This window comes from Oreochromis niloticus, linkage group LG16, assembly GCF_001858045.2.
Source record: "Oreochromis niloticus isolate F11D_XX linkage group LG16, O_niloticus_UMD_NMBU, whole genome shotgun sequence".
In the NCBI taxonomy this organism is placed as follows: Eukaryota; Metazoa; Chordata; class Actinopteri; order Cichliformes; family Cichlidae; genus Oreochromis; species Oreochromis niloticus.
The window spans coordinates 28,370,884-28,442,735 of NC_031987.2; the positions used below are offsets into that span (position 1 = coordinate 28,370,884).

The 71,852-nt window shown below is 40.5% G+C and overlaps 7 protein-coding genes and 1 long non-coding RNA gene across 8 annotated transcripts in view; 7 read left to right on the forward strand and 1 right to left on the reverse strand.

The window, feature by feature from the left end:
- The first annotated feature begins 12,336 nt into the window (after window positions 1-12,336).
- On the forward strand, window positions 12,337-12,666 carry LOC109200147 (uncharacterized). The gene is made up of 2 exons (XR_002060363.2): window positions 12,337-12,475; window positions 12,567-12,666. It is a non-coding gene; the product is annotated as an uncharacterized LOC109200147 (long non-coding RNA).
- A 1,872-nt stretch (window positions 12,667-14,538) lies between these two features.
- Window positions 14,539-16,806, forward strand: LOC109200152 (olfactory receptor 10AG1-like). The gene has a single exon (XM_019355623.2). The coding sequence runs from the start codon at window positions 14,539-14,541 to the stop codon at window positions 15,457-15,459; it is 921 nt and encodes a 306-aa protein (XP_019211168.1). The 3' UTR covers window positions 15,460-16,806.
- A 6,354-nt stretch (window positions 16,807-23,160) lies between these two features.
- LOC109200151 (olfactory receptor 10AG1-like) lies at window positions 23,161-26,427 on the reverse strand. The gene is made up of 2 exons (XM_025904132.1): window positions 26,413-26,427; window positions 23,161-25,275 (listed from the first exon to the last, which is right to left on the reverse strand). Exon 2 carries the CDS (start codon window positions 25,080-25,082, stop codon window positions 24,162-24,164), a length of 921 nt encoding a protein of 306 aa, XP_025759917.1. The 5' UTR covers window positions 25,083-25,275; window positions 26,413-26,427; the 3' UTR covers window positions 23,161-24,161.
- A 4,464-nt stretch (window positions 26,428-30,891) lies between these two features.
- LOC100693089 (olfactory receptor-like protein OLF4) lies at window positions 30,892-31,851 on the forward strand. Its single transcript, XM_003449523.1, has one exon. It carries the CDS (start codon window positions 30,892-30,894, stop codon window positions 31,849-31,851), a length of 960 nt encoding a protein of 319 aa, XP_003449571.1.
- Window positions 31,852-35,968: 4,117 nt separating this feature from the next.
- On the forward strand, window positions 35,969-36,886 carry LOC109200150 (olfactory receptor 6N2-like). Its single transcript, XM_019355621.1, has one exon. It carries the CDS (start codon window positions 35,969-35,971, stop codon window positions 36,884-36,886), a length of 918 nt encoding a protein of 305 aa, XP_019211166.1.
- Window positions 36,887-37,978: 1,092 nt separating this feature from the next.
- Window positions 37,979-41,776, forward strand: LOC100692544 (olfactory receptor-like protein COR3). Its single transcript, XM_003449521.2, has 3 exons — window positions 37,979-38,059; window positions 38,219-38,359; window positions 40,850-41,776. Exons 1-3 carry the CDS (start codon window positions 37,979-37,981, stop codon window positions 41,774-41,776), a joined length of 1,149 nt encoding a protein of 382 aa, XP_003449569.2.
- A 13,005-nt stretch (window positions 41,777-54,781) lies between these two features.
- On the forward strand, window positions 54,782-55,705 carry LOC100690932 (olfactory receptor 6N2-like). The gene has a single exon (XM_003449516.1). It carries the CDS (start codon window positions 54,782-54,784, stop codon window positions 55,703-55,705), a length of 924 nt encoding a protein of 307 aa, XP_003449564.1.
- A 14,929-nt stretch (window positions 55,706-70,634) lies between these two features.
- Window positions 70,635-71,852, forward strand: part of LOC109200153 (olfactory receptor-like protein OLF4) — a 1,413-nt gene continuing 195 nt past the window's right edge. The window contains exon 1 of the mRNA XM_025903993.1: window positions 70,635-71,852. This exon is cut by the window's right edge and continues 195 nt beyond it. Coding sequence (XP_025759778.1) covers window positions 70,635-71,561 — 927 coding nt within the window. The 3' untranslated portion in view covers window positions 71,562-71,852.

Consider the following 71,852-nt stretch of genomic DNA (forward strand, 5'->3'; position numbering starts at 1 on the left):
TTTACACCTTTAAAGTTGACCTTTGACCTTTTCAGTGTTGGAAAGACACTTTCTTGCACTGAGGTCTGCTTATTGCAAATATCCTGTACTTGTTTTTACACCTTTTAATGTTAAAGTTGACCTTTGACCTTTTCAGTGTTAGAATTACACTTTCTTGCACTGAGTCTGCTTATTGTAAATATCCTGTACTTTTTTTACACCTTTAAAGTTGACCTTTGACCTTTTCAGTGTTGGAAAGACACTTTCTTGCACTGAGTTCTGCTTATTGTAAATATCCTGTACTTCTTTTTACACCTTTAAAGTTGACCTTTGACCTTTTTAGTGTTGGAAAGACACTTTCTTGTACTGAGGTCTGCTTATTGTAAATATACTGTACTTGTTTTTACACCTTTAAAGTTGACCTTTGACCTTTTCCGTGTTGGAAAGACACTTTCTTGCACTGAGGTCTGCTTATTGTAAATATCTTGTACTTGTTTTTACACCTTTTAATGTTAAAGTTGACCTTTGACCTTTTCAGTGTTAGAATTACACTTTCTTGCACTGAGTTCTGCTTATTGTAAATATCCTGTACTTCTTTTTACACCTTTAAAGTTGACCTTTGACCTTTTCAGTGTTGGAAGACACTTTCTTGCACTGAGTTCTGCTTATTGTAAATATCCTGTACTTTTTTACACTTTAAAGTTGACCTTTGACCTTTTTAGTGTTGGAAAGACACTTTCTTGCACTGAGGTCTGCTTATTGTAAATATACTGTACTTGTTTTTACACCTTTAAAGTTGACCTTTGACCTTTTCAGTGTTGGAAAGACACTTCCTTGCACTGAGGTCTGCTTATTGTAAATATCTTGTAATTGTTTGACCACCTTTTAATGTTAAAGTTCACCTTTGACCTTTTCAGTGTTGGAAAGACACTTTCTTGCACTGAGGTCTGCTTATTGTAAATATCCTGTACTTGTTTTACACCTTTAAGTTGACCTTGACCTTTTCAGTGTTGGAAGACACTTTCTTGCACTGAGGTCTGCTTATTGTAAATATCTGTAATGTTTGACACCTTTAATGTTAAAGTTGACCTTTGACCTTTTCAGTGTTGGAAAGACACTTTCTTGCACTGAGGTCTGCTTATTGTAAATATCCTGTACTTGTTTTTACACCTTTTAATGTTAAAATTGACCTTTGACCTTTTCAGTGTTAGAATTACACTTTCTTACACTGAGGTCTGCTTATTGTAAATATCCTGTACTTGTTTTTACACCTTTAAATTGACCTTTGACCTTTTCAGTGTTGGAAAGACACTTTCTTGCACTGAGTTCTGCTTATTGTAAATATCCTGTACTTCTTTTTACACCTTTAAAGTTGACCTTTGACCTTTTCAGTGTTGGAAAGACACTTTCTTGCACTGAGTTCTGCTTATTGTAAATATCCTGTACTTCTTTTACACCTTTAAAGTTGACCTTTGACCTTTTTAGTGTTGGAAAGACACTTTCTTGCACTGAGGTCTGCTTATTGTAAATATACTGTACTTGTTTTTACACCTTTAAAGTTGACCTTTGACCTTTTCAGTGTTGGAAAGACACTTTCTTGCACTGAGGTCTGCTTATTGTAAATATCTTGTACTTGTTTTTACACCTTTTAATGTTAAAGTTGACCTTTGACCTTTTCAGTGTTGGAAATTAGAGATGGACCGATCCGATATTACGTATCGATATCGGTCCGATACTGACCTGAATTACTGGATCGGATATCGGCGAAAAATAAAAAATGTAATCTGATCCATTAAATATCATAAAAGCATCTCACAAAACTTGCAACACGGCGTAACTCGGCTCATAACCGTAGCACGTTGCAGCAGTATGCGTCGTGTGATACAGCGGCTGTGTGTATTTGTAGCCTCGCTACCAAAGCAGCATTTCATCTCCGAGGAAGTTATCCCAGAGAGAAGTAAAGCAAGTGTGTAAGTTCATCTCTGAATGTTTGTAAAGCATTCCAGCGTTAAGTTTAACAACCGATCTATAGCGCGACTGCCTCTTCTCTCTCCCTCTGCTGCTGCTACTTCAATCGTGAAACTGCTTAATGATCAGCTGATCGGCTTTTCTGTCGAGAGTCCGTCTCTCTTCTTTGTTTTTGGCCCACTTCGCGCCAGAAAGAGGAACCCAGCGGCTGAACAACAGCAGCACGTTTAAGCTTGATAAGCTGTTGTTAGAATTTATTTAATATTACTTTCTACACCAGGATCCTTTTCTACCTAGCTGACGGCTGGTAACTGTGCAGGGGCGGATCTAGCAAAGTTTAGCCAGGGGGGCCGATAGGGCATCAACAGGGAAAAGGGGGCACAAAGACATACTTTTCTTTCTTATTCTCATTTAAAATATGTAGCTTTTAATAAATAATTATCTGAATCTTATACCCAAAGTTTTAATCTGGGTGCACTGGACCTATAAAGACAGGTGGTCGGGTTTTTGTGCTGGACCACACACGCTGGACACGACGCATGAAAGAGGCAATAGATGATCTGCTGCAAAAGTACCATGGGAAGAAGGACATCCTGAAGCTTGTGGATCAAGATTATGCAGACATGGTCCATGGTTCTGTTGCAGATCCCAACAGCCTGCTGCATCCCACATCCAAGGTGCACATATCCCGTTATGTGAAGCACTTGGCTAAGCTTCTCAACACCAATTCATCTTTGAACACAAGCCCAGAAAAACTTCTGGAGACTCAGCAGCTGTGGCACTCATTAACGGAAGGCAGTGAAACAACTAGTGTTCCCGTAGTCACCATAGAGCCTGCCTGCCGTCTTTAACCCGCCTCCTCCTGCCCTGTCTGCACCACTGACTCAATAGAGAAGATTGTGGAGGGCATCTTAGAAAAGCAACAGCAGCAGCAGCCTGAGGGAAAAAGAAGGCAGACAAAGACTTGTCTTGCCTGTGGACAGCCCAAGTCTCAATATGAGACACACGGATCCACCGTCCACTATTTTTACCAGAGAGGGCCTGTGCTCTGTTTCTATTGTTCCAACAAGGTGCATCAAACTTATGCTGCTGAGGGAATCAGTAACCCGAAAATGCCCTTTGAGGAATTTGCCCAGACAGAATTTTTCCAAAGGGATCTGGATGCTACCAGGAAGAGGTCAGAGGAAAGGATGGAGAAAAAGAGGAAAAGGCCAGAAACCCAACAAACAGGCCGCCTCTGCAGGTTCTGCCACATGGACCTGAAACAGGGACCAAATAGCCCACATGTTCATACGGGTTTCCCTGGAGTGGCAGGGAAATATATCTACGGCCCTTCAAAAGTGCACTCTCTGTACAGGGACAAGGGCATGGCCAAGGAGATGACCTGGAAGGAGTTTCAGGAGTCTCCTTTCTGTGAGGCAGAGAGACAAAGATGGGTGGAAGAAAAAAGGAAATAGGGGAGAAACAGTTTATATTGTAAATAAGATAGTTTTGTTCTAGTTTCCGTGCAGCACGGTGGCACGGTGGTTAGCACTGTTGCCGCACAGCAAGAAGGTCCTGAGTTCAATTCCACCATCAGGCCGGGGTCTTTCTGTGTGGAGTTTGCATGTTCTCCCTGTGTTCGCGTGGGTTCCCTTCCTCCCACCGTCCAAAGACATGCAACTTGTGGGGATAGGTTAATTGGATAATTCAAATTGCCACTAGGTGTGAATGTGCGAGTAAATGTGAGTGCGAATGGTTGTCTGTCCCTGTGTGTTGGCCCTGTGACAGACTGGCGACCTGTCCAGGGTGTACCCCGCCTCTCGCCCTATGACAGCTGGGATAGGCTCCAGCGCCCCCCGCGACCCTGAAAAGGATAAGCGGAAGCGGATGGATGGATGGTTTAATGCAGGAGTCCTTTGAGCAGCAAGGAACAAATCAAGTAAGAGGAAACAAATTCTTCAACAGAAATCATGAACACACAAAAGGATGCAAACACACACTCAGACAGAACAAAGGAAGTTCAGAGCTATTTTACTGCTGCGTTAATCAGGTGCGGCTCCCACAAGGAATAAAGAATCTCCGCCTGCTGAAACACAACAGGAAAAAACACTGCCACTCACCCAGACCATGATAACTATTTACCAAATGGAAACCATAAAGAGGCCATTAGAAAAGCTGCCACAGCCAAGTACTTGGCAAGTCGTAAGGAGTCAGCTGAATGGGAAGAACATTTTCTGGGCAATCAACACCTACGCCCTAGCTATGATCAGATACACTGTTGAGATAATAAGTTAACCAAAGGAGGCAGTAGGAGTCACTGACATCAATATAAGGAAAACTTTTTACATACATGGGGGGTTTAACCCAAGGTCCTGTACCCTGAGACTGTAAGCTAAGAGGAAGGAAGGAGCTGAGGACTAGTGAGTATCAGAACCACAATCCAGGATGAGTCAATGAACATCCATGAGTACATATGGAAGATGGCCATGTGTGCTTAGTGAATACGCCAGGCAGCCAAACCTTAGAAAGAATAGAAGCAAGGAGACGAACCATCATGGAAGGACAGGTCCCTGTACAGTATGGACCACCAGCAGATAGAAAACATGGCTGACATCCAGAAATCCTACCAGTGGCTGGACAAGGCTGAACCGAAAGACAAAACACAAAGGCATGAATCATGGCAGCACAGGAACAAGCTCTAAGCATAAGATCCATAGAGGCTTAGGTCTACTACCCCAGGTAAAACCCTGGGTGCAGACTGTGCAAAGATGCCCCTGAAACAATCCAGTACATAACAGCAGGTGCAGGTTGGCCGGAAGTGTATCAATTAACATTTGTGCAGCAATGTCCTGGAAGTCCAGAGGTCAAAATGGGATACATCCCCCAAGGTAGCTGAAAATGACCAAGCTAAGTGTGGGGCTTCCTGATGTAGACAGACAAACTGGTGATGGCTATCCAACCAGACGCAATAGTGGTGGACAAGCAAAGGGAGATGACTGTAGTGATAGATATAGCTATATCAAGTGATAGCAACATGAGGATGAAGGAACGCGATAAGCTTGAGACTTATCATAGGCTGAGAAAAGAGCTTGAGAAAATGTTGAATGTGAAGGCTGTAGTGGTTTTCGTGACTTTTTTGTTTTTATACTAAGCCTATACTAGTTCTGCAGATTTAAAAAAATGCATGGGCAAACACAATGAAGTGCATAGGACTATAAACGTCAACTAGTCAGATTCCCTGAAGTTGTTTACATGTTAGTGGAGAACTTAATGAGTCCCATAGAGGATGGAAGGTTTTCTGATAAAACAAAGCCACAAAACAGAGTCAATTACTTACCATCTTAGTTTGGTGCAGGAAATGTATTAATACAGTACTTTAAGGCTTATCTTTTCATTTGTTATTCTTGAATACCATTTATGTAATCAAGTTCTATAGTCAGTAACATTTTTTTTCATTCAATGGATGTTAAATTAAATGTAACATTGTTAACTCTTGGTGGGTTTGCAGAATTGCACAAATACAGATATCTTTATTTTGTAGTTATATTCACGTTATATATTCTGATACTCTGCTGTAATTCCACTATAGTGTGCCTCATCTGGACTCACAAAAACCTTCATGAGCCGATGTACATTTTTATTGCAGCTTTGTTAATCAACTCTGTTCTTTACAGCATGATTATCTATCCGAAGCTCTTATCTGATGTTTTGTCTGAAAAACAGACTATATCGTATCCACTCTGCCTTTTCCAAGGATTTTCATATTATGCCTCAGCTGGGTCAGAGTTTTTACTGTTGGCAGCAATGGCATATGACAGGTATGTGTCTATATGCAAACCCCTGCAATATCCAGTTATTATGAATAGAATAACTATATATGTCTGTCTGATTTTAGCTTGGCTTATACCTGCTTTTGAGATTGCAGTGTCATTTGTGCTTTATTTTAATGTAAAACTCTGTAGCTTTACTCTGACAGGAATTTTTTGTAACAATTCAATTTACAGGCTTCAGTGTGTGCCCTCGGTTGTAATATCTATATATGGTGTGGTCACGTTGATAAATGTTGCCCTTCTACCAATGCTTTTCATACTTTTTACATACATAAGGATTCTTAGAATATCTTACAATTGTTGTAGAGAAACAAGGAGAAAAGCTCTAAAGACATGTTTACCCCACTTGCTGGTGTTAATCAACTTTTCATGTTTTATTGTTTTTGATTCAGTTATAATTAGACTGGATTCCGATCTGTCGAAAACTCTTCGCTTGACATTGACGTTTCAGTCAATTTTATTCCATCCTCTTTTAAATCCAATCATATATGGACTCAAAATGAATGAGATTTTTAAACATATCCAGACATTGTTGTGTCAAGTTTAATAACACTGGTATTACTGCACTGGTATTATCAAATGTATGGCATTTCAGATAATGGAGTACTTTAGCTCTGATTTCACATGCAAGATTGATAGCAAACATAATGGTCATTATACAAAGATAAACAATTTATTAAACTGTTGCTGGTAATCTTTGAAGCCTAAATAGTTCATATGCCTGTGTTTCACATTTTCCTTTCTGTTTTGTCACAGATTATCATTTACTATTGTGTAAATGAATAAAGTAAAATTTAGTAAAAATGAATCAATTGCTGCCAGTCTCTCTATTATGCTGACAAGCATTTTTTGTATTGTAACTTGACATATCAATGTCAATGAAAGAAAAAACAAAGTTTTAAAGTTTTTCAAATTCTATGAATTATAACAAAATATTACATATACATATAGGTCGGGTCCTCTACCAGAGGTCTGGGAGCTTGAGGATTAGGCGCAGTATCCTTTCTGTTCCTTGGATTGCGCTCTTCTGGACAGAGATCTTGGATCTCCAATTGCTCTAATTACTACTGGAACCACTGTTACCTTCACCCTCCACATCTTCTCGAGCTCTTCTCTGAGCCTTTGGTACTTCTTCATCTTCTTGTGTTCCTTCTTTCTGATGTTGCTGTCATTCGGTGCTGCCACATCTATCACGACAGCCCCCTTCCTCTGCTTGTCCACCACTATGTCCAGTTGGTTAGCCATCACTATTTTGTCTGTCTGTTTCTGGAAGTCCCGCAAGATCTTAGCTTGGCTAATTCTTGACCACCCTAGGGGGAGTCTCCCATATTTTTGACGTTGGGACTTCCAGGCCATACACAGCACAGATGTTTCTGTATAATATGCCGGCCACTTGGTTATGGCATGCTATGTATGCCCTACCTGCTAGCATTTTGCACCTTCCTGTTATGTGTTGGATTGTCTCAGGTGCATCTTTGCACACCCTGCACCACGGGTCTTGCCTAGGGTGGTAGGCACACAGTTCATACAGCACTTTTACATATGCCTAAGTGCTTTCTAACATTTAGACACACTAATATGGTGGTTTTGATTATCATTTGCCCGAGTTTCATTGATATTTTATTTGTATAATTGTTCCAGGATTCAAAATAGATTTTTAAAATGATTATGGGGTAAACAGTCTTGGATTTTGAAATCCCTTGTCAACAAATCATTTTGCTGCTAGGAATTTTTCACCTATACCTTAACAAATTTCACTTAATGACTCCAAATCTGAAAACCATTTTCATATAAGTATGTCCTGTTTATTGCTTGTGATGTTACAAGTATTGGACAACTATGATGACAGGACAGGATTTGTGATGCATTTTCAGCAGTTACTAAATTTTGTGGGTGCGCTCCTTAGAAGAATGAAAAAAAAAAACAAACTCTGTGATGGTATAAAAAGTAAACTGACAGCCCACAGGTGATGTAAGGATTCTGTAATGAGTGTCATTAGTGAGCATGCATCTGTGCCACCTGCGCTGTGTAAAACAACAGGCCAAGCCTCAGAGGAGTGGCCTGACTACAGCCAGTCTCTAAACAGCTAATTGCTAAGTTGAGACTAGTAACTGTCAAAATGGTCAACAAGTTATTATGTCTTTGGCCCTAGAGAGCAATTAAACTTCAGCTTGGTATTAACAGGCATGACTTTTAAAGAGTACCCTTCAACAACAACAATAAAAATATAATATCTATAATATCTGTTTACTTTGATACTTTTTTTTATTAGTACTTGTTTTAATGAGCCACATAGTCAAAGGTTTAACTAATAAAGTAAATCTTACTGCTGTCATCATTGGTCATATAATGTCATTAAATATTATGACAATATTATAAACCTAAAAACCTAAAACAAACAGTGGAAAGGACCATTGCGTATATTGTTATTGTTAGAAGAAAAGTGGCCTCACTGCATAATTTTGCACTGAGGCAACAAACCAAAACATGCTGTTTTGGTAAATCTGTCTATAAACAACTGAAAATAATTAATCAGATATTCTTCTACATGCACATATTTTTTTTAAATACAGTTAACTGAATTTAAACATGCATAAAAATGTTTTTAGTCTTAGCAGTAGCTAGCACTGTGCCATATGCAGATTTGGCACATGAAAGAATTGCCCCAGGTCAAAGGTCAAATCATCTGCTACTCCTCATTTTACTCAACACTGAGGTATTTTGTGTCACAAAATAAGTAAATACATAATAAAGGTACAGTTTAATAACCAAAAATGTAGTTTGTTGCCTGAGAGCAACACCATGCTATAGAGGACTAACCGTTGACTGTGGAGAATTTGGTAGTGACAAAACTTCATGACTGGATGTGTTGCACAGGTGTCATTCCATCAGCCATGTTGGCATTCCATGAGCTCCTGCTACTGCTCGTGCCAGGGTGTTTGATTTTATACACCTGTGGACATGGAAGTGACTGGAACACCTGAATTCAATGATATGGATGGGTGAGATAATTATTTTGGCAATATAGTGTTTACACTACTAAAAAAATAAAAAACAAAGGTAAAGAAATAACGCTGGATCTCTGTACTGATATGGACTGGGTAATGTTTTAGGAAAAGAACACATTTGGTGGAAATGAAAATTATCAATATACAAAGGGCTGAACGCAGACTAATCTATTTTGTCCATTTTGAAAGTTCATTGGCACATTGTAGTAACTCAGGCATATATACAACTACCACTTGCATGCATGCCTGATAATGTTGACATATACACATAATGAGACGAGGTTTGGTGTCCTGTGGGATCTGCTTCCATATCTCACCAGGCCACACGCCTCTTGCACGCCTGGACAGTCTAAGGTTCAACCTGGTGGCATGGGAAGGACTGAAACATAATATCCCATAGAGAGGTCTATTGGATTTAGGTCATGTGAGCGAGGGGGGCAGCCAGTGATATCAATTCCTTTATCGTCCTGGAACTACATGAATACCCTCGCTACATGAGGCCAGACATTGTTGTTCACCAATAGGAACCCAGGACCCACTGCAACAGTGTAGGGTTTGACAATGGGTCCCAGGATTTGATCCCAAAACCTAATGTTAGTCCGTGTGCTGTTGCCAAACCTGTAAAGGTCTGTGAGTACCTCTATGTATTTACTTCACCAGACTATCACTGACCCACCACAAAAACAGTCATGCTGAACGATGTTACAGGCAGCATAACATTCTCTATGGTTTTTCCAGAACCTTGCGTGCCTGTCACACGTACTTAAGGTGAACCTGCTCTCATCCGTGAAAAGTCCAGGGCTTTTTTTGGGGGGGGGGGGGTTGTCTCATTGTTGCACTTCTAGTATAACTGTTAACAGTTATACTAGAATAACTGTTAGTATAACTGTTATAACTGTTAGTATAACAGTATTAACATCAAAGAAGCTGAAATTGATGAACAACCTCCTCTGCTACTTAACTGACCAGATCAATATATATTGTCTCATTGTTTACCAGATCAATATATATTGATCTGGTAAACAATGAGACAATATATATTGATCTGGTAAAGTATCAAGTCATTTAAATTTTTTCTATATACAAAAAATTTAAATGACTTGATACTTTACTCTGATTAAAAAGTATTTCAGAGCAGTGTATTATATATTATTCTTATTACTCTATTATGTCTCTTAATCTTGTAACTCAACGTGTAAGTCAGACAAAATATAATGTACTCTTCATAAGCACATGAGGTCACAATTATTTGTCTCCATATTGAAGTTAAGGTTTTATTATAAATTTTCTTAGTGCTTTCTTAAAAGAGCAAACAAATTTTCAAAGAAACATTTCTAAACAGGAAAGCTTTCTTTAGAAAGCACAAATTATTATTTTTATTCATGCACAATAACAGAATTATTTCAGACCAGCATGCAGACCGATAAAAACTCAACTTTTGTAGATGAGACATTGTGAAGTCAGTCTAACGTATGCTAAAGACAACCTGGAGAAAAATTATTCATACTGGTGAGGCGTACAACCCAAAAAGAACACCATCCCCTCACTAAAAAGTGGAGTGAGTATTATGCTGTTTGGTTGGTTCAGCATCTGGAACTCGCAATCTCATCAATGTGGAACTAATCATGAAGAAAGAAAGAAATGTGAAAATCTTGAGCAGTTGACAGCTGGGTCGTCGCTTTGTCTTCCAACATGAAACAACCCAAACATACATCAATCCTGGTGAATTACTACCTGAATGATGAATGCTTCACCATTCAGGTATTGAAGTGACTGGCACTGACTGACTGCAGAAATTGGTGAATCCCTTTGAAAATCTGTGGGATGATCTAAAGGGCTAATAATGCTAACCCTAACAGTTTGTGAGTTTTGTGAAATATTTTGTTTCTGCATGCCAAGTAAAATAATGTAAGCATCCAAAATAAAATAATGACATCTAGAAAAGCTATGTTAAATATTCCTTGGTCTGTTTAGCAGCACTTGGTGTTACCAATACCATACGATTAATGATCGGGAGCTGGTTGAGAGGTGTTAATCGCTTCTCATTACCCCATGTATGCTTACACGATGCACAACACACGATTAAGGCAAAACTCAGGAAGATCCTCAAAATGTTCGCATGAGTGAAAAATCGTCTCAAAATGGGCCAAAAAATCGCAGTGTATGCCCAGCTTTAGTGGTAGGTTGGTAGCTCAATACTTGGCTGCTCCAGTCTACATGCCAAAGCGAGAAAGGGCAAGAAAGGGAAACTTGATTGGATTTTATACGATGAATTTGTGAGTATGTGAGACAGAAAACATGTAAAAAAAAGTACTCTTATGATTGTGTTTGTGAGACGTGGTTTGTTAAGTAAGAACCACTCCATTTACCTGCAGGTGACCACAATGCAATAAGACTGGAAACATGCACTGTCAGTCATCTCCATTTAAAAAGTACCAACAACTCAAAGTTTAAATATTAAACTGGATATTATACTGTTATGTCAGTTGTCAGCAGAAGTGTATGTTGAAAAAGCAGAACTTTACAACCTGAAGTCTGTCAGGATAAGAAAGGATCAGATTTATTTCAGCTTTGAGATAAACTTCACAACAGTTTGTAATGATTCTTTTCTCTTTGTGATTATAGGCGCTACCCTTAGATTCAGACCTCAGCACCACCCAGAGACAAAAGACTGGGTGGTGCTATATGTCCACTCTTTATGTCAAATGCACATTTTTTTTTAAATATTGGAAAACATTTGTAATAACCCTAAAATTAACCAATGAAAGAGTACAAAAGCTAAGCTATTATGCACATATGCTGTAGCTGTTTTACTGAGAAAATTAAAGACAAAAAGTCAAAAGAGATCAGAGTGTGATGCAGGTCTTTGGGGCATATTGAGCTGGAAGGTAAACTGCAGATACAGCTGAATACCTCAGGATCTTTCAGACTTCCAGAACTCATGTAGAGGGTTTTAAAAGCAGAAACTGATGTATGGCAGCTGTTGGGTCTGCACTTCCACAGGCCCCGCTGGTTCAGAAACTTATTCCCGTTAACGAAGCAAGACGAACAGCGATCGATCGATTTTCACATGCAGGCTTTTATTCGGTGACACAGTTTACACAAACACCCATTGTAAAACCCCCCTATGGTGTTTAATCAAAAATACATAGTATGAGTCTAATTAATATGTTGAATAAGAAATGCAGAGTAAATCAAATTATTCTAATGTCTAGAATTTATGTGTGTAGACATGATTCAGCTTCAACCTTGGCTGATAAAGGTCATGGTGAACTGCCTGTGTTTTTCCACTGTTTCCCAGTGTATCCACCTCTGGGTGGAGCCCTCATCAGTCCACCTGCTCAGCTCACCTGATAGAGATCGAGGACAATCAGCACAGCAGTATTTAGGACCAAGTCTTCTCCGCCAGTTCGTCAGCTAACCTTAACATTAGTAAAAGGCTGCCTTTGCTTCATACTCTTTGTTTCTATGTTGTGCCTCTAGTCATCTCTCAGAGCCATCATCCCACTTACCTGAGGCTTGCATTCTCAGCATGTTGGTCACCACGTAAAGACTCTCAATCCTTTTCACCTGCCTGCCCCCCTGCCTTTGCTGCTCTGGCTCTCTGGATAAACCAGGTTGGACTCTCTCCAATCACCCACCTTCCAGGATGCTCACTTGGCCATTACCTCTCCCTCCTGACCCACACACACACACTCCACCTGCCAAGTAAGATGCAAACGCAATCAGTGTCACTATTACCATTGTCTGTTTCCCCCGCTCCCTTCCTAACCTAACCGCTCTGTCCCTCCGTCCACAGTTCCATCACAGTTCATCATCAGATACTCCTCACTAAGCATTCCTTCCTTGTGCCATTGTTTATTCTTGTGCTTATCAATAAAGCTTGTGAGAATTCCTTATGGCTGTTTTCCCATGTTTGAATCTGCACTTTGGTCCACGTCCATCTCCTGGCCTTCGGGCCCTCCATGACAATCAGTGTGTGCATGTGTGAGACTGGTTGTAGGAATGTGCCAGTGCCCACCTCTCAATTTTAAATCCATGTAGACATTGAGGGTTCACGGGAGGGACCGTGCTGACACCGGCTGCTCTCTGGCAGGAAGCAACATGCCCCCTCCCATGTGGCATGGGGTCTTTAATGTATCCCAGGTATGTACCGGCTCCCTCCCGGTGGCTGCTTGGTGGGGCCTGATGTCCATAGCTCAGTGGGTCCCCTTCCACTCTGGCGCAGCTGGCTTCCGGCAGAGCCCACGGGCACATCACTACAGCCCCTACAGCCCCAGCCCCACGTCTGGGACTCTCCACAGCTCTTTCCAGGAGGGTGGCATGGTGGCCCCTCCGATAGTCCTCCTTGGGCTCTTGCGCTCCCCCCATACCCGCTAGTGGATCGTTACATGGAGAAACCTTTTGAATACAGGCTCGCTCATGCATAGAGGTGTGCACACAGGTGTACACACGGGTGCTCACAGACACAAACTATCTCTTTCTTGGCCACTACCTCAAAGCACATTGTGTGCTGTCGGTCGGAAATTCTAGCAGAAATCCCACTGCTCATTTTTTCAAATAAACCATTGTCAAATGGTTGTTACACTTTACTCTAGCCTTAAAATTAACAGATCCTTGGGCCTTCATTTTCCACAACACTACAGTGAACCAAGCTAGTTACCAAGTCCAGGTTGTAACCGAACAGAGACCATGGGCACCACAGCTACTGTGCACTGGTCCATCAAAGAGCTGTATTGTGAATTCACAATAGTACTGCAAGCCAACCTGTTTATCCTGATCAAAACTAACATTTACATTTCCATGCAACATTTGAATAACACAAAGTATATCTTAATTTCCTTTATAGAACTCATGTAAATATATAAAAATACATAATTCAATAAAACACATCATATACAGATCACATATGTGATTAAAAATAATGATATTACATGTAATCATTAAATTAGCCGTTCATCAATTGCCACTGACCAGTCCTTACCTTTAAATACATTGTCAGAACAATTGACCATTAAAAGGACAACATTTCTCCTCTGTCCACCTGAATACTCAAAAAATGGTAGCACCAATTGGAAAAAAAAATTCCACACATGAATTGACAAAAACTCTCTTGTAGATTTTATGTATTACTCATTAACATTAGTAGAATTTATGGTACCAGCATGTTTTAGCAGTTCCTGATTTTAAAAAAATAGCATATAATAATATTTTTTTTCTGTTATTTCATTTTTTCTGGAACTATATTACTTAGTATGAAAGGCAAAACCTATGACAATACAGTACATCTCAACAGCACTTCTTCACATTTTCTAAAGCCGTCCAGTGGGTCAGATTGGGGGCTTTGCCAGGCTGTTGGGCCTAAGGACTTTATGTTTGACTATAAAGGTCTCAGATTCAGTTATTTAGTTATTTTTGTATGAAATCAGTGTGGTACTAAGTTGAAATAGTGACTGATCAATATTGAAACTGATTCACATGAAACAATTTGCCTAACTACCTAACAACTCTCCAGAGTTTTACCAAGGTCATGTAAATACCAGTTATGGTAGAGAGTTCACTGAACTCCATGGAGGGTGAAGGAGTGTGATAAAAACAAACTGCATGCTTAGAGTATGCTTCATCTGAACTGTCAATGATGTCATGTTTGCAATTCAAAGCCATGTAGCTGTAGATAATTTTCCCATGTAAATATTTCAGTATTTTAGGTAGGTTCTAACAGCATTATTTATCTGCAATTTAATTTAGAGGTACATTTCTGACCATTTAAAATGGAGAACAAACTAAATTTAACTTACATAACTCTTAATGGATATGTAGAAGTGGAAAAGTACAGATATGTCTATTTTGTCATTATTTTTACAATATATGCTCTAGTAATTTTCTCTAATTCCACCATTGTTTATCTTATTGTGATTCATCAAAGCCTTCATGAGCCCATGTATATTTTTATTGCAGCTTTGCTGATTAACTCTATTTTTTGCAGCACAACCATCTACCCAAAGCTTTTGTTTGATGTTTTATCTGAAAAACAGATTATATCACACACAATGTGTCACTTTCAATTTTTTTTATTTTACACTTCAGGAGGTTCACAGTTTTTGCTGTTGGCAGCCATGGCCTATGACAGATATGTGTCTATATGCAAACCTTTGAAATATCCTGTAATCATGAAAAAAACTACCATCTCTGTTTTCTTGGTCTTAGCGTGGCTTGTGCCTGCTTGTCAGGTTGCAGGAACATCATCACTAAGTGCTACTAGAAGAATGTGTAACTTTACTCTGCGAGGGATATTTTGTAATAATTCAGTGTACAAACTTCATTGTGTGAGTTCAAGAGTTCTGGCTATTTATGGTGTGATTGTTTTGCTCAATGTTGCATTTTTTCCTATGCTCTACATAGTTTTCACTTACACAAGGATACTTATAATATCCTATCACAGCTGTAGAGAAGTCAAGAAAAAAGCTGCACAGACCTGCTTACCTCACCTGCTGGTTTTATTCAACTATTCATTGTTCTGTGCATATGATATTATTGTACTTCGACTGGAATCTGATATTTCACAGACTGTAGGTTTAATAATGACTTTGCAAGTGGTTTTATATCATCCACTATTTAATCCAATCATATATGGACTAAAAATGAAAGAAATTTCTAAACACCTAAAGAGGTTGTTCCACCAAGTAAAGTGATGTAAAAAGAAATTATAAGTTGCTCGATCCTTAAAACAAATGTGTTATTATGTATTTATCCCATGAGATATTCTTTATATAATATTGATGTATCTGTGTTCATACTTTCTTCTTTTTAAAAAGCAAACTCTTACCTGCCTGCCTGTAATACAGTTAAATTGTTAAATGTGAAGAATGATAACATGATATTTTGTTTGTATGTGTTTGGAATCGTACTGCCTTTTTGGTAACCACTAGATTATCAAGATGCCACAACTGGAAAAATGCAGAGATGGAAAAAGAAAGTTCTGCTTGTGATCAATTGACAATGCACTAATTTCAGTAATGACCAGCATTCTGCTGAGAGAGCAGAGAACAGCGAAAATTAGTGCATCAAAATTGAGCAGGCTTAATGAGGGAGCATGAGGGCAAGTTTAATAACGTGTTTGAGAACTAACAGTGTAAGCACGGATTTTATGCATGTGCTTCTCTCTAAAAACAGTGTTGCAATTCAGATCAACGAGAGGAAGCTGAAGCTGTCATGGTTGCGGCTGTGTCCAAGCAGGCGAGGACCCAAACGCAAAACTCACGACAACAAAATTAAACTCAAAAAGCTGCTTTATTGCAGAATGGCACAGAAAACTAAACTGGGACATGGATAAACCGACACGCAGGGAAACACAGCCATGAGGGAGAACGCAACACTGAACTGAGGGAGACGTGGACATAAATACACAGAGGGTTAACGAGGGAAGTGGGAGCACATGGGGAACACAGCTGACACAGATAATCATAACGAGACATGGCAGGAGTAAACACAACACTGACGGGAGACTGTCAGAGTAAAACAGGAAGTACACAGAGGTGCAGACAGGAGGAGAGAAAGAGCACAGGCATAGCGGGCTGGGGAAACATGGACTAAAACACAAGGAGGGGAGACGAGGGCTCACAGACACACAGAGGGGCACACGGGGTAAAAGTCACAAGGGGAAATCAAATAAGGAAAAACGTAACACAGCAACCCAGGAACCATGGCCTAAATAAGGAACAAAATACAAAACATACGAAAACTAAGAATACTGGGCCAACATTGCCCAGCACCATGACAGAAGCAGAATCAGCATGTTTTTGATATGAAACTGTTGTCTGTTACACATTGGATGGGACTGAGTGTGATCTTGTGGCCTGAAACTCAGAACAAGTGCAGGATTTTTCCGGGAAAGAGCTTCATTATTACAAACTCTGTCACTGAATTAACATAAAGACTGTAACTGCTGACCTGTACTATGTGTACCGTAACATAAAAGACTGTTTACCATCAAATCCCAAGCTGTCTCTATAATAATGACGATATTGCCACTTCACCACATACTGAAATGTGTGCATCACTCTTCTGTAAACTGTTTGAGGCTGTAGGTCTTTATTTATTGTAAGACTCAAACATCTGACTCACTAACACTCACATTTATAGCTGCATATTAACAGACATTTAAGCATTGTCTGCAATTGTTGTAATTGAAAGAAGTAGAAAAGAAAAAGAAAAAAATAGAAATATGAAATTAGCTCTCCATGTTAGCAGTGCTAGGAAAACACACACAGACACCTGTCACTGTGTGCCATAGCTGTGCAGAAATGTTACCAAAGGCCTGAAACCAATGACTGTATAATAAATGGATGATGTGGGTCAATGTTTATCCATTGTACAAAGTCAAGCTATAATTTTGTGGTTATGGAGGTTTATGTCTTGCGTATTCAGAGTCAGAATTTGTGTAGCAGTAACTTCGGGTGGAGTTACTTGGGTCGATTTCCTGCCCACACACCAAACTGACGTGCCTGTGATCACACCCGCCTAGATTTTTTATACATTCCCTTTCTGCTCCAGTTTTAATGATTGTTGTTAGTGATTTTACTGTGACTGACTGACCATTAAATTAAGATAAATGCATTCAGATCACTATATTTGCAAATACTGGAAGTCGCCAGTGCAACCCCTTTGCCTCCTAGTAGATGTACCTATAGTATACATGATGGAGTCTGGTCTGTGGCTGAGCTGCAGGGGAGGGGTGATGCAGTGCGTTCAGGGGGCAGTGCCAGGGGTAGATCATCTTCGGATCATGCCCCCTGTATTTGAGGACCTAGAGAAGGAGGAAGCTGAGATTGGAAAGCTGCGTGTTGAGACACAGAATGTTGAAATTAAATAAATTACCGAACACTGAAACACTATGGTGGGAGGAGAATCACTTCTCCTCCCACCTGAAGGGAGAGGCAAAAAGATCTACTTGCACCTTGCCAAATAGATCCCAAATTTGGGCCACTATCAAAGGGTGCAACCTCCATTCTCTCTAGTCCCAGGTTCAGATGGCCCAGAACATGGGTGACTCTTAGAGACACCCATGCATCATAACAGCTTCCTTCTCTGCCTGTTTATGTAAGAGACCACTGTTGAATTGTTGGTCCTGACTAGGAAATGGTGGCCCCTCAGTACCAGATAAAAAAGCTTGAGGGCTAAGAACACTGCTAGCAGCTCCCCACCCCCTTAGGGAAGCATCTGTGGATACCACCTTGTAAAACAACACCCTCCCAATCCAAGAGCCCTGGTGAAATGCGGCCACTCTGTGCTCCGACAAATGTATGTGACTGGAAAACGAGCATATTTCCAAAACGAGGAAAGAAATCTGCCGAATCTGAATCTGTTAAAGTGGTCACACTGTGCAACGAACTGCACTCAGTTTGTGTGTTTTCTCATGTTTGCACATGTTCCAGCTCATCGCAACCCCTGAATATAAATGCTACATGTAGAAAGTAAAAGTAAGAAGGTTACAAAAAACACTCAAGTATGGATACCTGAATATTCTATTTAAATACAGTAACAAAGCATTATACTTTGTAAGGAAGTATTTGTACTTCTTTATGTCCCACCTCTGCTAAATACTGCAATAGAAGGAGGTCAGAGGTCAAGATTTCTGAACATCATCTAAATGCAAGACGAAAGAAGTTACCTAGGATTTTCAAATCAATACCACAGGTGCATCTACTAAAAATCTCAGACTTGTTTGAATTTCAGTGTGTAAAAACTGTCTGTGAAAACTTGACCATTGACCACAGTCAACGGTAAGGTTTTCTTAAAATGATGTACACTTGGTAACTAGAGAATGAGGCAATGTATTTTTCAATTCAATTCAATTCAATTTTATTTATATAGCGCCAAATCACAACAAAAGTCACCTCAAGGCGCTTCATAGGTACAGAGAAAACCCCAACAATCATATGACCCCCTATGAGCAAGCACTTTGGCGACAGTGGGAAGGAAAAACTCCCTTTTAACAGGAAGAAACCTCCGGCAGAACCAGGCTCAGGGAGGGGCGGCCATCTGCTGTGACCGGTTGGCGTGAGAGAAGGAAAACAGGATAAAGACATGCTGTGGAAGAGAGACAGAGATTAATAACAGATATGATTCGATGCAGAGAGGTCTATTAGCACATAGTGAGTGAGAAAGGTGACTGGAAAGGAAAAACTCAATGCATCATGGGAATCCCCGGCAGCCTACGTCTATTGCAGCATAACTAAGGGAGGATTCAGGGTCACCTGGTCCAGCCGTAACTATATGCTTTACCAAAAAGGAAAGTTTTAAGCCTAATCTTGAAAGTAGAGATAGTGTCTGTCTCCTGAATCCAAACTGGAAGCTGGTTCCACAGAAGAGGGGCCTGAAAACTGAAGGCTCTCCCTCCCATTCTACTTTTAAATACTTTAGGAACAACAAGTAGGCCTGCAGTGTGAGAGCGAAGTGCTCTAATAGGGTGATATGGTACTACAAGGTCATTAAGATAAGATGGGGCCTGATTATTTAAGACCTTGTATGTGAGGAGCAGGATTTTGAATTCAATTCTGGATTTAACAGGAAGCCAATGAAGGGAAGCCAAAACAGGAGAAATCTGCTCTCTCTTTCTAGTCCCTGTCAGCACTCTTGCTGCAGCATTTTGGATTAACTGAAGACTTTTCAGCAAGTTTTTAGGACCTCCTGATAATAGTGAATTACAGTAGTCCAGCCTGGAAGTAATAAATGCATGAACTAGTTTTTCAGCATCACTCTGAGACAGGATATTTCTAATTTTAGAGATGTTCCGCAAATGGAAGAAAGCAGTCTTACATATTTGTTTAATATGTGCGTTGAAGGACATGTCCTGGTCAAAAATGACTCCAAGGTTCCTCACAGCATTACTGGAGGCCAAGGTAATGCCATCCAGAGTAAGAATCTGGTTAGATACCATATTTCTAAGATTTTCAGGGCCGAGTACAATAACTTCAGTTTTATCTGAATTAAGAAGCAGAAAGTTAGCAGCCATCCAGGTCTTTATGTCTTTAAGGCATTCCTCCAGTTTAACTAATTGGTGTGTGTTACCTGGCTTCATGGATAGATAGAGCTGCGTGTCATCTGCATAGCAGTGAAAATTTATGCTATGTCTTCTAATGATGCTGCCTAAGGGAAGCATGTATAATGTAAATAGAATTGGTCCTAGCACTGAACCCTGTGGAACTCCATAGTTGACCTTAGTGTGTGAAGAGGACTCTCCATTTACATGTACAAACTGGACTCTATTAGATAGATATGATACAAACCACTGCAGTGCAGTACCTGTAATACCTACAGCATGTTCTAATCGCTCTAAGAGGATATTATGGTCGACAGTATCGAACGCAGCACTGAGGTCTAGCAGGACAAGCACAGAGATGAGTCCACTGTCAGAGGCCATAAGAAGATCATTTGTAACCTTCACTAAAGCTGTTTCTGTGCCGTGATGAGCTCTGAAACCTGACTGAAACTCTTCAAATAAGCCATTCCTCTGCAGATGATCTGTTAGCTGTTTGACAACTACTCTTTCAAGGATTTTTGATATGAAAGGAAGGTTGGAGATTGGCCTATAATTAGCTAAGACAGCTGGGTCTAGAGATGGCTTTTTGAGTAAAGGTTTAACTACAGCCAGCTTGAAGGCCTGTGGTACATAGCCGATTATTAGAGATAGGTTGATCATATTTAAGATCGAAGAATTAATTAATGGCAGGACTTCTTTGAGCAGTTTTGTAGGAATGGGGTCTAAAAGACACGTTGATGGTTTGGAGGAATTAATTATTGAAGTTAACTCAGAAAGATCAATTGGAGAAAAAGAGTCTAACTTAACATAAATGGTACTAAAAGTAGCTGTAGATAATATTACATCTGTGGGATGATTATTGGTCATTTTTTCTCTAATGATAAGAATTTTATTTGGGAAGAAGTTCATGAAGTCATTACTAGTTAACGTTAAAGGGATTGTTGGCTCAGTAGAGCTCTGACTGTTTGTCAGCCTGGCTACAGTGCTGAAGAGAAACCTGGGGTTGTTCTTATTTTCTTCAATCAGTGATGAATAGTAAGATGTTCTGGCTTTGCGGAGGGCTTTCTTATAAAGCAGCAAACTATTTCTCCAGGCTAAATGATGATCTTCTAAATTTGTGACACGCCATTTCCTCTCCAGCTTACGAGTTATCTGCTTTAGGCTACGTGTTTGAGAATTATACCACGGAGTCAGGTACTTCTGGTTTGAGGCCTTAGTTTTCACAGGAGCTACAGTATCCAGAGTCGTACGTAGTGAGGAGGTAAAATTATTAACAAGATAATCGACCTCTGTTGGAGTAGCGTTCAGGTAGCTGCTCTGCTCTATGTTGGTACAGGGCATCGAAGATGATAACAGTGGGTGGATTATATTCTTAAACTTAGTTACAGCACTTTCAGAAAGACATCTACTTTGATAAAGTCTACTCTCCACTGCTGCGTAATCAATTATTGTAAATGTAAATGTTATCAGGAAATGATCAGACAGCAGAGGGTTTTTAGGAAACACTGTTAAATGTTCAGTTTCTATGTTATATGTTAAAACAAGATCTAGAGTGTGATTAAAGTGGTGGGTGGGTTCTTTTACATTTTGAGAGAAGCCAATTGAGTCTAATAACAGATTAAATGCCATGTTGAGGCTGTCATTTTTAGTATCTACATGGATGTTAAAATCACCCACAATAATTATTTTATCTGAGCTGAGCACTAAATCAGATAAAAAGTCTGAGAAATCAGAGAGAAACTCTGTGTAAGGCCCAGGTGGACGATAGATGATAACAAGTAAGACTGGTTTCTGAGTTTTACAGCTGGGGTGGACGAGGCTAAGCATCAGGCTTTCAAATGAATTAAAAGTCTGTCTTGGTCTTTCGTTAATTAATAGGCTGGTGTGAAAAATTGCTGTCACACCGCCCCCTCGGCCTGTGCTTCGAGGTTTCTGGTAGTTAGAATGACTCGGGGGTGTTGATTCATTTAAACTAACATAATCATCCGGCTGCAACCAGGTTTCTGTAAGGCAGAGTAAATCGATTTGTTGATCAATTATTAAGTCATGTACTAACAGAGACTTGGAGGAGAGAGACCTAATATTTAATAATCCACATTTCACTGTTTTACTCTTTGGTTCAGATGTGGATTCTGTATTGTTCTTTCTTTGTGATTTTTTATGTTTAAATTGTTTATTGCTGGTTTTTAGTTTGTTTTTTGTCTGTTTGGGAGCTGACACAGTCTCAATGGAGATGGGTTTTTGGGGGGGGTAGCAGGAGGAGAGAAGCTGCAGAGAGGCGTGTAAGACTGCAACTCTGCTTCCTGGTCCCAACTCTGGATAGTCATATTTTGGGGGGTTTAATAAATTGGTCCATATTTCTAGAAATGAGAGCTGCTCCATCCAAAGTGGGATGGATGCCGTCTCTCCTAACAAGACCAGGTTTCCTCCAGAAGGTTTGCCAATTATCTATGAAGCCCACATCGTTTCTGGGACACCACTCAGACAGCCAGCAATTTAAGGAGAACATGCGGCTAAACATGTCACTCCTGGTCCTGGCAAAGCTACACACAGATTCAATATTGATTTTAGTGACCTCCGATTGGCGTAACCGGGTGTCATTACTGCCGACGTGAATTATGATCTTACTGTATTTACGTTTACCCTTAGCCAGCAGTTTTAAATTTCCTTCAATGTCACCTGCTCTGGCCCCTGGAAGATAATTGACTATGGTTGCCGGTGTCTCTTGCTTCACATGTCTGAGAACAGAATCACTAATTACCAGAGTTTGACCCCCGGCGGGTGTGTCGCCGAGTGGGGAAAAATGGTTAGACACATGAACAGGTTGGTGGTGTACCTGGGGCTTCTGTTTAAGACTATGCTTCCTCCTCACCGTCACCCAGCCGCCCTCTTTCCCCAGCTGCTTGGGGTCTGCCGGGGAACAGCTAGCGGGGCCTACGGTATCTTCGGATGCACCAGCTACAGGGGCCTGGCTAGCTACGGGTGAATGAAGGGTGCGAAGCCGAGTCTCCAATTCAGTAATCCTGGCCTCCAGAGCTGCAAATATGCTACATTTGTTACAGGTATCATTACTGCTAAAGGAGGCCGAGGAGTAACTAAACATCTGACACAATGAGCAGGAAAGTGCAGGAGGGACAGGTGAAGTAGCCATGGTGCTAACGAGTCGGCTACGAGCTAAGCTAAGCTAGCGAAACAGCACAGAGACAGTGAGTGAATACTTTGGCTATAAATTAGGTAGTGAGTACACAGAAAGTGTGCTTCGGATGAAGCACGTGAAGATTATACTATGAAAAAACAATGTATTTAAAAGTTTTTAATTAAATTGCTAAGCAGATAAGCTACTCAAAAACACCACTGTGTTTGAGCAGGAACAGGAAGTGATACTCTACCGCAGAGCGAGCGAACACCAAGTGACAGCGCCACCCAATCACAGCAACAGTAGTCACCTTCTGTAGAATGTTCTAATTGATAGCTTAGTCTCAGATGAGTTCAAATCCCGATGACCTTAACCTCAATGTCAAAGGTCAAGTTTTCCAAGGATTACCTAGGATTCAGTCACAAAGATTTGGTGTGTGGGCCCAAATCAACGCTACACAGACCCTGCCTTGGAATCAGCAAAAGAGCAACCTTCACAAGCACAAAATTATGGCTTGACTTTTCTACAGTGGAAGAAAATGGAGCCATATTGTCCATGTGTTATACATTTTTGCAATGGATTTGATGGTGACCAATGTTTTTGCAGTTTAATCCTTTTGCCTTTATTGAAAATGGACAGTGGAGAGAGAGAGAGGGGAATACATTCAGCAAAGGGGCACGGGTCAGACTCGGACCTGGACTGCTTTCTGGCCATGTATATATGGTGACTAGATCACCTACTGAGCTGGTGCCAGTAAATGTTTTATGTTCTTCTACACATAGTACAGGCCAGCTGTTACACACAGTTTTCAGGTTCATTCAATGCACTGCTCAATTTTGACGCATTAATTTTCACTGTTCTCTGCTCTCTTTGCAGAATGCTGGTCATTACTAAAATGAAATTAGTGCATTGTCAATTGATCACAAGCAGAACTTTCTTTTTCCATCTCTGCATTTTTCCAGTTGTGGCATCTTGATAATCTAGTGGTTACCAAAAAGGCAGTACGATTCCAAACACATACAAACAAAATATCATGTTATCATTCTTCACATTTAACAATTTAACTGTATTACAGGCAGGCAGGTAAGAGTTTGCTTTTTAAAAAGAAGAAAGTATGAACACAGATACATCAATATTATATAAAGAATATCTCATGGGATAAATACATAATAACACATTTGTTTTAAGGATCGAGCAACTTATAATTTCTTTTTACATCACTTTACTTGGTGGAACAACCTCTTTAGGTGTTTAGAAATTTCTTTCATTTTTAGTCCATATATGATTGGATTAAATAGTGGATGATATAAAACCACTTGCAAAGTCATTATTAAACCTACAGTCTGTGAAATATCAGATTCCAGTCGAAGTACAATAATATCATATGCACAGAACAATGAATAGTTGAATAAAACCAGCAGGTGAGGTAAGCAGGTCTGTGCAGCTTTTTTCTTGACTTCTCTACAGCTGTGATAGGATATTATAAGTATCCTTGTGTAAGTGAAAACTATGTAGAGCATAGGAAAAAATGCAACATTGAGCAAAACAATCACACCATAAATAGCCAGAACTCTTGAACTCACACAATGAAGTTTGTACACTGAATTATTACAAAATATCCCTCGCAGAGTAAAGTTACACATTCTTCTAGTAGCACTTAGTGATGATGATCCTGCAACCTGACAAGCAGGCACAAGCCACGCTAAGACCAAGAAAACAGAGATGGTAGTTTTTTTCATGATTATAGGATATTTCAAAGGTTTGCATATAGACACATATCTGTCATAGGCCATGGCTGCCAACAGCAAAAACTGTGAACCTCCTGAAGTGTAGAATAAAAAATACTGAAAGTGACACATTGTGTGTGATATAATCTGTTTTTCAGATAAAACATCAAACAAAAGCTTTGGGTAGATGGTTGTGCTGCAAAAAATAGAGTTAATCAGCAAAGCTGCAATAAAAATATACATGGGCTCATGAAGGCTTTGATGAATCACAATAAGATAAACAATGGTGGAATTAGAGAAAATTACTAGAGCATATATTGTAAAAATAATGACAAAATAGACATATCTGTACTTTTCCACTTCTACATATCCATTAAGAGTTATGTAAGTTAAATTTAGTTTGTTCTCCATTTTAAATAGTCAGAAATGTACCTCTAAATTAAAGTGCAGATATTCAACCTACCTAAAATATTGAGTGAAGTCTGCTCATATGAGAAAATTATCTATATTTGAAATGATCTACAGTTACCTGGGTTTGAATGGCACACATGACATTCTATCCAGAGATGTTTTTGTCACACTGCTTCATCCTTAATTGATTTCACTGAAAGCAGGCATTTACATGACCTTTGTCAATCTCTGGAGAGTTGGTAGGTAGTTAGGCAAATGATTTCATTTGAATCTAATATTGATCAGTAACACTTTAAGCCAAAAAAGTAGTATTGCTAAATCTTGAGTCTGATTTCATATAAAAATAACGGAATAGACTCCTTTATAGGATTAAAGTTTAATATACCAGGGCTCTAGACTAACTTTTTGACATGGGCGCACCGGTATGCCTAACTTTAAAAATTTAGGCGTACCGGCACAAAAGTTAGGCGCACTCAAATTTTTCAAACGCATTACCTAAAACCGCAGTTTTACATGTGCACTTTTTTGGGGGGAAGTTGCAGGCCATACAAACAATATTCATTTCTAAATTATTAACTAACAATCTTGTGCTTAAAGTGCTTTGTCAATATTGTAGAAAATGTTAAACTTAATCATCATCTTGGCTCCTCTGACGACCTGTTTGCTGCTGCCTGCTGCTGAAAGGCAGTGGGGAGAGGGGACACTTGGGCAGTGCATTTATTGCAGCATAAAATGTGTTTTCTGTATACACTGTGCTTTTTCAGCATTCAAAGATTGATGGCACCGTGTCAGAGCACTGGCTATGAATTTCAGACAGATCAGGCCTTAACTTAACACAAAATTTATCAATTGTTCTTTTCATCTTTTCTTATTACCCACAGCTACATCCACTTCTGTCAGGCCTAGGCTGCTCACTAGGGCTGAGTATCATCACTGATTTCTATAATCCATTCGATTCAGGTTCTCAAAGTCCTGATTCGATTCAATTTAGCCTCAGACAGTCAGAAATATTATAATTCTGATCATTTATCAGTACTGATCAGAGATGGGCAGTAACGCGCGTTACTGTAATCTGATTACTTTTTTCAAGTAACGAGTAATGTAAAGGATTACTATTGCAAAAATGGTAATTAGATTACCGTTACTTTCCCGTAGGAACGCTGCGTTACTGCGTTACTAAAACCGTGATTTTTTGTGAGAATGTCTCATGACAGTGACGTAAGCGAGTGCAACGTTCGTGACAACAGCTGTCTGCAGATCAACAATGGACAATATATCCAGTGAGGGAGAGAGTATGAGCATGCAGCGTTTAAAGCGTGGAAGTACTGACCTTACTTTGAGTTTGATTCCACAAAAACATTAGTGTCCGTTGTGCGTGGGAAGAAAACTTCTTTTTACAGCGAAAAAAACCCCCTAAACTTCCAAGCAAGCAGCGAGTGCGCTACGACATAATGTGAAAATCACAGAGAAACTCGTGGAGTCTTCAACTGACCGCCGCGGCACACCTGCACCAGGGTAAACCTCCGCCTACCCCAGTCCTGCTTTACAGGTGAAAATAGAGCAACAGGACCGCTGAGTCTTTGATTTGATTTATTTTCTGCTGTGTTTTACTTTCATCTATTTGAAAGAGTGAGTGTAAACACAAAAAAAATATTTTATTTTCTGTGCTGGAATGTGCAGAAAATAGGTTTAAATGTTAAACAAATTTCTTCCAGTCAGAGAATGTTGCATATAATTAAGTTTTTGCTTGATGCATAAAGTTAAAAGATTTAAAGTTTAAAGTTTTAAAAAGAGACGTTTCCATTTGATTACATTTTGTATGATGGATTATGCAGAAAAAGTAGAATTGGGCTGAAAGATCTATCGCTTTATCACCTATTCAGGTTGTAAATTGTGTTTTTAAAAAGTAACTAAGTAACTAAGTAACTAAGTAATTAATTACTTTTGAAAATAAGTAATCAGTAAAGTAACGGGATTACTTTTGGGGGGAAGTAATCAGTAATTAGTAATTGATTACTTTTTTCAAGTAACTTGACCAACACTGGTACTGATACATGTGAGACTTCATCAGAATTGTGAACATCACAGCAGATGCCTTTGTGTCAAAGTAACAGAGAATAAAACACAGAAAAACATGAAGGAGATTTTTCTGGTCTGGCTTTTTATAGCAAATAACCTTAAAAATATTCTGCAATATTCTGCAATTTTGCATAATTTTAAAAAGTTTAAATTTCTTCAGTATTGAACAGCAGAAATTAGGCTTTCTTGTCTGAGGACATTTAAGTGAAAAAAGAAAAAGACAGCGCTGTAAACAACGGTAGACTGGTGGGTAATAAGCGAATGCAGAAAACAGAGATTTGAGACGGAAAACTGTTCTTGAAGTACACACAGAGAGCTGTGTATGAAGTGTGATTTTTATCGTGGTGGAAGCAAAACAGCAAAAGTCAGAGGGAATTCATGACGACATTGATCAAATGTGAAGCGTAGTTTGCTGCTTCTTTTGCAGCTGGCTCGGCAAATTTTGGTTGGAGAGACAAAACCTGCAGCTCAGAATCAGCGCAAAAAAGACGGAAACACAGCGCGGACCCGACACATCAGAATCGCTAAGCTCCGACAGCGTGTCCGTGTTCGGGCCGTCGGGTGAGAAAGCCGAGAAAGACAAAGCTGATTCTGATGCGTCGGGTCCGCTCTGTGTTTACGTCTTTGTGTGGAATCCATTAATGAATCGATATCGCTTTATTCAAGCTACTCACCTCTCTCTATCCACTTGCACTTTCAACTGGACCACGGCCAATCACAGAGGTTCTGCCCCTGACTATCTCTGATTGGTTTAATCCACGATAGGGGCATAATGTGTGTCTGTTGTTGACCACACGGAGAGTTGCAGAGATTTTTTTTTTTTTTGTTACCCGAAAATATTTGGTCGCACCGGTGCGACCAAATTTTTTTTTTTAGTCGCACCACTGAAAAATCGCACTCTAGAGCCCTGTATACTATCTACTTTGTTAAATATTCTGTTAGTGCTGTCAAACACATGGGACTGAGTTGCCCTGACCAGGACATCAATCTGGGCCACTGGATGGCAGCTTTTCCTTATAATTACCCTCCTTCCTGCTGCCATTGGCTTTCATTGTACACCAATGTAAGTAACAGAGAGACAGAAACAATTAAATGATAGAAAAGTTATTTTTTTTAAATGTCTACCATAGCAATGTCTGTGGGTTTTTGTTTTTTTTTTGTCTTATTGCTTATTGTAAGTTTACATTTACAGGTAGAGAGGCACCTGTAAATGTAATGGCATCATGGCAGCATAGGAACAAGTTCTGAGCACAAGATCCATCGGGCTGGGGTCTACTGCACAAGGCAAGACCCCAGGTGCAGACAGTGTAAAGATGCCCCTGAGACAATCCAGCACATAACAGCAGGGTGCAAGATGCTAGCAGGCAGGGCATATATGGACTGCCATAACCAAGTGGCTGGCATAATGTACAGAAACATCTGTGCTGAATATGACCTGGAAGTCCCGAGGTCAAAATGTGAGACGCCCCCTGGGGTGGTGGAGAATGACCAAGCTAAGATCCTGTGGGATTTCCAGATTCAGACGGACAAAATGGTGGTGGCTAACCAACCGCACACAGTGGTGGTAGACAAGCAGAAGAAGACGGCCGTAGTGATAGTCGTGATGATACCAAATGACAGCAACATTAGGAAGAAGGAACACAAGACGCTTGAGAAGTACCAAGGGCTCAGAGAGTTTAAGAAGATGTGGAGGGTGAATGTAACAGTAGTGCCAGTAGTAATCGGAGCAGTCGGTGCAGTGACTCTCAAGCTAGGCGAGTGGCTCCAGCAGATCCTGGGAACATCATCCGAGATCTCTGTCCAGAAGAGTGCAGTCCTAGGAACAGCAAAGATATTGTGCAGGACCCTGCCTATATGGAAAATAAATAGAAAAAAATTATAAAAGACTTGCATCAGATGTGGCCTACTTTATATAGTGAATCATATAAGGCTTATATGATTTACTCATGAAAGTGGCCACTCATATATATGGTTTTAGTAAGTATCCAAAACATACAAGGGATCTTATATCTGTTTTCACTCTTGTATGCTTTTCATACAAGTTTCACACAAGACAAATACAAACTTTATAAGATTTATATCTTTTCCATATGGGTGAAGCTCCCAGGCCTCTCGTAGAGGACCCGAGTTTGAAGGGGGCCACCTATATTTAGGAAACTTCCCTTTTTGTTTATCTGTGTTATCTTTGTCTAATATTAACATTTGGTTTGATGATCTGAAATATTTAGGTGTGACAAACATACAAAAAATAGGAAATCAAGAATGGCCAAACACTTTTTACACCACTATAGTTGCCTGCAAATAGACATTCTGAATCTAATCTCCTAAGTCCTGCCATTTTCCATTGTGCAGTCTGCTCTCCTTGCCTGTCCTGTGTTCCTGTAAGGAGTTCAGAATTGACAGGCGGTTACTCACTTCCTAGAAGCCGCTCATTTCCATTTAATTCAGATTTATTGATATTTTGCCAAATTAACAGTTGCCCCATAGTGCTTTATAATGTAAGGTAAAGATAATACAATACAACAATACACACAAACAGTCAGGTGACCCCTATGAGCAAGCACCTGGCGACAGTGGGAAGAAAATAAATCCCCTTTAAAGAAGAAGAAGGATCAGACTTATGTAGGGGCAACCATCTGCCATTACCGGTTGGGGTGAGGGGAGGAAGACAGGACAAAAGTCATTCTGTAGAAGAGAGACAGAGATTAATAATAACTCTTTAAATGCAGAGTGGTGTACAAGCACATAGTGAGTGAAAAGAGGTGAGTAAAGAAGAAGTGCATCATGGAAAGCCCCCAAAATTCTAGGCCTATTGCAGCATAAAAAAGAGAGGATGATGGGTTACCTGATCCAGCCCTAACTGTATGCTTTGTTCTGTAAGAACTACTCCAATGTTTAACATTGGCATATGCCAAAGTCAAGTGTGATAGATTGTCAAAAACCAAGTGTAGCCACTTACATAGACAAAAATCTTTCTAAGAGAGATTGCAGTCATTACCAGTGAGACTGCAGCTGTTTGCAGAAAGGTTGCCTCCTATCAGGTGAAATGAGTCATGATACTCATAGTATCCCCAGGCTATTTTAATGTATTTAATAAAAATATTGATTGATTGATTAGTATCACTGTATCTATACAATAGAAAATAGTGTGATACTATACTGTATCAGGGGTCTCAAACTCCAGTCCTCTAGGGCCGGTGTCCTGAAACTTTTCCATGTGTCCTTGTTGCAACCCACCTGAATACAATTAGTTAGGTTGGGCAACACATGGAGGACAGAAACAGAACGAAAACCTAGAAACCAGGAACTATAAGTATAATACAAATAGAAAACCATAATTCAAAGAGTATAACTTAAACCAAAAAACACAAACACTGGGTCACCAGACCCAGGACCGTGACATGACAGAAAAAACACATTACTTGTAGATACTAAAGATTAAAGTAAAAGAGGCTGAACAGATGAGTGACAGACCTTCACAGTACAGTTCCCTGGTGGACAAAGCAACCTGATAAAAACTTTCCACCGGCTGAGCTGATTCACTGTGTGCATTTGTTTCGTGAATATATCTCAAGGTATATTTTGAGTTCAAATACCTTTGAATTTATACGACACACAGCATGAGTTGCATGTTGTACGGATTTTGATTTGTTTTTGCTTATTCATTTAACCTGGCTATGTTGCTTTGCATCTGATTTATAATTTAAACATTTTTTTTTCCAATGCATTAATGGATGAGGTGTTAAATGCTACATATATAACTTTAGATGGGTATGTTGAAGTTAACAAGTACAGATATGTTTATTTTTTTATTTTCTTTATATTATATAGTTTAATAATCTGCAGTAATTCTACTATTGTGTACATAATCTGGATTCATAAAAACCTTCATGAGCCTATGTACATTTTCATTGCAGCTTTGCTATTGAACTGTGTTCTTTACAGCACAACTGTTTATCCAAAACTGCTGATTGACGTTTTATCTGAAAAACAAGTCATAACATATTCAGCCTGTATCTTTCAGTTGTTTATGTTTTACACTCTAGGTGGTTCTGAGTTCTTTCTCTTGGCAGCCATGGCCTATGACAGATATGTGGCTATATGTAAACCTCTACAATATCAAACTATCATGGGTAAAACCACTGTGAGTATTTTCCTGTTCATAGCTTTGCTTATACCTGCTTGTCATATTGCAGTCCCAGCAATAGGGAGTGCTGAAGCAACATTGTGTAATGTTAATTTAAAGGGAATATTTTGTAATAATGCAATTTACACTCTTCAGTGTGTAAGGTCAAGATTAAATACTGTATTTGGAGTAGTTAGTTTAATAGATCTTGTAATACTTCCTATGGTCTTTGTAGTTTTCACATATACAAAAATATTTATCGTCTCTTATCAAAGTGGTAAAGAAATTAGAAAAAAAGCTGCTGAGACGTGTTTACCCCACCTGTTAGTTTTAATCAATTTCTCCTGTTTAAGTATCTACGATGTAAGCATAGCTCGAGTGGAATCAGATTTTCCCAAAACTGCGCGATTAATAATGACATTACAAATAGTGCTCTATCATCCATTGTTTAATCCATTCATTTATGGGATCAAAATGAAGGAAATTTCTAAACAGCTAAAAAGATTTTTCTGTCATGATAAAAATCATTTCATGAAGACTAAGTTCCTGCAATTTGTTCTGTAATTACTCTGCTGCTATTACTGAAAACACTTTTTATTTATTATAATCAAATCACCCAAACTGCCATCTGGTAAATGTTCATGTTTACTGCATCTGTGGAAAAGGGGGAATAAGTAAAACATAAAAATGTAATTATAACCAATTTGATCAGGAATGTGTAGCTGCATTTATGAAAATAGGAAGCTGGCATCATTTGCTTTGGGCATAGTAAGGTATATTTTGACAAGAAGACAAAAATTCCAGGTTGACCGTGGACTGTATTGTTTTGCAGTATCTGATTATTCAAACTCTAACAGAGTAATCTGTCTTTTCCAAGAAAATATGTTTCAGCAATATCAATGACATTTGTACCCATATTCTCATATAGACAGATAGATTTTTTTTCCTTTTTAATAAGACCAACTACTGTAATTTCCTTTTGTGCTCATTTGCAAAAACTTGACTGTTTGATCCAGTGTACAGTCCAGTACAGTGGCTGTATTGGCTTTCCTGTCTGTCTTTCTGTACTCTCAGGGGAAAAGGTTGATTCAGATTCATTTTGACTTGGCCTTTCCAAGACTTGCATTAACCATTTAGGCCCTTATAAATAAACTAATCTATTGCAAAACCTGCTGTAACAAACCTGACAGTTCTTGGCATAAGCATGTACAGACAAACAACTATTTAAATGCTAAAAGCGCTGCAGAAAAAACAATGTAAAGTATATATGTATATATAAGACAGCATGCATTTTGCAGTATTTTCCCATCAACTGAAATATCAGCACTCGACAATAACTCTCATCACAGTTATCCACAGGCCACTGACCCCAGATAAGTGACTGTGACTCTTCAGCTGGCCCCACACCCAGCGCATAAAAACTTAACAAATTCACACCAGGTGCACATATCAACTCACCTGGCCCACTCGCTCTGCCCCACCTTGTCGGAATCGCAAGACATACCATACTACGATACCATATTGCAATTTTCTAACATTTTTTGTATGCTGAGTATTACACAAGTATTCCCATTCTGTTTTCATTTATTTAATAAAATATTGATATTTAGCATCAATGGATCAATACAACATTGCCATATAAAATATACTATATATACACAACACTAGGGATGGGTATCGAAAACCGGTTCTTGTTGAGAACCGGTTCCCACTGTTTCAATTCCTTGGAATTGTTTGCCATTTTTGCAAACGATTCCCTTATCGATTCCAGTCGCCCGGAATGACATCACCACGTTGCGGAGCGTCGGAGCGTACCTGGCAGGAAACACGGCGCCTAAGTGGCTCAAACGCTTAAAAGTTTGTTTATACTTTACGCGAACGGATTGTCATCCGTTCAGGGCAACTTGCAATACTTGCAAAGTAGATATTTCATTAAGGGAGGAAACACTACGAATATGCAAAAGCATTTTCTCACAAAACACGCGATGAACTTAAATGAATGTCTTTAATTCCGCTCTGGACTCGTGAATCTCAACCCAGCAGCAGCAGCGGTAACGTTTGCACGTCATCTCCCGTTAATGCGGCAGGTAAATAATCAACTAACAGTGCATATTATGTTAGCGCGATCTGCTTTATTACAAAACCTGCCATTGTGCATTTAGGTGACCATGATGAGAGAGACAGACAGAGTCTGGCTGGCGCTCGCTGGCAGTTGTCGCTGCAGTCTACCGGTAGCGTCTCTTTTCAGGCCCGCATGTCACCGAGCAGTGACTAGTTTGTGGTCAAAACCTTGCAGCCATTTGCCACAGCAGATGGTAAGTGAATGTGTTTAATTGTAGGCAGGGACATTACTGGATATTCTTGTGTAATTGCTACAGAATAATTTATGTTACACTTTGTTATTGCTACAGAAGAATATTTATTTTATTATTTTACATTTACAATTTTCCCCGGGGACCCTGTGACACCCCATTGAAGAGCCGTAGGCTGGATCTCTTAAGATCTCACTGTTGGGTTTGTAAGGCCATGTTACTCCTAAATTTCTATCTTGTTGAAAGAGAAGATATAAAACAGTTCTAAGCTAATCAACCTTAGTGTTCTCCTTTTTAAAAACAAGAATCGATAAGAGAATCGATAAAGAATCGAATCGTTAAACAGAATCGAAAATGGAATCGGAATCGTTAAAATCTTATCAATACCCATCCCTACACAACACTGTACTATCTCGATTCCCCCCCCGCCCAGGTGTCTAAGGCTATGTTCACACTGCAGGCAAAAGCACATCAAATCCGACTTTTTGGATCCTATGCGACCCATATCTGATCATGGTGTGACAGTTTGAACAGCACAAATCCGATATTTTCAAATCCGACCTGGGTCACTTTCGTATGTGGTACTGAATCCGATACATATCTGATGTTTTAGAAAGCGACTGCTGTTTGAATGGTCATGTCACGTTAAATCCGTCTTTTATGTCACTGACATAAGACAGACGGCAATTATCAGCGCTGGAGAAGACAAACGAGAAAGCATGGCGGCAGAAACTGGAGACGGAGCGAGTCAGTGGACAGAAGATGAGGTTTTGGACTTGATCAGCATATGGGGACATAAGTCTATTCAAGCTAAACTTGAATCCCACCACTCCTGGTTCTGACTCCATGTCCATATATACCTCTGCATGGAGGTAGCAGCCACTGCTCCAAACAAGGCCATTGTTAAAGCACAGGCTCTCTTTTTTCTCAGTGTCCTTCTTTCTCTAATTAATTTGTCAAAATTCTGTCGGTTACAACTGTGCAGAAATTGATAGACTGCTGCAACAACATCTGCTAGCTCTGTAGCTGCCATTTTTACTTCGGTAAACAGAGCGCGTTGTGTGTGACGTCTTCCTTTGCACATACGGGCCGCTTTGAGGGTCGTAAACCATTCACACTAGAGCACGTTTGCTGTCACATTTATTTGTAGTGTGAACAACCAGACAAACAAAATTGGATTTGATCAAAAAAATCTGAATTGAGCATTAAGACCTGCAGTGAGGAAAATAGTGGTTTGTACAGCAAACAGTACAAACTTTGGATGTAGCAAAGTAGTACAGCCAGTGGATGAGGGAGATCACGAAACTGGACGGAGGGCGACACAGACAATTTATGCAGGAGGGAATCAGGCAAAGAGGAATCACCTGGCGAACACAGCTGGCAAAGATCTAACAGACGAGACAGGGGGAAGAAAAACTGAACATTATGCATTCAAGACAGAAGACTAGAGAGGTAAAAACAGAATGCACGAGAAACTGAGACACAGACTGTCAAAACCCAGGGAACAGAGGAAAAAGACAGAGAGGACGAGGAAACAAGGGACAGAGAGGGCAAGAGAGCGATGGACAACACACACATACACACACACACAGACATCACTTGGGAAACTGGCAACTAAAAGACAAGGGGCAAAACAGGGAGGCACACATAACACAGGAGATTCAGGGCAGGACACAGAGGAAAGACTAAGACAAACAGGACGTGAAAGGGAACAGGCTAAATGAACAAGCACCTGAGACTAGAAATACAAATTATGAAACTAAGAAGCACAAAAAGACTCACCAATACCAAATAAAGGCTAAAAAAACAGATCACCACAATTATAAACAAGGTTCAAAAATCCAAAACCCAAAACACTGGGGTCAACGACCCAGGTGCCCTAACAATTACAACATTGTTTAATGTTTCACTTGCCACAATACAACAATTTCAGGTCTAAGAGCTTCCTTCTAGCCATGATCCCAGCAAGACCTCATCCAACCAGATTCATTCAATACACAATAGAATCTTTCTAGGGTACTAAAATTTTGGTGTTGAAATAAAACACAAGTTATGGCAGCTAAATAAATGAGGAATTTGTAGTATCAACTAAAGCCTCATTATTCAGCCACTTGTGAGGCTGAACAATCACGTTACCTTTATAGTTCAGCTCCCTGGAGGACGAGCTAACCTGATAAAACCTTTCACAGAGTAAGATGATTCACTGTGCGCATTTGACTGATGAATGTACTCCAAGATATATTTCAAGTTCAAATACCTGCAAATGAATGAAGGAAAGACAACACAGGTTGCATATTAGTGCAGTTTTGTTTTGTTATTTGTTATTCTTCATTAACACTGCTGGTTTTATAATTTTTTTCAAAGCATTAATGGATGAGGTATTAAATGCTACATATTTAACTTTAGATGGGTATGTTGAAGTTAACAAGTACAGATATGTTTATTTTTTCATTTTCTTTATATTATATAGTTTAATAATCTGCAGTAATTCTACTATTGTGTACATAATCTGGATTCATATAAACCTTCATGAGCCTATGTACATTTTCATTGCAGCTTTGCTATTGAACTGTGTTCTTTACAGCACAACTGTTTATCCAAAACTGCTGATTGACTTTTTATCTGAAAAACAAGTCACAACATATTCAGCCTGTCTCTTTCAGTTTTTTACATTTTACACTTTAGGCAGTTCAGAGTTCTTTCTCTTGGCAGCCATGGCCTATGACAGATATGTGGCTATTTGTAAACCTCTACAATATCAAACTATCATGGGTAAAACCACTGTGAGTATTTTCTTGGCTGTAGCATGGCTTGTACCTGCTTGTCATATTGTAGTCTTAACAGCTGGGAGTGCTGAAGCAACATTGTGCAACTTTAACTTAAAAGGAATATTTTGTAATAATGCAGTTTACACTCTTCAGTGTGTAAAGTCAAGATTAATTACTGTATTTGGAGTAGTTGCTTTAATAGATCTTGTAATATTACCTATGCTCTTCATAGTTTTTACATACTCAAACATTTTTATCCTCACTTATCAAAGTTGTAAAGAAGTGAGGAAGAAAGCTGCGGAGACGTGTTTACCCCATTTGTTAGTTTTATTTAGCTTCTCCTGTTTAAGTATCTACGATGTAAGCATAGCTCGAGTAGAATCAGATTTTCCCAAAACTGCGCGATTAATAATGACATTACAAATAGTGCTCTATCATCCGTTGCTTAATCCATTCATTTATGGGCTCAAAATGAAGGACATTTCTAAACAGCTAAAAAGATTTTTCTATCATGATTAAATCATTTCATGTATTAACTCTGAATGCTAAGGTGCAACAATTTGTTTTGTAATAATTTTCCTGCCATCATTGAAAATGCTTTTCATTTAACATAATGAAGTCATTCAAACTATTATTCAGAAAAGTACAGGAAAAAATAAAACATGCCATGTTCATCTGTATTTGTAAATAAATTGAACATTATATTATTATTAAAGTGCATTGAAGTCTGTTGTTATGCTCAGTAAAATGCTCATGTGAATAGGGTTTAAGACCTATGGTTAATTTACATTAACAGCTTTTGGTGAAGTATTTAAATACAAATATAAATGGCCTTCTTTTATGAAAGGTTCACCAATTACAAGATAGTTTATTTGATTACCTATCCTCTTACCTATCAGATTAATTTTGTCAGACTTTCATATTTTATTTTGGATTTTTTTTTTTTACATTATTGGTGATTCTTATATACTATGCTGTGTAATAAAGATTTTCCACTAAAGGAATGGGTGGTAACACTTTATAAAACTGTGATAGCTGCAATAGCTTTATAATAACTACATCTTCCTCCCTTGTCACAAATCATGGGCCAGTGCAATTTATTGTCATCTATCTAGAATGTCTATAAAACATTTGAAAAAGTACAATCCCAATTCCAAAAAAGTTGGGATATAAAAAAGAATCCAATAATTTGCAGATTATTTATTTACCACCGATTATTTATTCACAAGACATCATACAGTAACAAACATGTAAAATGCTTAACATGAGATTACTATTTATTTTACAATATATTAGCCCATCCTAAAAAAAAGATAGAATTTGAGCAAATAAAATGGCTGGAAAAGCAATCCACCATCCATCCATCCATCCATCCATCCATCCATCTTCTTCCACTTATCCAGGGCAGAGTGATGGGGGCAGGAGCCTAAGAAGAGAAGCCCAGACCTCCCTGTCCCCAGCCACCCCCCAGCTTGTCCAGGAGAACAGTAAGGTGTTCCCTGGACAGCCAAGAAATATAATCTCTCCAGCATGTCTGCCCCAGGGCCTCCTCCCAGTGGGACATGCCTGGAACACTTCACCCAGCAGGCGTCTAGGAGGCATCCTTGACAGATGCCTGAACCACCTCAGTTGGCTCCTTTCGAAGTGAAGGAGCAGCGACTCTACTCTACTTTCCTTCCCACTGTCGCCAAAGTGCTTGCTCATAGGGGGTCATATGATTGTTGGGTTTTTCTCTGTATTTATTATTGTGCTATCTACTGTACAATATAAAGCGCCTTGAGGCGACTTTTGTTTTGATTTGGCGCTATATAAATAAAATTGAATTGAATTGAACTCTGCACCCCTCCCAAGATTCCTAAACTCCCCCACTTAAAGCAGGAACATGTCCCTGGCACAGAGTGGGCACTCCAACCTTTTCTGGCTGAGGCCATGGCCTCAGATTTGGAAGTGCTGATTCCCACCACTTCACACTCGGCTGCCAACCATTCCAGTGTGAGCTGGAGGCCGCTGCCCAGCACACGTTGCACCTGACCCCTACGGCACCTACTGCACGTGGTGGGACTACAGGAGACGGCACCTCCTGCAGGTGATGAGCTTACAGGCCACCACCCACAGGAGTTGTGCTAAAAAGAAAGCGCTCAAAAAACGCTAAAGGAACGTTTTGCTATTTAATTTAATTAAAGGTTTAAGGTTTTGAAAACAATTTTTGGAAAACATCAAGACAATGGTCAAGGCAAAGTTGATGTTGCACCAGGGATCACCTCTGAGACACTTTCTTGTTAACAAGGATAGATAAGTTGGTAAATGGGGCTAGGCAGGATACAATGTTCGCAAATGACATTGTGATGTGTAGTGAGAATAATTGGAAGACAGTCTGGAGAGATGGAGGTATAGACCGGTAAGAAGAGGAATGAAAGTCGGTAAAAAAAAAGTCAGAATCCATGTGTGTAAATAAGAGAGAGAAAGGTGAACATGTAAGAAGTAGAGATCACAAGGATAGATGAGTTAAATACAGGGGTCAACCATTCAAAGCAATGGGCACTACTCAAGACAGGTGAAAAGAGAGTGCAGATTTGATGTAAGTTTTGGGGACGGTGGCACTGATAAAAAAGACAGAAGGTGAAGATGGTAGAGTTGAAGATGCTAAGATTTCCACTGGGAATGACCAGCAGCAAAAAAATTAGAAATGAGTATCTCAGAAGGACAGGTCAAGTTAAGCAGTTGGGAGGCAAAGCTAGAGAGGCAAGATTGAGATGATTTGCACATGTGAAGAGGAGGGATAGCGGATATAAAAGGATGGAAAAAGGATGTTGAATATGGAGCTAGCAGCCAGAACACAAAAAGGAAGTTCACAGAGAAGGGTCTTGGATATAGTGAAGGAAGATATGTGGAGGGTTGGAGTGACAGAGGATCTTGCTTGAAATGAAGTGAGGTGGAGACAGATAATTGACACTGGCAGCCCCAAAAAGGAGTAGCCCAGAGAAGAAAAAGATCCTACGTGATGTACTGTATTTCAAATTAGTCCATAATATATTCTTCCAGTCTTCAGTAGTCTGATTGCGGTGTTTCATGGCCCAGGCAAGCCCTTTTGTCTTATTCTGATGTCTTAGCAATGGCTTTCTGGCTGCAGCTAGTCCTGTCAAACCTGCAGCTCAAAGTCCTCTCTTCACAGTTGAAATGGAGACATGCTTACTATTACAGCTTACTACTAAGCTGTGCTTGAAGCTGTTGTCCATTGAACCACTTATCATGCAAGCTGTTAACTCTAAGGAACTTGTCCTCTGATTCAGTTGTGGTTTTGGGTCTGCCAGACCTCTTCCTGTCAGAGTTTGCCCCAGTGCCTTTTGATGGTGAAGGAAACTGTACTTACTGACACCTTGACTTTCTTTGCAATTTCTTTGTAGGAAAGACCTACATTTTTAAGTGTTATGCTGGTCTGTCTCTCTTCCACTGTTAATTGCCTTTTTCTCACCTTTTTTGTGCAACACACTACTTTCTGCAGCACAGGGTTTGGGGAAACCCTGCCTTTTTTTTAACCTCTTGGAGTTCATCACTTACCTTTGTACCATTTCAAGCTATTTATTGGACTTGAAAGACTTAAATTGGAATAAATAATTGGAAAAATTGGTGTGTTCTAAAAAGAACCCTCACTGTTCTATCAATTTGTCAAATAATGATATTCTCTAAAGTAAATTTAGGTGTGTTTTTGATCATGATTCATATCACACTGATGACGGATTTTTAGGCTAATAGTTAGGCTAACACACTTACCTCTCATCTTTTCTTTCCTCACAAAACCGATAGTGTCTTTTAAGTGTCTCTCAGCTCAATTCTTAGCATATTTTGGTTCCTGCAACTGGTCCGTCGGGCTATTGTCTCCCCAGAAACACTTCCCTTGTGCTTTTGGAAATCTGTTTTTTCCTATTTTTGTTGTGTTTTGTGTGCTTTTGCGTTTTTCTTATTGCTGGTGTTTTCTTAAGTTGCAGTCCGTTTGGCCTCTCAGGGCCACCGTAAATGATCTTGAAGTGCATTAACTATTTTGTCTCCCCACATTGCATTGCAGAGTGCATGATGTCGATCTATATTAAATTGTCTTAGCCTGAAAAGAATTACATATTTAAATATAGCACTATATTTACTGTCATTTTATTATCATTTCTGCCGGTCAACTAAGTTTTTCTTCTTTTAAATTTTTTTAAAATTAATACGCATGTATGTATGTAGTAAAAGAGGAGGAGCCAGAAAATGTACCAATGTAAGTAAGGGCTAACCACTTGTGTCTCCAGAGGTTGAACATGGTAACAGGTCTTTGTGGAGAGCTGAATGAGATATATGGAGCTTGAAGTTTCATTTTCATCATATATTTGGTCTGACTTGAACAGTTCACTTTCTAAAGATGAACACACACCAAGTTTAGGTATCTATGAATAATAATATTTTATATGTACTACTTTTAAACATTCTGCCTGTTTAAAATTTTAGTTTATAATATCTGATCTTCGTGCCGAAATGAATATAACATATATAACTTTTGGTGGTCATGTGGAAGTGGAGAAATATAGATATATTTATTTTGTAATTATGTTTATGGTATATGTTCTAATAATTTGCAGCAATTGCACTATTGTGTGGCTTATCATAACTCACAAAAGCCTCCATGAGCCTATGTACATTTTCATTGCTGCTTTGTTAGTGAACTCTGTTCTTTTGAGCACTGTGATCTACCCGAAGCTTTTGATTGACTTCTTATCTGAAAAACAGATTATTTTGTATCACGCCTGTCTTTTTCAAGTATTCATGTTTTATGTTCTAAGCAGTTCAGAATTCTTACTGCTGTCAGCCATGGCTTATGACAGATATGTGTCTATATGTAAACCTCTGCAATATCCAACTATCATGAGAAGAACAACAGTCAGTATTTTCCTGCTTTTGTCCTGGTTTTTACCTGCTATTCAGATTGTAGTGCCAGTACTAAGAAATTCAATTACACCACTCTGTAACTTTACTTTGAAAGGTATATTTTGTAACAATTCGGTCAACCATCTTTATTGTGTAACTTCAAAAGCACTATCTATATATGGTATGGTCGTTCTATTTAATGGTGCACTTTTCCCCATGCTTTTTATACTTTTTACATACATAAAGATAATTATAGTTGCCTGTCAGAGTTGTGGAAATGTCAGAAAAAAAGCTGCACAAACCTGTTTGCCTCACGTGCTAGTTCTAATCAACTATTCTTGTTTGGTTACTTATGATATGGTTATAGTTAGACTGGAATCAGAGTTTCCTAAAACTGCACGTTTTATAATGACATTGCAGTTTGTAACATATAACCCTCTCTGCAATCCAATAATATATGGACTAAAAATGAAAGAAATCTCTAAAAACCTCAAAAGGTTGTTCTCTTGACCTAAAGTAAACTATTGTAGACTTTTATAGTCTTTTTTTTTTTTTTTTTTTTTTAAATAATGTTTCTTAGTGTTTATTTAAGAGGTGTTAAATGATATGTGATCTTTGGTAGGTTTTTAATAAGACCTATCATTTCTGAGAAATATTCTTTTCAGTCTAAAAACTGATAAATTTCTCCAGCTATTCAAAGCATGGGATTCTGTTTAGTAATTTTTGGATTATTCATTAAAAATATTACTATCATTACTCCTATTCATAATATTGTTTCTTAATATACAGTTTAAGGACATTCGAAATGATTGATTGAATGAAAACCAAAAATATATAGCTTTATCTCTTTTGTATTATAACATCACAGATTTCTGTGGTCATAGTGTGAGACTCAAAAACTGGGCCTTTTCCTTGTGCAACAGAGAGCGGATCATTATTTAAAATTCTAAATGAAAGTAAGGAAATAGTAAGATCTTAACTGTCTGATATCACTCTCCTCATATAGATTTCTGAATAAAGAAATGTGTTAATAGTTTTATACTGTGATTGCATATTTATTGGTTCTCAGGATCAAATCCAACAGCTGAGACTATGCATGAAGATAACTGAAAATATGGAAGAAGTAGTTTGACATGAGGACCAGTACATAAGGAAGTGAGAGAACTAACATGCTCAGGTTTTTGTATCTGTATTGTGGCCCTCTGTAAATGAAATAGGGTTCAGAATACATATTAAAAACATATGGCTTAACAGCTTCACATCACCAAAAACCTGTAGGTCTGAGTTAAGTATATATTTTCCATTTGATTTATATGTAGGTTTATGTGATTCAGAATTTCATTATGTGGTGTGACTAGGGATGGGTATTGATAAGATTTTAACGATTCCGATTCCATTTTCGATTCTCTCCAAAAGTTGAATCTGTTCATCTGGACGTAGCGTTTTGTGGGAGAAACGTTTCGTCACTCATCCAAGTGACTTCTTCAGTCTCAGCTGACTGCAGGTTTCCCCAAACCTTATAAACAGTACATTTGCATAATGACTGAAACCAGCCCACTGAGGGAACAATGGGCTGTGAGGTCAGTTCCTTAATCATAATTATGCAAATTCCCATGACCATTGATCAACAATCACTGACCAAAACCCATTGATCAAAGAACACTGATCAATGGCCATGAGTACCATTCACAGAGAGTTGGGGAATGGCTGCAATCACAGCATTGTAAGATGGTGAAAGATGTACCCTTAGGCCCCCTCCTCGATTCAGAGATGGTCTTTCCCTTTTCACGTAAATGGCCTCCTTGACTCCGCGCTCAAACCAGCGTTCTTCCCTGTCCAGGATGTGTACATCCTCATCGTTGAAAGAGTGTCCACTGGCCTGTAGGTGTAAATAAACTGCAGAGTCCTGGCCTGATGAGGTTGCTCTTCTGTGTTGTGCCAACCGCTTCGCTAGAGGTTGTTTGGTTTCCCCGATGTATAAATCCTGGCAATCCTCCTGGCACTTAACAGTGTACACTATGTTACTCTGTTTGTGTCGGGGGACCCGATCCTTGGGGTGGACCAGTTTTTGGCGCAGCGTATTTTGGGGTTTAAAAGCCACAGAGACCCGGTGTTTAGAAAAAATGCGTCTCAACTGTTCCGATACTCCTGACACATATGGGATCACTACAGGTTTTCGCCTGGGCGGCGGTTGTCCTTCTCTCCTGGATCGGCTGGAGCTTTCTTTAGGTGCCTTCCCAGCTTTGACAAAAGTCCAGCTGGGATAACCACATTTACTCAGGGCCTTCTTGATGTGCTGTTCTTCTGCCTCCCTGGCCGCTGTGTCAGTGGGGATGGTGTTCGCTCTGTGTTGTAGCGTCCTGATGACACCCAGTTTGTGCTCCAGTGGATGATGAGAGTCAAACCTTAGATACTGATCCGTATGCGTAGGTTTACGGTACACGTCAGCTTTTAGATGTCCCCCATTACTGATGGAAATCTCACAGTCTAAGAAGGCTAACCTGCCACTTTTCATATCCTCCCTGGTGAATTTGATGTGTTGGTCCACCGAGTTAATGTGATCCGTGAAATGTAGTACGTCCTGAGATTTGATTTTCACCCAGGTGTCATCCACATATCTGAACCAATGGCTTGGTGGTGTTCCAGGGTAGGATAGCAACACCCTCTTTTCCACTTCTTCCATGTACAAATTGGCCACGATGGATGAAACTGGGGAGCCCATGGCACACCCATGTTTCTGCCTGTAGAACTGACCCTTGTATGTGAAGTAGGTGGAATGAAGACACAGTTCCAAAAGCAAACACTTGGTCGATGCTGAGAGTGGTCCTGCTGCTGAGGTTGGTGTCATCCTGTAATCTCTTACGGACTACCTCCAACGCTTCCGTGACTGGGATGCAAGTGAAGAGACGTAACGTCGTACGAGACCATGGTTTCATCTGCCTCCATAATGACATCTCTCACCTTCTCAACAAAATCCAGGGTGTTCTGGATGTGGTGTTCAGAGCTGCCCACCAGCGGGTTGAGGATCGAAGCCAGAAACTTGGAGATGTTATAGGTGACCGAGTTGATCATGCAGACAATTGGTCTTAAAGGTGCACCCTGCTTATGTATTTTCGGTAAACCATACAGACTTGGTGTAGACTCCCCTGGGTACAGCCTGTGGTATGAGGTCCGGTCGATAGCCTTGTCTTGTTCTAACTGCTTCACACAGTCTATCACCCTCTTCCTGTAGCCACTTCCTGGGTCTCGTTTCAGGGGCTCATAAGTATTTTCATCACTGAGTAGTGACAAAATCTTCTCATGATAGTCTTTCTGGTTAAGCAATACTGTGCACCTACCCTTGTCTGCCGGAAGGATGATAATGTTGTTGTCATCACTAAGTGATGTGAGTGCCTTCCTCTCCTCCATGGTGATGTTGGATGCTGGGGGCTTTGCATTGCTGAGACAGGCCGAAACTTTCGTCTGTAGTTGCTCTGCTTCCACTTCTGCAATATTGTTGTTACGAATTGCTGTTTCTGTGGCTGTGATCAGCTCCACTAGAGGGATTTGTCTTGGTGTGACGGCAAAATTCAACCCTTTAGCAAGGATGTTTTTCTCTGTTTGGGTGAGCTGTCTGTCAGACAAATTCTTCACCCACTTGTCCACATCCTCCATGTCGCATCCTTGTCTCTTCTGGCCACTGAGGACACTCTCCGTATTTTGTGGTGGTTTCCGACATACAAAAAGTAAGTCAAACTTCCTTTGTTGCCTGGTCTTAGACTTCTTGTGCTGTGCTAGACGAGCCTTCTCAGTGAAGTCAAACACCTTTTTAAGAGTATTCTCATCTAAAAGCATAGTCAGTCTCCGTCGGATCCGCTCCTCTTGAGATTTTAGCATGTCGATGGTAAAATTTGTCTGCCTCACCCGTTCATTAAGCAACTGATGCTGTGCCTTCTGGAGGATTTTTGTTGCCTGGAAGTCTTTAACTGAAAAGCTCATTTGCAGACTTTTAGGAGTAATCCTGTTTTGTCGGCATCTGAGGCTGAATCTCAGGTGGTTCCTGTAGTCCGCCATCTTACGTGCTGTTTGCTCATACTGACGTACAAGCTTTAGGCAGTCCTTGCCAAAGTGGGTTAAAATGTCTTTAAAACGTCAGAATCGACATTTTCGATTCTGTTTAACGATTCAATTCTTTATCGATTCGCTTATCGATTCTTGTTTTTAAAAAGGAGAACACTAAGGTCGATTAGCTTAGAACTGTTTTATATCTTCTCTTTCAACAAGATAGAAATTTAGGAGTAACATGGCCTTACAAACCCAACAGTGAGATCTTAAGAGATCCAGCCTACAGCTCTTCAATGGGGTGTCACAGGGTCCCCCTGGGAAAATTGTAAACGTAAAATAATAAAATAAATATTCTTCTGTAGCAATAACAAAGTATAACATAAATTATTCTGTAGCAATTACACAAGAATATCCAGTAATGTCCCTGCCTACAATTAAACACATTCACTTACCATCTGCTGTGGCAAATGGCTGCAAGGTTTTGACCACAAACTAGTCACTGCTCGGTGACATGCGGGCCTGAAAAGAGACGCTACCGGTAGACTGCAGCGACAACTGCCAGCGAGCGCCAGCCAGACTCTGTCTGTCTGTCTCATCATGGTCACCTAAATGCACAATGGCAGGTTTTGTAATAAAGCAGATCGTGCTAACATAATATGCACTGTTAGTTGATTATTTACCTGCCGCATTAACGGGAGATGACGTGCAAACGTTACCGCTGCTGCTGCTGGGTTGAGATTCACGAGTCCGGAGCGGAATTAAAAACACGACATTCATTTAAGTTCATCGCGTGTTTTGTGAGCAAATGCTTTTGCATATTCGTAGTGTTTCCTCCCTTAATGAAATATCTACTTTGCAAGTATTGCAAGTTGCCCTGAACGGATGACAATCCGTTCGCGTAAAGTATAAACAAACTTCTAAGCGTTTGAGCCGCTTAGGCGCCGTGTTTCCTGCCAGGTACGCTCCGATGCGCCGCAACGTGGTGACGTCATTCGGGGCGACTGGAATCGATAAGGGAATCGTTTGCAAAAATGGCAAACAATTCCAAGGAATTGAAACAGTGGGAACCGGTTCTCAACAAGAACCGGTTTTCGATACCCATCCCTAGGTGTGACTATTGCAAAATGAGCAGTTTTTTATGCAGATATAATGGTCACTCTTGTAACTCTTCAGAGTAGTTTAAAGGATTTTGTTTTAATTACCTCACATGAAAGTAAAAATTTGAATTAAATACTAGAGATGGACTGATCCGATATTATGTATCGGTATCGGTCCGATACTGACCTAAATTACTGGATCGGATATCGGCGAAAAATAAAAAATGTAATTGATCCATTAAATATCAAAAAAAGCATCTCACAAAACTTGCAACACGGCATAACTCGGCTCATGTTGCAGCAGTATGCGTCATGTGATACAGCGGCTGTGTGTATTTGTAGCCTCGCTACCAAAGCAGCATTTCATCTCCGAGGAAGTTATCCCAGAGAGAAGTAAAGCAAGTGTGTAAGTTCATCTCTGAATGTTTGTAAAGCATTCCAGCGTGAAGTTTAACAACCGATCTATGGAGCGACTGCCTCTCTCTCTCCCTCACCTTCCTGCCGCTACTTCAATCGTGAAACTGCTTAATGATCAGCTGATCGGCTTTTCTGTCGAGAGTCCGTCTCTCTTCTTTGTTTTTGGCCCACTTCGCGCCAGAAAGAGGAACCCAGCGGCTGAACAACAGCAGCACGTTTAAGCTTGATAAGCTGTTGTTAGAATTTATTTAATATTACTTTCTACACCAGGATCCTTTTCTACGTAGCTGACGGCTGGTAACTGTGCAGGGGCGGATCTAGCAAAGTTTAGCCAGGGGGGCCGATAGGGCATCAACAGGGAAAAGGGGGCACAAAGACATACTTTTCTTTCTTATTCTCATTTAAAATATGTAGCTTTTAATAAATAATTATCTGAATCTTACACTCAAAGTTTTAATCTGATGTAAAATATATAGAAGTCCATTACTATATATAGTAACTCTTAAGTCTATATACCCTAGTAAGCTATAGTACTTTTTCCTTTGGGAAGGTACTGTCTGTGAATTCTGCAATTCTGTAGAAGAAAGATTTTGAATCTATTTAATTATTCTTGAAAAATAATTTGTTTCTGTGCATTTTTTTCCACCCTGCATCAAATTAAAGTTGATTACATCGATTAAGCATCATGAGGTGGAGGTGGGTGGTTCCCTATTTTTTTTTTTTTTTTTTGCTGGGAGTTTGCAACCCTATTAGTTAGGTTGCTTAATATTTCTGCTAAGTACTCTTTAAAATACCAGAATAGGGAGGATGGAGCAGGTTTAAGTTAGGTTTTAAGTTAGGTAAGGTTTATTAGATTGATCAGTGTTGCTGAACTATGAAATATTTTCGGTGCAGTGTATTTTTTACACACAGGTATAACAGAATAGCTTTAGTGTTGTTGTTTATTTAAACTTGAGTATGAACTTATACAAAATGCAGCAAGATATTAAAAAAACAGTTTTATTGATTAAAAAACACAATATCGGATTCATATCGGTATCGGCAGATATCCAAATTTATGATATCGGTATCGGTATCGGACATAAAAAAGTGGTATCGTGCCATCTCTATTAAATACATTTTATAATATAGCCAGTAAATATATTTTACTGAATTTCTAAATTCACATAATCAAATACAGGAAAAAACAGTCTAAAAATAACTATAATAAAAATAATTTTCTAAATGAATGTTAGATATATTCCAGTATTACACTATTAATCGGTTGTGTATCACAGGCCACTAAGCTGGGAGTAGTACTTAGAAGACCATCTCTTCACTTAGATGTTTTAGCTAATAATAGACGAATAGGCAACCTTACTGTTATCTCAAAAATTGTAGTAATTGTAAAAAATAGTTGTAAAATAGCTAACTGTTCATCGTCAGAGGAATGGTTTATTTGAACAGTTTCAGTCATGTTTCAGAGCTCATCACAAAACAGAAACAGCTTTAGTGAAGGTTATAAATTATTTTGTAATGGCCTCTGACAGTCAACTCATCTCTGTGGTTGTCCTGCTTTACCTCAATGCAGTAAATTTAAATTTCACACACTAAGGTTATCACTCATAAATGAGGAGCAGGACTCGTCATTACTCATCACCAAATCATTTTCCAATATTAAATAACGCTCTTTCGATCAGTGCTCATTTTATGTAATTGGTCTACAACTAGTTTCATTTTTTAAATTTTTCTCCACTGATGAATTGATAATTTTTTAGATTTATTCGTGTAGGGCTGTTTTGGAAGCCAAACAAAGGTTGTAAAGGTTATATATCCTTATTTAAGGTTATATTGTGTGCGCTTGTGTTTTTGTGTGTGTGTGTGTGTGTGTGTGTGTGTGTGTGTGTGTGTGGTCTTAGAAGAATGAAAAAAGTAAGTTCCAACTGTATTATGCAATTTTACTTCAGGATTAGGTGACAGAAATTAAGTTGACAGTCCATAGGTGATATAAGGCTACTGTAATGAGTATCATTAGTGAGCTTGCATCACACCTGCACTGTGTAAAACAGCAGGCCAAGCCTCAGAGGAGTGGCCTGACTACAGCCAGTCTCTAAACAGCTAATTATCTCACAGTAGCTACTATGAGAAGGACTTTTGGGATGTTCTCCCATTTATCACTGTCATTAGCAGGATCTGTGAACCTGATCTAATGTAGTATATCACAACAAACATCCAGTATACCTTTGGGTCTTCACACCAGAGAGAAGAGAGAGACGGAGATAATTTATTATTTCAATGGCCTCCACAATGTGTCACTAAGTTGTAACTATCACAGACGTAACTGTCAAAAGGATAAAGTGGCCAACAAGTCATTTTGTCTTTTGGCCTAAGAGAGCAATTGAACTTGCCTTGTATTAAAAGTTTGGTATTAATTATCAGAAACAGGAGCTTTAGAGAGTAGCCTTCAAAGCGTACCTGACTGTGGTGTAAACTAGTATAGTGGATTTTAAATAAACAAGATGTGATTCAAGTACAGATTTTGAACAAGTTTTACCTTCTGAAGTCAAAGTCATCACATGTGCTAACCCTAACCCTCCCCCATACCCAGCAGCAACCATTGCTAGCAGACTGCAGACTGCTTCACGCTCAGCTGCAAACCACTCCAGTGCAAGCTGGAGGCCATTACCTGATGAACAAACAAAACAACATCATCTCAAGAGGATAAAGAGCTGGTCCGCGACCGGGATGAGTTTCCTGGGGAGGCTAAGGAGTGTGATCCCCCTATTGTGGGAGCACACCCTCCTGGGGTTGGGGGCTATGGTTCCCCACACCCTCTATCAGATAGTTGTAATAACTTAAAAGTTAAAATAAAGTTAAAGTTAAATAAATATCAAGTTGGCCAGTTTGGCAAAGACATAATGATCCACTTGGAAAAATAAATCCATTGGGCATCTTTCTTGGCCTTCAGACAACAATTCTGATTGCTTCAGTGCTGAAAGGGACAGGAAAAAAAAAAAATAGCAACATACCGTTGTGTTGACAAGGCATATAACAAGACATAGTTCCTGGGTGGAAACTCAAGGCAATGTTGTCTATGCAGAAACATGACAATAAAAATAAGACTCTAATTAAAACTTTTTTCCATGTTGATTATGTAATCTTCCTAATCTTTCCTGTGCTAACCTTTGTCTCCCTGTGTCTGTGTCCCTGCCCCTATCCCCGAGGTCACTGTATTCAATAAACGTTTCACTGTTTGGAATTTTCAGTTTTTGGGTCCAACCTCCACACTTGGCTGCACAGCCTTGACAATATAATCTGGCAAGGAATTAACCAAGCGGACCCAACACGCACCATAATTTTTAAACAGGCTCTCCAGGTCCTAGATAAGAAATGGCAAACTATCATTGATAAGCAGGAGGAACTACTTGCTTTAGTTCAAGAGATGTATTCTAGTGTAACCCCTTGCCTCTGCGTAGGATCCACCAGCTATGGCCCAATCCCACTCTGACTCACGTAAAGCCACCACCCAGTTATTTCCCAATCCGAACTTCATGGTTTCCGGCACAGTATTATGTGACGCTGTTTTTCACACACCTGAAACATTCGCCTGTAAGTCAGGACGATGTTGGGGGTTTCTGTCTTTCTCCAGTGATGCCACTAAGCTGTTCCATGTAAGCCATTTATTAAGGGAAAGAGCACTGGCATGGGCCGAGGCTTGTTAAGGTTTCGTTCATTTCTACCTCTCCATATGATGTTTTCCTGAAGGGCATTTGCTCATCCTGTGTCTGAGATTCAGTTCAGCCAAACAATTGCTTAATCTCCACCAGGGAAACTGCTGAGTAGGTGAGTTTTTAGTTAAGTTTCACACCAATGCCACCAAGGCAGGCTGGCCAGATTATACTTTACACAGTATTTCTCCAGGCTTTATACTTGAGGAGCTAATCTCTCTTCCGTCACAATCAACAACTGCCTGGGAGACAGGGAGGCAGAAAAGAGTTCTTAGACATTGAGAGGATTCTTTCAGCCCCTCTGCCCCAACTATCTCATCTCCAGCTATTGTTTCAGTTTCAGTGTCCTCCTGTTCTTCCTCGAAGCTGCAGCACATACAAATCGGGCATTTGCGCTTGACTCCAGAGGAGAGAGAGAATTTCCGTGCTTGGGTTTGTTTCTTTTGCACTTTCTGCTCTCCTTGATCCCGGGCTGAACAGAACCTCATTGATTACAAATTACTCAACCAGGTAGGCCTCTGACTCCATGGAACCTTCCATTCCTACCACTGCACAAACAGGTGTTCGCCAATATTACGCAGTGAGCCCATTTGTTTAGTCTCCTCTGGTAGCCACTGGGAATCCATCTCCTTCTTCACCTTCTTCTCTCCTGACAAACCCCTCATCTTAGGTTATTCCTGGCTGGAAACAATTAATTCAATTCAATTCAATTCAATTCAATTTTATTTATATAGCGCCAAATCACAACAAAAGTCGCCTCAAGGCGCTTTATATTGTACAGTAGATAGCACAATAATAAATACAGAGAAAAACCCAACAATCATATGACCCCCTATGAGCAAGCACTTTGGCGACAGTGGGAAGGAAAAACTCCCTTTTAACAGGAAGAAACCTCCGGCAGAACCAGGCTCAGGGAGGGACGGGGCCATCTGCTGCGACCGGTTGGGGTGAAAGAAGAAAAACAGGATAAAGACATGCTGTGGAAGAGAGACAGAGATTAATAACAGATATGATTCGATGCAGAGAGGTCTATTAACACATAGTGAGTGAGAAAGGTGACTGGAAGGGAAAAACTCAATGCATCATGGGAATCCCCGGCAGCCTACGTCTATTGCAGCATAACTAAGGGAGGATTCAGGGTCACCTGGTCCAGCCCTAACTATATGCTTTAGCAAAAAGGAAAGTTTTAAGCCTAATCTTGAAAGTAGAGATAGTGTCTGTCTCCCGAATCCAAACTGGAAGCTGGTTCCGCAGAAGAGGGGCCTGAAAACTGAAGGCTCTGCCTCCCATTCTACTTTTAAATACTCTAGGAACAACAAGTAAGCCTGCAGAGTGAGAGCGAAGTGCTCTAGTGGGGTGATATGGTCACCTCCATATGGTCTGGTATGGGAATAAAATAAATAGCTGGAGTCTGTTTTGTTTAGCCAACTCTGTACAATCTGCACTACCCCCCAGCTCTAAGGGCTCCGGTTCGATTCACTCCCCCCGTGCTGATTGACTGAGGAAGAAGTAGCCATGGTAAACCAATCACATGACCAATTTAAGATCATAAAGCAACATGATGCTATGTCAACTATATACCAGTTTTTAAATTATGTTGATAGGCCACATAAAACCAGAGTTATGATTAAAAAAAAATATGCAATGTTTTTTCCTGAATACTATCGCTATGTTTAATGCAGGAAGAAACGGTGAAAACAGCATTTTCTAAGGAAAGCACTTTAAACCACTCTCTGCTTGCAAGCAAAAACACACAAAAAACCCCCCACGCATTCCTATTGGTGGAAAAATTTACCATGTCAACCAATCAAAAAATGGTTTGGCAACATGTGGCATTTGGATGTTTAGGAAGAGGGCGAAGTTTTTGGAGTGATGAGAGATGGAGATGTGAGAGATTTGTGACTTTTAGCTTGTTTGGAGTGTGTAGTTAGTGTGTTGTATAGTTAGTGTGTAGTGTAACCAATAGTTTTGTTTTGTTTTTTTGTATGTTAGAACAATGAGGCGACTGCTTACTGTCGCACTTGCTGCCAAAAAGGCAGACTGCAGTGTAAACACAGTCTCCAGGTGAAATACAGGAGGAGTGATACACCGTCTACAGGTATTAGGCTAGTGATGGCTCCTTTATCTTATACTAACCATAAATAATTTTTTGGAGTGAAACAAATAATTTGTGTGGCATCTTATTTGATGCAGAATGTCTGATTGTTCTGTAAATAGTTTGAAACGGTTATTTAAAAAAATGTCTTGGCTGCATTTTTAGGTACATAGCTACAAATAACTTTGTGGTTTGCAAAACTTGTGCATAGGTTTTAAAAATGTACCATTTATATTTGCATTTCAGGTTATGAAATTGATTTGTTAATGTTTGTGTTTGTTATCAGTGAAAAATATAACTTTTTTCTTTTTTCTACTCTGGATTTATGTTTTTTGTCTGATTTTTGATTCTGTCTTAATACAGTATGTTAAAATAAAAACATGTGAGGTTGTAAAGAATGATACCAAACAAGGCAAGGTAAATAGTTTTTAAAGGTGAAATGTAAAGGTAAAGTCAAAAGTAGTCAATAACGGCCAATTATACCTCAGTTACTAACTCCATCCATCCATCCATTCGCTTCTGCTTATCCCTTTCAGGGTCGCAGGGGGCGCTGGAGCCTATCCGCGCTGTATAGGGCGAGAGGCGGGGTACACCCTGGACAGGTCGCCAGTCTGTCGCAGGGCTAACACACAGAGACAGACAACCATTTGTGCTCACATTCACTCCCGCATTCACACCTATGAGCAATTTGGATTAATCAATTAACCTAACCCCACAAACTGCTGTGGTTAGCACTGTGGCCTCACAGCAAAAAGGTCCTGAGTTCAATTCCGCCATCAGGCCGGGGTCTTTCTGTGTGGAGTTTGCATGTTCTCCCCATGTTTGCGTGGGTTCCCTCCGGGTACTCCGGCTTCCTCCCACAGTCCAAAGACATGCAGTTATTAACTTAATTACTTTATTCAAGAAGTAACTAGTAACTATAACTAGTTATTTTTTCAAAGTAACTTGCCCAACACTACCCCTAGGTCACTTCAGGTATTAGGTCGACACCCTAATGCTCCGAATGTCTTGAAGGCTCTAATTAATGATATATTAAGAGACTTAAAAATTAATATTTTTATTAATATTTTGCTTACCTGGATGACATATTGATTTTTTTCAAGTTCCCTGAATAGCATGTCATCCATGTCTGCAGTGTCCTGCAACAGCTTCTGGATAACAGGTTGGGTTTAAAGGCTGAAAAATGTAAATTACATTCTTCCTCTGTGACTTTTTCGGGCTACATTCTGGCAAGGACGGCAAGTGAAGACTGATCCAGCAAATGTGCGGGCTATGACCCAGTGGCCCACTCCCAGCCTAGTCGACAACTGTTGCAGTACATCCTTGGCTTCCTTAGTTTCTACCATAGGTTCATTTACAACTATAGCCAGGTAACTGCACCCTTTACACCACCCACTTCCAGTAGAGTCCCCTTTGTCTGGTCTGCAGAAGCACCAGTAGCCTTTACCAAGCTTAAGGAGCACCTGACACTAAACTGCAATTTGAATTTAACTTATTTAAATTCAGTTTCTGATGGCACAGAGTTTTGCCCATAGTTAGTATCTTGCCCAAGGATATTTGACATGCAGACTGGAGAAGCCAGAACAGAGATAAGCCTGAGATAAGTTCAGGTTTATCTCTGTTTGAGGCTTCTGTAATATCACCCATCAATCTTGATTGGCGATGAGGCCTTGCTCAAGGGCACTGAACAGAATAAGAAATATGCAGACCTTCATCGCTCCCTCGTTCCAGTCTACACCCCGTGTCAGATAAAGAAATTCCTGTAAAGTCCTTGTCTGGCAAGCTTGCTCCTACATCAGATTTTATGAAATCAACTCTGTGATTAGCGCTTCAGCACGTAAGTTACCTGCCACTCTTTGCATCCATCCTAAATTCCACATTTCTCAAGTTAAACCAGTTCAATCTACTCCATTGTGTAAGATTTAATACCTCAGCTAAAAAGATTTTGTGTCCTGCAGTGCTAAGGAAAAGAGAGTGAAAAAGGTGAGATGAACCTCCAGTGTTCAGCTCCTTGGAGGCTTGATTTGTCTGATAAAAACCTTCCACAGACTGTAACTGCTCACTGTTTGCATGATGGTGCATTTTTCAGTATTTTCCATTTATACACCTTGTGCAATTTGTTTAAAAAAACATTTTGTAGTTTTTTAAAACAACAATGGATGATGAGTTAAATGTTACCTATATAACTTTTGATGGGCATGTGGAAATTAACAAATACAGATATGTTTATTTTTTTATTCTGTTCACATTATATATTCTAATAACTTGCAGTAACTCTATTATTATATACCTCATTTTGATTCATAAAAATCTCCATGAACCTATGTACATTTTTATTGCAGCATTGCTACTGAACGTTGTTCTTTACGCCACAACTATTTACCCAAAACTCCTGATTGACTTTTTATCTGAAAAACAAATCATATCATATTCAGCATGTCTCTTTCAGTTTTTCATAATTTATTCTCTGGGTTGTTCTGAGTTCTTTCTCTTGGCAGCCATGGCCTATGACAGATATGTGGCTATATGTAAACCTCTACAATATCCAACCATCATGAGAAAAAGCACTGTGAGTATTTTCCTGGTCATAGCTTGGCTTGTACCTGCTTCTAATATTGCAGTCCAAGCAATAGGAATGGCTAAAAGTAAACTGTGTTCCTTTCATTTAAAATCAATATTTTGTAACAATACAATTTACACTCTTCAGTGTGTAAGATCAAGGTTAGTTACTGTATTTGGTATAGTTAGTTATTTAGATCTCGTAGTATTTCCTATACTTTTTATAGTTTTCACATACACAAAAATATTTATAGTCACTTATCGCAGTTGTAAAGAAATTAAGAAAAAAGCTGCAGAGACCTGTTTACCCCACATGTTAGTTTTAGTTACTTTTTCCTGTTTAGGTGTCTATGATGTAATCATGGCTCGAATGGAAACAGATTTTCCAAAAACTGCACGCTTAATAATGACATTACAAGTAGCTTTCTATCATCCTTTATTTAATCCATTCATATATGGGCTTAAAATGAAGGAAATTTCTAAACATCTAAAAAGGTTGTTTTGTCCACCAGTGTCATGAATTTAATTTGTAGAATTTAAACCTGTTAATAGCTGATAACATTTTTCTGGGTGCATGTTCATTGTAAATATGCCATAGTTTAAATCTGTTTTACGATCATAGTACTTATTTTTTTATAATTATTTTTTATATACTTACATAAACGCTAGAGCGGAAACTTTACTAAAAATTATATTCATGCTGGCAGGTACTATGTTAAATCTTCAAGAAAATTTTCTTCATCAGTTAATCGTATATAGTGTTAATTGTTATGTATAATTCAAAGTAAATGAGTACAATGTTTGGAGTTTTCAGCTCTCCATTCTCGTGAAAAAAAGGCTTTCCAGATTCATTTTAGACTTCTAACCCTAAGTAGGCAAAATGAGGAAAAGCATTTTTCATTTGACTACAAATTGTACAAGTTAAAAATTTGGCATTTAACACTCACACCCAATACTTCAGACAGTTAGGATCAACAGTTAATTTAGATAAACTTGTATTATTTTTGACTGACAGTCAACAGAGACCACAAGCATGTTTGAAATCAGAACCTTGATGCTGTGGCAGTGTTTACAGTACACCAGTACTACACTAGTAGAACAGGGCAATGCGGAAAGGACATTAACTTGCAGTTTATATGTTTTGCATATGTGTTGTGAATGGAGACTAAATAAGTAATGAAGACTAAATAGATTAAGAGGTTTATACATTCTCATCTAAATGCTTCAAAAATTATATCTGCAGGCCAGAGACATTACATCTGAATAACCATTTATCAAGCAGTAGGGTCTGATTTCCTTACCTACTTTTTAGCTTGATTTCTTTCTCAACATGAGAAAATGCATCACCACTGACTGAGATACACTACCAAGTGGCCATGATAGTGTATAGCAGTGGCATGTGATGACTTTTAAAGAAAGGCCTGCAAAAACAACTTGAGTGTGTTATGGTTTGAGGTTGAGTCTCTCGCAAAAGCTGCTGTCCTGACTCATAAGAGTGCTTTTTTTTTAGGTATTCAAGCCTTTCATTTTTTGAAGGTATTATCTCACTGACTGGCACTGTGATGGACCAAGTTCCCATCACTATTTTAAGAGATACCTGTGGCACAATGTGGTGCAGTGCCTTTTCTGACCAGATTTCCTATGGCTCAGATTTGTTGGTGTGGGGAATAAAATAGTGCCACTGATACCAATCATTTGTGTTTGGCTATAGAGTGCAGCTTATTAAAGCTCTCCAACGCAACTATGATTACCTGTTTGTCTGCTGCCCAGAAAAAAAATCCATGTGACCCAGCCGTGTCATACATATTCAGTGATGGTATTTTACTGAAATACAAAGAAAAGATTCCCCAGAATCTGGAATGGAGTGTGATGTGGAGACTCAGGTGGTGGTGCTAAAAGAGTACCATCTTCAGGTTTTGCCTATGATCACCATCTGTCTGGTCATTTAGGAATTAGGTAAACTTATGACAGAGTGCTCTACTATTTTTAATTTACACAAGTCATGTCAGACCACAAGGTCAGGATGTGGTGAAGAGATTCCACAAGACTTTGAAATCTATACTTCGAAAATATAGTGTCGAGTCTAATGCAGAGTGGGGTGAGGGTCTGTCATTGTTGGGTTTTAGCCCAGCTGAGGTTGGTTTTTGGACACACTGTGTATCTGCAGATGCTGCTGGAGTGTTGTTTGTAGAAGAGCCCAGATCGGTCCATAATGTGTTAGACTGTATAAATTCATTTAGGGAAAGGCTATACACTGCGTGTGAGCTGACACATAGTTTCCTCTCTGATGCACAGTCTAAAATGAAGGAAACTTATAATTTTTTCAGGCAGGAGAATGTGTTCTAGTTCTCCTCCCCATGGTTGGTTTCAGTCCTTGTTTGTGTGATCCTTAACGAGGTAAAGCGCCAATTCAGTGACACTGATTACCTGAATAAAACAGCTAATAGGAAGAAAATTTAGAATGTGATTGGCGTATCAATGTTGAAGAAATATGTTGATTATGGAAAGAGTCACATCAATACACCTGTGACTCAGGCTCCATGTGACTGTGGTGTCACCCACTTACAGACCTGAGGCAGGTGGGTTGTGTGTGCAATCTGTTCCAGGTTCCTGTGTGAGTATGACATATTTAAACGTTTTGGAAGACCCCGAGACTCATTTATCCTATTTAGATAAGCTAGTCGTGCTTTTTGGTGACAAATCCACAGTTCTCAAGCATGACATACATGTTGGTGACATGTATGTCATGCTTAACAGCATTAAACAGCATGCCTACTTTTTAATCTACTGAGGTGGGCTGTTATGGAAAAAAGAGGTGGAATACCTTTACCAGTCATTACCAAACTGGATTCCGTTCCACTCCTGGCTTAGATGATTGAATGGATAGAGTATGGTCAGCCAATTTAGTTGCAAAACTAGATCTCCTGAAAGGTTAGTGGCAGGTGCCTCTTTCCCATTCTGCATCTAAAATCTCTGCTTCTGTGTTACAGGACCACTTCCTGAAATATAGTGTAATTCCATTTGGGTTGAGAAATACTCTTACTACTTTCCAAAGGCTGATGAATATAGTACTCACTGGTGTCAGCAATTGCAAGGCTTAGTTAGATGCTATTGTGGTTTATTTGTCAACATGGTAGAGCACTTGGACACTTTGTGGAAAGGTGTGCCAGGTTGGAGGCTGCTTAATAGGTATGCCCTCATTGTCATCTGTTGTGATTTTATTTTGAAAGGATGCTTCCTGTTATGCTGCGGAGTATACGCGAGAGTTCAATAAACAAAGTCACATTGGTGTGAATGTTCCGGTAAAAAGCCGATGCCCCACGTGTGATTATTCCTCCGTCTAAATAATAAGTATCTTCAATATTCATGCAGATTCGGCTGGAAGACCCGTCTCTGCTAACAATCCATCATACAAAATGTAATCAAATGGAAAAGTCTCTTTTTAAAACTTGTTTTATTAGTTTTAATCTTTTAACTTTATGCATCAAGCAAAAATTTAATTATATGCTGGTTTCAAGATGGCGGCGCGCACAGACGAAGCGGCTTACTGCAGCTCTCCCTATATGTGCCTTTTTGTATGTCTAATGTGCTTATCGTACATTGTAAGGGCATCCATCTACACAACTAGATGTTACAGTTGTCTGGAGATATTGGACATCGCTTTCCAAACAAAGATGACAATCACCAGCGACTTTCAACGCACACACAACATTCCGGACAGGATAGCGAGACCAGCGGGATCTCCGTGGATTGTTGTCAGATCGAGCAGGCGCAGACGGCGAAGAGAGAGGAAGCAAAAGCGGGGCTGCAGAGCTGGACTACTGGCTAGGCTAAGGAAGCAGCCACTCAGAACTTCGCTGCCTTCGCTGTGTGGGCCCCCTGCCAAAAACTAAATCCAGACACCAATACATACTTACAATAATGTGTTCAGCAACAAGGTTCTCGGAGGCAATTCCACTACGCACGCTGAAAGCAAAACCGGTAATAAAAGCACTAATTAAGTTTTTCTCTACTTTTGGGCTTCCAAAGGTTATTCAAACAGACCAAGGAACAAATTTTACTTCAAAAGTGTTTGCGCAGGTTGTGGATGAGTTGCAGATAAAACATATAAAATCCAGTCCATGCCACCCGGAAAGTCAGGGTGCTCTGGAGAAATTCCGTCAAACCCTCAAAGCTATGCTGCGCAAGTTCTGCGCAGAGTCTGGTAGAGAATGGGATGAGGATCTGCCGTTATTGTTGTTTGCCGTCAGGGAGGCCACTCAGGAATCCTTGGGATTCAGTCCTACGGATCTGGTGTTTGGGCATGTGGTCTGCGGTCCCCTCCGGCTTCTGATGGAGAAGTGGTTGTCAGAAACTTCTGAAACTCAACATAACATCCTTGATTATGTTAGTGGACTTCGGGAAAAACTCCACCTCGCATGTCAGTTAGCTCGGGAAAATCTGACACATACGCAGGCTAAGATGAAAGCTCGTTATGATAAAAAGGCTGTTTGCAGAAGTTTCCAGCCAGGCGAGAAAGTGTTGGTATTGCTGCCTGTGGTAGGGTCCAGTTTGCTAGCCCAGTTCGCTGGCCCATATGTGGTGGAACAGAAACTCAGTGACAACAGTTATGTGATCCAGACCCCAGACCGCCGGAGAAAGTCTAGGGTTTGTCATATTAATATGTTAAAGTCGTATCACTCGAGGAGCTCTTTGGGTGCGCCATCTCCAGTGTGCAATGCTAGTGTTGTTTCTCCTTATGAACCCTCTGATGACGGACTGCTCCAGAAAAGTGAAGCGCTGGGTAGCGGCCGGTTGAAAAATTCGGAGATCTTAAATGATTTAGACACATATTTAGCCCACCTGTCTGAGCCCGCTCGCGGTGACATCACTGATCTGATAGAGAATAATTTATCACTTTTTTCTGATCATCCTCGTCAAACTGCAGTCCTGTGCCACGACATTGACGTGGAAGGACATAAACCAATTAAGCAGCATGGCTATCGAAGTCGACTATCTTTTAGAACACGGATTAGCCATTCCGAGCTTCAGCGCATGGAGTTCGCCGTGTGTGCTGGTACCAAAATCCAACAACACTCCTCGGTTTGTATTGTATTGATAGAGTGGGATCGGCATGTTTTGTAACCAAACTTGATCTGTTAAAAGGTTACTGGCAAGTACCTTATGGCCAAAGTACTGGCGGGCGTGAATAACTGTGATGCCTACTTGGATGATGTTGTCATTTACTCATCCACCTGGTCTGACCACTTACAAACACTCTCTCTCGTTTTCAGCCGTTGTCAGAAAGCCTCGCTTACTCTAAACCTGGCCAAATGTGAATTTGGCAGAGCCACCATCACATACCTGGGAAAACAGGTGGGTCAGGGACAGGTACGGCCGGTGACTGTGAAAATACAGGCGATTGTCGAGTTTCCAGTCCCACAAACGAGAAGGGCGCTGCGCCGATTTCTAGGAATGTGTGGTTATTACAGAGGTTTCTGCAAGAACTTCGCCACTGTTGTCGTTCCTCTCACCGATTTGATCAGCCCGGTGAAGCCTTTTGTGTGGACGCCTGTTTGTCAGACTGCTTTCGAGTCTGCGAAAGCATTGCTGTGCAGTTCCCCTGTTCTTATGGCACCTAATTTCACATGCCCTTTCAAACTCGAGGTTGACGCTACTGCGTCTGGCGCAGGAGCTGTCCTTATGCAGGAAGACCATCACGGTGTGGATCGCCCAATTTGCTACTTTTCCAAAAAGTTCAACAAACATCAGATGAACAACAGCACTATTGAAAAGGAAGCCCTTGCCTTGTTGTTAGCCCTGCAGTATTTCGAGGTGTATATTGGTTCCAGCTCTATACCTGTGCAAGTATCACTGACCATAACCCATTGGTGTTTCTCTCCCAGATGCAAAACTCAAATCAGAGACTTATGCGTTGGTCCCTTCTTTTGCAAGATTTTAACCTGCAAATCAAACATAAGAAAGGGACGGAAAATGTCATCGCTGACGCCCTGTCAAGAGCAATTTCTTAGTTTGGAAATTAAACAATAGGAGGGTTGTTTAATTCTTATGGAGGGGGGTGTTACGAACTTGCTTGCTCATGTGTTTGTTTTGTGCAGGTGATGTATCTTTTTATATTAATTCAGCTGTGCCAGGGCCCTGCTCCGGTTGGTGCGTGGATACACCGCCCCGACGTGACTGGTTCCAGCTGGAGGACCCGCCCATTAAAAGGAGGCTGGAGTGCCGCGGCAGGAGAGGTCCTCGCATTTCTCCTTATGACCCAGCAGTGTTACTGTGGCAGCCTCTGGCTGCAGTGCGGCTCGAAAGTGTTGGAAGTGGAGTGGGTAGGGGTGAGCTGCCGTTTCTTTTAATCACCAGTTTTTCTCCTGTTTTGAATTAGTTAAGGAGGTCAGACTCTGTCTTTATTTTTGACTTTGCTTTGGTAAGGTCAGGGGTGCGGGATTTGTGTAGATTTGTTTTTGTTTATTATTTTGGCCTTGGCTCACCCTGAAGTGTTGACACTCTTGTTTTGTTGTTCTTTTTTTTTCTTTTCTCCACTTTGTAAATAAATCACATTATAATGAACGGATTTGTTTCCTGTGGCTGCTCGGGTCTTGGGGGGGAAGCAAGTGCCTCACTCATGTTATTGCCTGGCCCTAGACGGGTCGTAACAGCACTGTTGTGGATAGACACTGCTCTCCTGACCTGGAGTTCATGACGGTGAGGTGCAGACCCTTTTTCTTGCCTAGAGAGCTAAGTGCTGTAATAATCACGGCAGTCTATATAGCACCGGTTGCTAATGTAAACACAGCTCTCTCTCTACTTTAGCCCATAAAGAGGACCATCACCACCTGGCCTGAGGCCGCCCTCCCCCGATTGCAGGACTGTTTTGAACACACACAGTGGGATGCCTTCTACAATCAAGATCTGGCAACATTCACAGATACGGTACTGTCTTACATCAAGTACTGTATTGGGAACGTCACTGTAGTGCATCAGGGTGTTCCCGAACCAGAAACCCTGGATGACGAGCCAGGTCCGTTTGCTCCTCCGGGCCCGTGATACAGCCTTCAGGTCAGGTGACAAAGAATTGTACGGCATCGTTTGAGCCAACCTAAGGAGGGGCGTCAGGACCGCCAAAGTAGAATACAAGAGGAGAATAGAAGAACATCTCAATGATGCCAGGCAGGTGTGGCAAGGCATACAGACCATTACCTTTTTTTTTTTTTTTTGCCTGTCCCGTTTGGTTCTTCATCAGAATTATTGTCTAAAGGCGAAGAAAGATGCCCAACGGATTTACTTTACCAAATGGACCATCCCAGCCTTGCCGTAATGGTCTATTTGGTTCACCTTTTATTGTTTATTTTATTTTATTTTATTTTATTTTCACTTGCTAAATACGGGACAGACTTGACTGGGGAAAAGAAAGGGGGAAAAAGAAACAGGGAAAGAAAAACAGCGGGGAAGAGGAACAGTGATAAAGGGCAAAACCCCCCAAAAACCAACAAAATAAGCAGACAAAAAATACATATATCAATCACCTGGATCACCTGTTGAGAAAGAAAAAAGAGAAAACAAGCAGAAGAAAACAAAAGAGCAATATAATAAACAACATCACGATGATCTATGGGAATATAACAGTAAATACTAAATATTAAACATTATTGTGCAGCACGTAAGATCGACAGCGCACAGTGTGCTTTGAGGTAGGAGCCAAAAAGGGTGTAGTTTGTGTGTGTGAGCACCCGTGTGTACACCTGTGAGCATGGACGCGCTTGTATTTAAAAGGTTCCTTCATGTAATGATCTGCTAGAGGGTGTGGGGAGCCACAGCCCCGTCCTCCAGGGCATGAAGCAGGTATGGAGGAGATCAAGACTCCAGACATCCAGAGGCCCTCAGAACACAAGAGACCAAGGAAGACCAACAGAGGGGCAGCTGCACCACTATCCCAGAAAGAACTGAGGAGAGCCCCAGATGAGGGTCACTCAGCAGCCGCGGAGCAGAAGCCGGGGGGGGGGTTGCAATGACATGCCTGTGAGCTCTGCTGGCAGCCAGCTGTGCCAGAGTGACCGAGCCCCAGGCCGAGAGGCCGAGGGCACTCCACCCCCGAAGTGGCCCGAGCGAGCCCCAGGTTCCAGGCACCGACAAGCAGCCACCAGGAGTGAGCCGGTGTGTACCTGGACGCCCATCCCCGGACACAAAGAACCACCAATGCACCGATGTCTGAGGGCGTCTGCTACTGGCAGGGGAAGTGGTGGGGGGAGATAGGCCTCCATACCTTGGAGGGCCTGAGATGTCCCCAGAGAGGTGGCGTCTGATACCCAACCTGACATATAGACACAGACATACAGGCACACACAGATACAAACATCCATTCCCACCCTCATACTCTCATATGCAATTACTCAGCACTCACCCAATGTGGAGACAGACATAAATAGACACTGTACACACAATCACACTCCCCAAGCATACTCTAAGCCCCAGGTCTAGGTACCCTTGCCCCTGGAGGGGGAAACTGCACCCAGACCCAGGTAGTGTTACCCTTTTCCCTGGGGTGGAGAGAAGCAGACTGCCCCGACTCGGCAGTAGCAGGGAGGCCCCACATTCCAGACCCCAATCGGGCAGCCAACTCCTCCTCCTAGCCCCCCTGCTCCAACAGGCAGCAGAGAACGGGGGTGTGTGAAGACTCCAAACCTCCTCTATGTAGTGTTGATGCATGTGTGTTCTAAGGTACATTTAAAACCCAGGAGGGCATGGAGCTACCTGCCAGAGAGCAGCAGGTAAGTGCATAGCCCCTCCTGATAGCCCTCAATGTCTATGTGTATTTAAAATTGAGAGGTGGGCAACGACGCCAGGGGTGAGGTTGTACACCCTGATGGTCTTTTGGATTCCGTGTAGCGTGTCCACCCCCAAGGTCCTATATGTATGTGTTATGAGAGTGTGAGTAATGTGAATGTCTAAGTTGTGGGATAAAATTGAGGCACAGGCAGCCATAAGGGGACAGACGGGGGGATGCCTCACATACAGACCATTACCAACTACAAAGGATGTTCTGTGACACCTGGGGGCTCAGACGTGGGGCTAGCAGAAGAGCTGAACAGCTTTTTTGCCCGTTTTGAGTCTCAAGCACAGCACTCAGCTACACCACTCCAACGACCACCACAACCCACACCAGCCTCTAGCAATCCCCCACTCACTCTCGAGACACAAGATGTGAGGTGTGTACTCTGTGCAGCAAACCCCAGGAAGTCTGCAGGCCCCGATGGAGTACCTGGGAAGGTCCTCAAAGCATGTGCCGAGCAGCTAGCACAGGTATTCACTGACATCTTCAACCTGTCTCTGGAACAAGACGTCATTCCACCTTGCCTGAAATCTACCATAATCATCCTCATCCCCAAAAAGTCACCCATAACCAGTCTCAGCGACTTCCGTCCAATTGCACTAACCCCTGTCATCTCCAAGTGCTTTGAGAAACTGGTTTTGGGGCACATCAGAACTTGCCTTCCCCCCACTCTGGACCCACACCAATTCGCATACCGGACTAACAGATCGACCGAGAACACCATAGCCATCGCACTCGACATAGCACTGAGCCACCTGGAACAACAGGGGAGCTATGTCAGAATGCTCTTCATTGACTTCAGCTCTGCCTTTAACACAATAATACCAGACATTTTGATCATCAGGTTAACCAGCCTGGGGCTCCCGCCATCCACCTGCTCTTGGATAAAGGACTTCCTAGTCAACAGACCCCAGCGGGTGAAACTGGATCCTCACCTCTCTTCCCCTCGCACTCTGAGCACCAGCTCTCCCCAGGGCTGTGTACTAAGCCCACTACTCTACTCCCTCTACACATACAGGGAGTGCAGAATTATTAGGCAAATGAGTATTTTGTCCACATCATCCTCTTCATGCATGTTGTCTTACTCCAAGCTGTATAGGCTCGAAAGCCTACTACCAATTAAGCATATTAGGTGATGTGCATCTCTGTAATGAGAAGGGGTGTGGTCTAATGACATCAACACCCTATATCAGGTGTGCATAATTATTAGGCAACTTCCTTTCCTTTGGCAAAATGGGTCAAAAGAAGGACTTGACAGGCTCAGAAAAGTCAAAAATAGTGAGATATCTTGCAGAGGGATGCAGCAGTCTTAAAATTGCAAAGCTTCTGAAGCGTGATCGTCGAACAATCAAGCGTTTCATTCAAAATAGTCAACAGGGTCGCAAGAAGCGTGTGGAAAAACCAAGGCGCAAAATAACTGCCCATGAACTGAGAAAGGTCAAGCGTGCAGCTGCCAAGATGCCACTTGCCACCAGTTTGGCCATATTTCAGAGCTGCAACATCACTGGAGTGCCCAAAAGCACAAGGTGTGCAATACTCAGAGACATGGCCAAGGTAAGAAAGGCTGAAAGACGACCACCAGTGAACAAGACACACAAGCTGAAAGGTCAAGACTGGGCCAAGAACTATCTCAAGACTGATTTTTCTAAGGTTTTATGGACTGATGAAATGAGAGTGAGTCTTGATGGGCCAGATGGACGGGCCCGTGGCTGGATTGGTAAAGGGCAGAGAGCTCCAGTCCGACTCAGACGCCAGCAAGGTGGAGGTGGAGTACTGGTTTGGGCTGGTATCATCAAAGATGAGCTTGTGGGGCCTTTTCGGGTTGAGGATGGAGTCAAGCTCAACTCCCAGTCCTACTGCCAGTTTCTGGAAGACACCTTATTCAAGCAGTGGTACAGGAAGAAGTCTGCATCCTTCAAGAAAAACATGATTTTCATGCAGGACAATGCTCCATCACACGCGTCCAAGTACTCCACAGCGTGGCTGGCAAGAAAGGGTATAAAAGAAGAAAAACCAATGACATGGCCTCCTTGTTCACCTGATCTGAACCCCATTGAGAACCTGTGGTCCATCATCAAATGTGAGATTTACAAGGAGGGAAAACAGTACACCTCTCTGAACAGTGTCTGGGAGGCTGTGGTTGCTGCTGCATGCAATGTTGATGGTGAACAGATCAAAACACTGACAGAATCCATGGATGGCAGGCTTTTGAGTGTCCTTGCAAAGAAAGGTGGCTATATTGGTCGCTGATTTGTTTTTGTTTTGTTTTTGAATGTCAGAAATGTATATTTGTGAATGTGGAGATGTTATATTGGTTTCACTGGTAAAAATAAATAATTGAAATGGGTATATATTTGTTTTTTGTTAAGTTGCCTAATAATTATGCACAGTAATAGTCACCTGCACACACAGATATCCCCCTAAAATAGCTAAAACTAAAAACAAACTAAAAACTACTTCCAAAAACATTCAGCTTTGATATTAATGAGTTTTTTGGGTTCATTGAGAACATGGTTGTTGTTCAATAATAAAATTATTCCTCAAAAATACAACTTGCCTAATAATTCTGCACTCCCTGTATGATTGCAGTCCTGCCCACCCAGAGAACATCATTGTCAAATTTGCTGATGACACAACAGTGATGGGGCTGATCACAGGTGGAAATGAGGCGTCTTACAGAGATGAGGTCCTGAGACTGGGAGAATGGTGCGCATCAAACAACCTGGCACTTAACATCACCAAGACCAAGGAACTCATCCTGGACTTCAGGCGGAACAGAACTGCCCCTTCCCCCCTGCACATTAACGGAGAATGTGTAGAGCAAGTGGAGTCCTTCAAATTCCTTGGCGTCCACATCTCTGCAGACCTCTCCTGGGCAGCTAACACCGGAACCCTAGTCAAGAAAGCCAAGCAGCGGCTACACTTCCTAAGGGTGCTCAGGAAGGAGCAACTAAACACCCCGCTGCTGGTGACCTTCTACAGATCCACCATTGAGAGCCTGCTGACCTATGCAGTGACAGTGTGGCATGCCAGCTGCACGGAGGCAGACAGGAAGAGACTGCAGAGGGTGGTAAACGCAGCACAAAAACTCATCGGCTGCCCCCTGCCCTCCTTGTCTGCCATCTACAACTCCCGTTGTCTTAGTAGGGCCAGAAACATTTTAAAGGACACTACCCACCCCGGTTACCATCTTTTCAACCTAATGCCCTCTGGCAGGCGCTATAGATCCATAAGGGCCAGAACAAACAGACTCAGGGATAGCTTCTTCCCCAAAGCTATCACCATACTCAACTCAAACTTGCACAAAAGTAATCTGCACTGAAATATCAATTCTCTGCCTGTCTGTCTCTGTGTCAACACTGTACTGTGTATTTATATTTATATTTAATAAAATAAATAAAGGAACACTTTTTAACCATTACAATCTTTTTTAAAAAGAGTATAACATGACACCAGTTAAACTTTCTGCTGACAAATTTCTCCCTCTCCTCCAGCTTTTCCGGAGATATAATCTCTCCAGTGTGTCCTGGGTCTGCCCCGCAGCCTCCTCCCGGTAAGATGCCCGGAAAACCTCACCCAGGGGGCATCCTTGTCAGATGCCTGAACCACCTCAACTGGCCCCTTTCGATGTGGAGAAGCACCGGCTTTACTCTGAGCCCCTCCTGAATGGCCGAACCTTTCACCCGATCTCTAAGGGAGAGGCCAGCCACCCTTTGGAGGAAGCCCGTTTCCGCCGCTTTCCGCGATCTCATTCTTTCGGTCACTACCCACAGCTCGTGACCATAGGTGAGGGTAGGGACATAGATCGACCGGTAAATTGAGAGCTTTGCTTTTACACTTGGCTCTCGCTTCACCACAGCGGCCGCATCGCTGCGGCCGCTGCACCAGTCCATCTGTCGATCTCCCGCTCCCTTCTCCCATCACTCGTGAACAAGACCCCGGGATACTTAAACTCCTCCACTTGGGGCAGGAACTCGTTCCTGACCTGGAGTGGGCACTCCACCCTTTTCCGGCTGAGGACCATGGCCTCAGATTTGGAGGTGCTGATTCTCATTCCCACCGCTTCACACTCGGCTGCTAACCGTTCCAAGGGGAGCTGGAGGCCATCACCCGATGAAGCCAACAGATCCACATCATCCGCGAAAAGCAGAGATGCGATCCTGGGACCACCCAAGTGAAAGTCTTCCACCACTTGGCTACGCCTAGAAATTCTGTCCATAAAAATTATGAACAGAATCGGTGACAAAGGGCAGCCCTGGCGGAGCCCATCACCCACCAGGATCGAGTCCGACTTATTGCCGGCTATGCGGGCCAAGCTCTTGCAACGGTTGTTTAATGGACTGAATGGCCCATGGCAATGGGCCAGACACCCCATACTCCCGGAGCAGCCCCCCCACCCCACTGGATGCTAGGGTGGGGGGGTGCTCCCCCAGGAGCCAGGAATCGGAGCAGCCAGGAGGAGTAGACGATTCCCAGCTACCTAGACTAGCAATTGGGACATGGACTGTTCCTCTCTGATGGGAAAAGAGCCTGACTTAGTGTACGAGTTTGAGAGGTACTAGCTAGATGTACTATGGGTCACCTCAACGCATGGCTTGTGCTGTGGAACCAGGCCCCTGAAGAGGGTGGGTATCCTTGTTTCCAGTTGGCTTGCTGCCTCAAAGTTGGGGTTTCATTCTCTGTGGTGTAGCATAACTTAAGCAGCAAGGAAGGTGATAAGTAAATAGCATTAGCAGACAATTGAAGTTCTTTTAAGCATACTTTATTGCTGGCATCTCCATTTTACCATAAAACAATCAATCAGGCATGCAAAAATCCCACTTGCTTTATACAGGACTTTGCCCACACCTGACCTCGTTAGTCTCTACCATTGAAACAAATAGGTCAGACCAAACAATACAATTCTAAACAAAGAACAGGAATAAGATTATGCATGAAATTGACAAACTCATTTACTCAGCTAAATGGTTTGTAAAGTAAAACACTGCATACAATATAACTCAAAAGGCTACTTTAAAGAAAATAAACAATACTATACAAAATGAAAAACCCTCCATTTGGTTACACCCAATGATGCAATCATTGACCTCATGACCCTATATAAACAGGAAGTACTGGGCGGCCCTCCCATATATCTGTCTTAAATATAGGACCTGAATAAACAGCATGGACACCATGGTAAGTATAACCAAAGCAACATAAAGAAACATAATTTACCAGACATTTGCCTGTGAACAGAAGAAAATTCAGATGACCTGATGGTTAGTAGTGTTTCCTTTAAAAACATGCATGGATGTAAAGGATGTAACTACTGCTACCACAAACAAAACCCGGGATAGTGTGTGTTAAGAGAAGTTACACCAGCAATGTCTAAATTAAAGCATTATGGCTGACTGTAAAATAACAAAGAAATAAATTAAGATAAGATAACCTTTATTAGTCCCACACGTGGGAAATTTGTTTTGTCACAGCAGGAAGTGGACAGTGCAAAAGTTATGAAGGAAAAATTAGAATAAGATAAAATAAGAATAAATACAGTACACAGCTGTACAGAATAGAATAAAATAAAATAAAATAAAATAAAATATACAGTAGAATAAAATAGAATAAAATATACAATAAGATAAAAATAGAATACAAATGTTATATACAACTGAGTAAAAATACAACGATGCCAGAAAAGATTATTGCACATTAGTGTTATTGCACATGTGTGGATGTGTGTGTTTGATCAGTTAAAGTCTTTGTTGTGGAGTCTGACAGCAGTGGGGAGGAAAGACCTGCGAAATCTCTCCGTCCCACAACGTGGGTGCCGCAGTCTCCCACTGAAGGAGCAACACAAATTATCAATATGGTTAAGGGACAAGTGGTAAATGAGTTCATGCCTAACCACTTTGTCACATTCTCACTTTTCTCTTCCTGATTTTTCTGTTTTATGTCACAATTAAACCTGGGTTTTTGGTTGCGGAACAAACGCACTGTCCTGGGACGGGCATCTATGGACACCAGCTAATGTAGTCACTCACAGTCTCTTAGTATTCATAGTTTTTGCCTGTGGGGCCTCTTTGAAAGTGCTCCAGTCTGTGGCCTCTAAGCATCCCTGAAGACTAGCTTTCGTACTTTCAGTTCAGGTAGGGCTTTGTCTTTAGCCTTTTGTTGTAAACTGGTTTGAGCCGGATTGGTAGGTGATCAGACTTTCCAAAGTGGGATTTTGGTTCAGCTGAAAAGGGATTTCTGATGTTGCTGTAGCAGTGGTCCAATGTTTTATTTCCCCTGATGGGGAAAGTCATAAACTGATGTCTGTTTTTCCAGAGATTGTAATGGTTAGAAAATGCTACAACTGATAGTGTAAATTGGAAAGATTGCGTAATAGAAACTTTATTCAATTGAGAGGGTGTGAAAAAAGGTGTGACGGACTTTCAGAGGAGGCTTAAGCCACCTGATAAAAACCTTCGACACACTCTGACTGCTCACTGTGTAAGTTTGAAGATGATGATGACGATGTCTTTAAATTAAAATGACACAACCCAGGGTGCTTGGTGGTGCAGTTTTGAGTCTTCTTTTTTCCACCTATACTGGTCATGTTTCCCTCTTTATATGATAAAACATAGTTTTTCAAGAATTAATGGATGAAAAAATCAATGTTACCTATATAACTCTTGATGGTTTTGTAGAAATTGACAAGTATAGATATGTTTATTTTTACATTATGTTCATAGTATATATTCTAATAATCTGCTGTAATTCTACAATTTTGTATCTCATTTGTATTCATCAAAATCTCCATGAGCCTATGTACATTTTCATTGCAGCTTTGCTGTTGAATTGTGCTCTTTACTCTACAGCTGTTTACCCTAAATATCTCATTGACTTTTTATCTGAAAAACAGGTCATATCCTATTCGGCATGTCTTTTTCAGTATTTTCTGTTTTACAGTCTAGCTGGCTCAGAGTTTTTCCTCTTGGCAGCCATGGCCTATGACAGATATGTGGCTATATGCAAACCTCTTCAATATCCAACCATCATGAGAAAAAAGACTGTGAGTATTTTCCTGTTCATAGCTTGGGTTGTGCCTGCTTTTCATATTACAATCCCAGCAATAGGGAGTGCTAAAGCTAAATTGTGTTCCTTTTATTTAAATGAAACATTTTGTAACAATAGAATTTCTACTCTTCAGTGTTTAAGATCAAAATTTATTGCTGTCTTTGGTTTCGTTTGTATGCTCGATCTTGGAGTACTCCCTCTGTTATTCATACTTTACACATACACAAAAATATTCTTAATGTCTTATCGAAGTTGTAAAGAAATTAGGAAGAAAGCTGCAGAGACCTGTTTACCCCACCTGTCAGTTTTAATTAGCTTTTCCTGTTTAGGTGTCTATGATGTAGTAATAACCCGAGTGGAATCAGATTTTCCAAAAACTGCACGCTTAATAATGACATTACAACTAGCTTTGTATCATCCTTTGTTTAATCCATTTGTATATGGGCTTAAAATGAAGGAAATTTCGAAACACCTGAAAAGGTTGTTTTCTCCACCCCCCAAAATTTGATGCATTAATTCTGAATTGTTAAGATTCTTAAGCTATTTTTAAAATAGTTTTATTAAATATTAAAGTCCTGAACTTGATTTATTCTCTGTTTTTTGCATCATTGTTATAAATCGATGATTCTTTGACCTTTAAACCTCACATAGACAATCTTGTGAAAAAACTCAAATTAAAATTGGGATTTTTCTTTCGAAACAAATTTTGTTTTTCCTTTGAGACAAAAAAGCGTCTTGTGAATGCTACATTTTTATCTGTTTTAGATTATGGTGATCTGCTGTATATGAATGCTTCTGC

Coding starts and splice junctions, on each gene's coding strand:
- LOC109200151 (XM_025904132.1), bottom strand. CDS start 25,082: ATGGAGAACAAACTAAATTTAACTTACATAACTCTTAATGGATATGTA.
- LOC109200150 (XM_019355621.1), top strand. CDS start 35,969: ATGGATGAGGTATTAAATGCTACATATTTAACTTTAGATGGGTATGTT.
- LOC100692544 (XM_003449521.2), top strand. CDS start 37,979: ATGCCTGAACCACCTCAGTTGGCTCCTTTCGAAGTGAAGGAGCAGCGA. Junction 38,060..38,218: donor TCCTTCCCACTGTCGCCAAA/GTGCTTGCTCAT, acceptor ACCCCTCCCAAG/ATTCCTAAACTCCCCCACTT. Junction 38,360..40,849: donor CGGCTGCCAACCATTCCAGT/GTGAGCTGGAGG, acceptor TTAAAATTTTAG/TTTATAATATCTGATCTTCG.
- LOC100693089 (XM_003449523.1), top strand. CDS start 30,892: ATGGATGAGGTGTTAAATGCTACATATATAACTTTAGATGGGTATGTT.
- LOC100690932 (XM_003449516.1), top strand. CDS start 54,782: ATGGATGATGAGTTAAATGTTACCTATATAACTTTTGATGGGCATGTG.
- LOC109200152 (XM_019355623.2), top strand. CDS start 14,539: ATGGAGAACAAACTAAATTTAACTTACATAACTCTTAATGGATATGTA.